The following is a 72,089-nucleotide window of genomic DNA, read 5'->3' on the forward strand; positions in this document are numbered from 1 at the left end:
ACAGGTTTGCCATTTTGAGGGCATATGTATAGCATAAGGTATCCTTAGCAGTCCCAAAAAAATCATGCTTGATCACTGTCACATTAAACTAGCTTTTTCTAACACAGCACAGGTACACTCAATTAAAGCCATTAGCAAATGAATAAAATACACCTTTTTCAACCACAAATAAGAGATACATAACAGCGACTTCACGCAGAGGCTCTGGCCTAGGGGCCCCCTAAGCTCATGGGCCCCTGGGCCTGGGCCCGGTAGGCCCGTTCGTTAATCCATCCCTGGTCTCATGTCAACCTGTTAGATACATTTATATTAAGACGTTAATATTAATGAGACAGAGACCAGTAATTAGAATAATATCAGCGCTTTATCGTTTGCAAAAGAGGGAGAGTGTCACAACCAAATATCATGAACAGACTCCAAAGATGAGCTGGGCGCAGCCAGCCTTTAAGTGAATATAAAAAAAACAATTTCATGAGCAGACAAAGGGCGTTTTTTCCCAGGATGATTAAATGTCTGTTTCACATCGCTACAGAAATTATAGCAGTGTTCTCAGAACATGTCCTTGAAAGAAGAACGGTATGCATGACTATCAGTACAAAAACAGGTGGTTTGCCTCACCAAGACAGTAGGCCTCAGCAAACAGGATAAGCATTCCGATTAAAAATAGAATAACAATGTCCTCATTACATTTCTCTATCACAACCTTATGCCAAATAAGCCTTGGAAGTTTGCAAAATTGAAAATCTAACTTAGCTAACATACTTTACAAATGCTTACAAAACAATGTACCGGTATGTGAGTTGAAAAAGCAAGCAATATTTCATTTCAAGTTTCTCATTTCTTTTGCGTTATTCTTTGGTTGTGTAAGCGTTCATCTCTAATGTCACAATAAATAATTATTCCTGAAGATGAAAATATGTACATTAACAACCAAATTCACCTGCAATATCCCGCAATGCTGTGTGAGCACTAATAAATATACATTATATAAAGGGAGATGGTGATGAAAACCATTTCAAGTATAGCACTTTTCATATTATGTGAATATCAACCTGAATTCAGACAAGACAATTAGACCTACAGTCCGCCCCAAGTTTTCCTTAAAAAAAAAAAAAAAAAGAACAATGAAAAAATAACCTGGATATAATCTATACAGATATCATCTTCATCAATATCAACATACAACAACAACATAACACCAGAAAACATAAAAAATAAATCTGACTAGATGTCCAACGTACAGACATTACATAGCCTACATTGTTTTGTTTTACGTATTCATACATATGTGCCTATACATATACTGTACATATGCATATTAAAAACAATTTGCAAAATATAAATATATAAAAATAAATCTTTCATAAATATCTAGATAAATACAGAATACAGAAAATACATTTTCACATTTGTACCCTGAGTCCATATTGAATATTCATTGCAGGGTTAATTGCAATGTTTCTAGACCTTTATATGGCTCTGTACATGACAATCATAGAAGTTATGTCTGATCTTTGGAGATAATCCTGACTGTTTGTCGACAAAGCCAAACTGTTCGACAAAAGGTCTTAGCTTGGATGTCACAGCACAATCATTGCGCGGTAGCTTCTTCATAAGGCTCTGAGTTGCCTTGACAGAGTCCTGAAACCCCCAACTCTGGACCAACAGGTCTGCAAAATCTGATCCTTTTGCCTTCTCCAGTTTACCCGTGGGAATTGGTGGCAGGCCTTCGGGGGTCTTCACTAGGCTCTTCAGCCTCTTGAGTTGGTCCTCGTCCAGCTCTTCCAGGATGTCACATAAAGCGGCCAGCCAATCACCTTCTGTGAGTAAAGGTCCTCCTAAACAAGACATAATAAACATGTAAATTCCATAATTTACTGTGTTAGATACAAGAACATACTATTCTAAATTGTACTAATTGAACAGGTTAGAACTATACTTGTTTTGGGTTGCATTTATGTAATCATAAAAGAGATACTACTGTCTAGTTGAGGAATACAAAAAAAGCTATGCTTTATTGGCTGTGCTAATGTTTAAGTCAATTATGTTTTTCATTTTAGATGTTTGTTGTATACAGTCTCATTATTAAACAGCATGGTACTTATACACACGCCTATAAAAATAGGTTTTGTAACTTTATGTCGACAGAAACTCACCTTGTACCTCATGCTGAACCTCTTTTTTGATCTGGTTATCTGCAGTGGAAAAAATATGGTCAAACAGAATTCTGTGATTTGAAGTATGCTACAACTAGAAGTGGCACCTACCATAATTTGCCTTGAAAACCACACGACGATCCCAAGACTGTTTTGACTTTTGCCTGTCTTGAATCTTCACACGCATTTCAGTCACATTGCAGTCAAAGAAAACTTCAAATGCTGCATGGTGGTAACCATTGTAGACAGACTTTAAAACATAAGTCTAAAAACAGATACAAATAATATTAACATGTCATTGTTAAGGAAATTCTCACTCATACATAACAAAACACTTTGGCTTATACAACACATTTTCTGACACCCTCACTTTTAGACGCACAGTACAAACACACATTTTCAGGCACAAGCACAAATACTCACACACACAAAACAAACACAGGCACACATGATATAGAAGAAACAAGGCAGACTTTTGGAAATATCCCTGAATTGCTAATTTATTCACCTTGGGCTGCACTGTGTAGTTTTCCAAGTCTGAGATCAACTTGTACTTCCTATTGCGTCTTAGAAAACAGTTGGAGCTCGTTTGGATGAAGACATACTCCTTCTGCTGCTCTTGGATCTGTGCCAGATAGTTACAAACAGGTTGAATACTAACCGCTCAATTCTCTCAGAAATAAAGAGTGATAGAAAAGCAAAGGTTAGTTGCTGTACCTCAGACGGAGGTACATTGCGAGGCAACAGGAACACCCAAAGCCTGTGTTCGGTATCAGTTATGCAGGGTTCAAGGAAGAGAAGCACTTGGCCGAGGATGTGGACAAACGGTCGCTGTTTTCTCCGCTTGCTGCGCAAGATTCCAAACTTACAAAGCCCGTGGACCTGAACAGCTACATGTGTTTGTGTAAACTTTGTTGGTATAAGATACTTGGATCTTTTTGAGGAGATGTGCATCACAACCAAGTCTCCAATAGCATTCACTGATGAAACAGACATGGACGATGGTTTAAATAATAAACAAAAATAACAACAAATAATATACTAAATATAATAATGAAATAAAAATAAAAATATTTAATCGTTTAACATTTAAGTGGTCACAGAATATGGCGCACCGGGTAGTGACTCACCATCAATTTCACAGTGGGGCAGATGAAGTTGGCATATTTCTCTTTTAGAACATGTGATGTCAAACAGAGGTCCTGCAGGTTCATAATTAAACATGGACAGGATATTCCTATCATAGGGGACTACACGGTACTCCACACAGGCTTGTTTCCTCAGTCCAAACACCAATCCAGTAGCTTTGCACTGAAATGTTCCCCCAGTGGATGTCTGAAACCTAGGAGGCAGGGAAACAGAGACCCTGTCAGAATTTTGCCATCTTGCTTGAAGAGTATAAAAAAATCCAAATGTATGTTGTACCTGTATGATAACTTGCCATTACAGACCAATACTTCTGGGTCAATCTCTTCCATCAAATCTTGTCTCTGATAAAAAAAGAAAAGGCTAGGTATTCAAAGGCCATTTAGCAAGAAGACAACGCTTGCAAAAGTACTTTGAGAGAAGATACGTGTAGGTTTGATGTCCTAAATCAGTGGTCCCCAACCACCGGGCCGCGGCCCGGTACCGGTCCGTGAGGCATTTCCTACCGGGCCGCAAAGAAAGAATAAATAATTTATATAATTTCCGTTGTATTAATTATTAGAGTCTGTTTTATTTTGAAAAACGACCAGATTTTCCCCGACGTAACATTCGCCTGTGCCTTTTGACACGTCAAGACACTTGTCTCGGTCACTTGATACGTTACTCAAAAAACAAGCCTGCAAACTAGCAAAAATGAGTAAGAAACAAACGTCCTTTGAGGCATGCAACTGAAGAGACGTGTGCACAATCCACAGACTCCACAGCAACGCGAAATCAACTTCAGACTGATCAAAATCATGTCAAAGCGGAAAGCAAGCACCGGTGGATTAAACGCAGACCTAACTTCACCAGTAGTTGCAGAATGTGTCCACTCTATTCCAATATGCCTATATCCACGCGATTGAGTTTAATGCTTATTTATTTATTCACTTACATTTGCAGTGTTCGTGTAGTGCTTTTAGAACATCACGATGCCTCTTAGAATCATGAATTTAAATGTGAAACGTAATTGTTAATGATTAAAATATTCTTATATATTTTTTTTATAATTATTTAAATCCGAGGATGTCTGTAGAATTGACGTGAACCAAATCACCAACGGTTTCTCACAAATGAAGCCCTTAAGAACAATCTGGCTGATTCACCACTGCTATTTAGCATTCTTAAATTCTAGTCCAAGTTAAGTTGGTCCTACGTTTTTTTTTTTCTCCGTCTGTGACATCGCGGGAGAGTGTCCGCGCCCCCCACTTTGAGAACCACTTCTTTATAGGATAAAGTACAAGTCAGTACAATGGTGAGTTGTATTTTTAATGCACTTAACATTCGTTTTTTATGCCGGTCGCGTTATTTTATTTTTGCTGTAGGCTATTTATCTGCCGGTCCGTGAAAATAATGCCTACATTAAACCGGTCCGTGGTGCAAAAAAGGTTGGGGACCCCTGTCCTAAATCACAATTAACTAATCAGTTAAGAATGCTTCAGAACAAATGTCAAAAATACAGATGTAGTATGACACCTACCCAGGCAGCCTCTCTCTCTCCCTCTCCTTTTATATCACATTGCTAATGCCTATACTAATACAGATAAAATGGCCATATTACCTACTGTTAATTAATCTGTTTATCAAATTGATGTCTACTAACAAAATGTTTTTCTCTACCTTATAGCATGATCCAAATGCTGATGTATGTGGAAACATTGCTCCTCACCATCACTGCTCTTCATCTACGCATATTGACAGCCAAACTCTACCCACTCACTCTGTCTCTTTATTCCATATAAAGTTTGTAATTACAGTATATATATATATATATATTATACAATGTTTGTATATAGATCATATTATGTTTGTATATATATTATGTACATCTACCAAATGAATTTAATAGATGTGGAATTAATGTAAACACTTAATTTTCTCTGTTCTGGTCTATCTGGTCTATACCTTAAGAGCAGCCTTGGAAGATGGATTTGCTTTCGATGGATCACTTTCACTTTGTTGCTGAATGGTTCTCTTGTCGTCATCAAGACATGGCAGTATTTCAAAGCGACTGTCCATCACAAAGGCTTCAATATCCAATAACGAGTTGTTAAAGAGGCTAAATAGAAACACAGTATGGTAATATAAAGCCAGTGGTAGTATAAAATGTAAAGCACAAAAAACAAACTGATAAACAATCTGATACTTACCGGACTGTCCCAGTATAGTGGCTGTTTGCCATGACCCTGTAAAGCCTTCGAGCTCCTTGGTCAGTTATACGATTGTTGTCCAGACTTCAACAGAAAGATGGTTGAAATATTGTCATCAATGAACAAGAATTACTAAACTCCGTTCATTGTGCAACAACATTCATCAATTATCAGAATCAGATATAAACAATGGCAGCAAAAACAAACAAACAAACAAACAAGTCAACACAGTCAAGTGTAGCCTTTTAACCCTTAGATGTACATTAACAGGGAGTTTGTTGCCATTGTGCTTGCTCTAAGGGGGGTGACCTAGCCTGGATACCAGACCGAACTTAGCCCCGCCCACAATTTTTGGGGTTGGGAAGTTCGGTCTGGCATTACTCCATTGAGGAGAAATTATCTGCGGACAGACATTGCCGTACCAATCAAATTGTCAAGGCGGGCTTTATACGATGATGGACAGATGATCAACCGTAACGTAATCAACCACGTCACCAAAGAGCTTTTGGGGTGAATTCGTTTTCAACAAACATGGCTGCCGTTGGAGAGCTGAAATGTGGTGATTCGAGTCTGTTTTAGAAGACATTGACAGCACATTCATTTTGAAAGAGGAACAGAGAAACGCGATCAAGGCATTTGTCGATCGAAAAGATGTTTTTGCCGTCCTTCCTACGGGATCCGGTAAAAGTTTATTGTATCAGCTGGCCCCATGGTCTACGTTGTGGTCATACTACGTTGCTCTGATTGGTTCTAGATATATCCAATTGAGCGAAGAGGCATATTTTTTCCTGGTTCGGTTGAAACACGCCCCATAATCACAGCCCATTGGAGCGGTATCAGACTCATATTCTGACTAGAATTATGAGTATGACATCGTCAGGCTAGGGGTGACCCTGACTGTCTGATATATACAGTCCCCTCCACAATTACTGGCACCCCTGGTAAAGATGAGTAAAAAGGATTATAAGAAGTTTTTGGTAAATTAGCTTAGTTTTAGTCTCCCACTGAAAAAACCCCCAGAGAAATCCAACCTAATCCAAGTAAATGTGTTATGAGAAAAATAAAATATATATATGTTTATATTTTTAACAAAACCAGATATGCCACAATTATTAGCATCCATAAAAATTCTTATAAACAAAATGTAACTGAAGCTTTTTTTCTGTTTTTTCAAGCGGTAATCCATGACTGTTTCACTGGGGTATAAATATGTGATGACACCGAGGTCAAATCAGGGAAAAGGGTGCTGACATAAGTCAGGAATGGCTATGTAAGGGATAATGTATAGTTCGCGGGTCAGGAGTTATTTTCCAATACTGACCAGCGGACTATACATTATCCCGCTTATTATACGTTTACTTGCCAAAAAGATAGAAGTCATTCCTCCAAAATACCTGTTTTTAATGATTTTGATGCCATTCCGTGACTTTTGCTAAGAAAAAAAATAATTCATCATGCAAATAGAACTTTAAAGTTTCAGGTGTTGCATAGCAACCCATTCCTTGCAAACTTCCAAGTTACCATGACTTTCCGTTACGCTAAATGACCGAACTACTTGCGGAATGATATGAAAGATGTGAATTGAAAGTACAAAACTGGTTTCCTATAACAGCGGTCATTCATTTTTTGCAGAGGTCATTATAAAGAAATATCAGACATCCGAACGTTGGGATGGCCCATTTAAATCAATGGAACTCATTGCAACATTCTGAGGAGCGCTATAATAATCCTGTTTTTTAACCTCAAATGTCATCACCTGGAGTCTGCTAAATGCTTTGACTGATATATTGTCAGATGCTTTTTTAAAGATGTAAAAAGAAGGATGAATATACTGAAAAGAACCTGATCCCCACTGTTAAGTATAGTGGAGGGTCTGTGATGTGGGGCTGTTCCTCCAAAGGCCTTGGGAACCTTGTTAGGGTACACGGCATCGTCGACTCCGAATACCAGGACATTTTAAATCAAAATCTGTCTGCCTCTACCAAGAAACTAAAACTGGGTCATTGTCGAATCTTCCAGCATGACAATGATCCAAAGCATATGTTCAGATCAACACATTCTTGACATAACATGACACAACACACTCATGCTTCTGCCATGGCCGTCTGACCTAAACCCTATAGAAAACCTGTGGGGTGAGCTAAAGAGGAGAGTACACGAGAGAGGACCTAGGACCCTGGACAATCTGGAGATTCTGTCAAGGGGAATGATCTCATTAAATGATGGATTATTTAATAAGTATGGCACTTAGCTAATTCACCAAAAGGTGAATGTTTTATAACTCTTTTTACTCATCTTTACCGAGAGACTGTATGTGTGGAGGGTACTGTAATGTATGTTAGAAGTAGCAGTACTTCTCCTAATTAACAAGCCTCCTCTAATTACAGCTCTCTGGGCTTTTACAGTCCCCAAAGAGCAAATATGGTAAGTGTTTTAAAAGTTATAAACACTTATATCCTGTTAAAGCACAGTGTCCATCTGTTTATTTTCTCAGTAGATCACACCAAGTTCCAAAGTCAAAGTTACTGTGCAAAGTGAACCATTACTGTCTGTCAACAGAAAATAATTTGGCTTTGTATTTGCATAGAAACAATGCTACGTCATTTTTATATGTACTGAACAGGTATGCCTTAATTTAGGTAAAAACATTTGAATAACTCATTTTTCAATGCCAACTTCCAATTGTTGTTTGTCAAATCAACCCTGTCGCGATAATGAACACTGTACATATGCTCTGTGCATTTTGTGCTTCTATTGTTGCTCAGCCTTACATCACACTCTCTGGCGCAACACAACAATTATAAATACAATTAGTTATAATTCATTGCACCCTCATTGGTTGTCTGTAATGTAATTAAGGTCATAAGGTATATCACCTTCTTAATGTTTCAGCAAGTTCACACTTTGAATCTATGGAAGGGATTTTGTGAGTGTTTGGACACTTACTTCACAATTTGTGCTTTGTGCAGATGTGGAAGTAAGTGGTCCAGGGATTCATCTGTGAGTTGGCAGTGACTGAGGTCCAGCTTAGACAGTTCTTCGCACTGCTTCAGGACCAGCCCCAGTGCTGTGCAGAGCTGACCATCCAGCTGAATGTGACTGAGGTCTAACTCCTTCCCAATAGCTTTTAAGATGGCTGAGGCACGGTTTCTTGAGTCTATTTCACAATCGCTCAGTGTGACAGACAGGAACTGCCTGAGGAGATTTTTATCAAATCTAGCACAAAAAAGAAAATTATGTTTGTGTTACAATTTGTGAACCATAGACCAAATAACATGTTAAAGCTGAACCATTTAGGAGAACTACCTGAAAACTACTTTGTGCATAACTGGAAATAGTTCCTCCACTCCAGACTCCTCCACTTGGCAGTCCCGTATGGTAAGTTCTATGTCACTGACGGAGCAACAGATGATAGCACGAGAGATAGCCCTGCAGTCTGCAGTGCTAAGATATATTTCATCCTGGCTGGAGAAATCCAGTTTGTATTGCAATGCTCTCAAGAGAGATACTGTTTCCTCCTTCTGGTTCATGGAAACCACACTGGTATGGATGAGATTGATCAACAGCTTCTGGTCAATCCTGATATGAAGACACATCCAGTAAATCACCACCAATTATGTAACAAAAGACAACAGCCAAAATGTGTAACTTTTCCCTCATTTTTGCACAAACAACATACGAAAGGCATACCTAAGTTCCAACACTCTGTCTAGAAACGTTAGGACATTCCCAAGCTCTTCCAGTGGGATGATAGCATTGGTGAGGTCAAGTCTGATGCCATCACTGTAGTGGAGTGCAAAGCGCAAGGCGTTAAAGTCGCTGGGGTCAAGTTGTTTCTCCCTTAGATTGATCTCGTTATAAGATGACTTCACCAGCTGAGTCACCAAGTGGCCTACATGTTGTTTGTAGATCTCTCTCAGGGTATCTCTCACAAACTGGCTGTTTACTCTGCAGAAACCAAAACAGTTATGAAATGCTTGTAATGACTGACAGCTTCCTTTTCTCAATTCCTAGTGACAAATGCTCAATTTTGTACCACTGACCCTCTTAAGTGTATTTCTTTTTGAGACTGTAGAACTTCCATGATGTTGAGCACATCCCATTTGATTTTCCCAACGTCTACAGCTATGGGTCTTTTGGACTGCTGTAGAAAGTACTGAAGCACACCCCAAGACAGACTGCATTGTGACAGATCCCCATCAATCTTCTCCATTAACAGCTGGGTGAGACCAACATCCTGGGCTGAGTACACTACTTCAACTACTTCCTCTAGAGTTTCTTGAGACATTCTGAAAAAAATACATGCACACACAAGCAAACAAATAAATCAACAAGCAGGTACGCAAACAGTGAAAACAAAGAAAGATGTATAATAGACTTAAGTCTTCAGTGACAACAAACACTTCAGTGCCAACACCGGATAACATTTGACTAACCGTATGGAAAATGAGCTGTTGAGACACAGTAGACAAATGAGAGAGGTGCCATCAGTTTGCCATTTTGTCAGATCCAGTACTTTAATGGTCCATACTCTCAGAAGCAAAGCTAAACGTGATGTCACTGCTTGAGTAGGATTGTCTGGCATGAGCTGAAGTTCTTCAATGATAACTGATTTGCCATATCTCCTGGCCATTTTGCCCATTTTACGTGTCATGACTTCATTCATCCTAAAATACAAAATGTATGAGGAACACATGCGAATGACGTGCATTACTTTTTACCATTTTTTTACCATTTTTAGACAGTGTCTAAAAATGGGGTAATGGAAGCTAAGATACTGGAAAATAGGTAATCAGATGGCTACCTTAAGTTAGGTGTCTAAGGTGCTGTGGGCAAATTGTTAAAGTAATGACATGACAATGACAACTGACTCAAGCCTTTTAACAAAGTAAACTGTTAGGTGAATGACACTATACAACTAGACTGTGAAAGGATGTGATATTCTGAACGAAAGCTAGCGATCTTAAAATGCTCTCTCAAATGGCAACACACCTGACTGTCCACTTGTCCTGTTCATAGACTGATATTTAATAGAACACTAGGGGTCAAATTTAAGAAGGGTGTTTTCTAGTGCTGTCAGTTAAACGCGTTATTAACGGCGTTAACGCAAACCCATTTTAACGGCGTTCATTTTTTTTATCGCGAGATTAACGCGATATTTATTTATTTATTTTTTAAGATTAACGTTCTTTTTGGCCTCGCAATCTGTGTAGTAGGCTAACGTTACAGTTTGAGTGAATGGTGAGCGCAATACGGCGAAATGGATCATAAAAAGCTTCTGAATGGAAAGTTTACTTTTAAAAGTTGTGTTGTGCAAAAGAAGCGAGCTTCACTGTTGTCTGAAAATGTCAACAGGCAGCTGGCTGAAAGCAAATAAGTAGTAGGCTTACCTTTTATTGGTAACCTAACTGTTACGGTTCATTGTTTATGAAATAAGAGGCCTGACTGCTATGTTCCCAGCAAACTTGAAAAAAAGAAAATATTAAGCCATGGTTTAACTGCACTATAGGCTGAGTCCTTGTTTACCTGAAATGTGCACTTTATAATTTTATTTTGTACCGCCCTGTTTGGCAATGTTGGTTTTCAATAAAATAAAACATTTGCATAAAGCAAGCCAATCCACTTTTCCATGTTGATAAGGGCATTCAAATAAAAATAAAAAATAAATAAAGGGACATTTAGAATAGATAAAAATGTGTGATTAATCGCGATTCATTTTGAGTTAACTATGACATAAATGCGATTAATCGCGATTAAATATTGTAATCGTTTGACAGCACTAGTGTTTTCCTCTTAGATGCATCTAACTTGGTTTATTGCACAGTGATAAAAATGAATCACCTAATTACAAAGGGTGATTATCCAAGAGGCGTTTAAATGTCACCTGTGATTGAATGACAATAGATTAGGGGTATGCAGCAGATGATTCATTTTGAACACGTGATCATTGTGCAATTAGCCAAGTTAGACGTAAAAAAGCTAAACAGGTGATTATCGTTCATAAACTGCACTCATCATAGCTGGTTAACAAATGCTTCAGGATTATGTGTTGACCAGAAAAATTACACAAACCAACAGTTATAAAATAACTAAATCATTGAGGAATATTCTTAATCTATGCTACACCAAGTCCAATTATATTTGAAAAACACACCTTAGTCTTTTGAGATGTGTCACATTGGAGAGAAGCAGCTCAGCTCCTTGCCAGGAAATGGCTTCTGGGATGAGAGTGAGGGAGAAGTTCTCTCCTGGGTCTTGGCTCAAAACTTCTCCCACTGCCTTACAGATTCTGCTGGGCAACACGCCCGCTAATGTAAAGGCAAATCCCGTTGGTCTCAAGAGCAAAGAGACAAGCTTTGGATCCCATTTACTGTCCACAGATAAGAACTCACATAGGGACTGGAGAAACCGCTCATCACAACTGGGAAGCAAAAAAAAAATACACTGAAAATCTTACAACAAACCCTACTTTAGCTTTTTAAGGTGCCAGTATTACTCTTACCTCAGTTTTGGCACATTGGGAAGAAAGAGAAGGAAATCCCTGAGCTTGTTTTCATCCTCTGGCCAGCCCCTTAGCTCCACTGGTCTCTTCACTGGCTGTAGTTTCAATACCTGGAGGAGTGCAGATGTGTTTTCGTCAGAGAGGTCCACCTTCCAGATTGTAGGAGTTGTCTGGAAAATCTTCTCAACAAACGGGAGAATGCACTTTTCCATCTGCGTCTGTTGGCTCCAAGTGTGTGAGTAGAGATCCAACAGGAAACTTGTCTGCTTATAGCCATCGTCTTCGGCAAAGGGGAAGGTTGAGTAGCTGCACACTGACAACAGTCTTCTACATGCCTCTTCTCCCAACGATGAGGCCAGAGTGAAAAGGCCATGAAAGAATTTGATGGTTTTCTTGGGATTGTTGTCAAAAAATGTGGCACTGACTCTGAAACAAAGATTAACACAGTTAACACAGTTAACACATTTAACAAAATACATAGTAGGTAGATAGCTTCACTTTAGGTTCAGATCATACAGAAACATGACTGATTTGGGTTCTTATAAGTTTTATCTGCCTGTTTTGCATGCTGTTTATGGCTAAATCCCTACAGCATTTTTTATCTACACATGAACACCAACAGTGTCACTGTGGCAACTTGAATCCAGTGGAACAGTTCAAAACCACAATGAAATGTCATGGATGACTGTTGGCTTTAATTGACACATTAGTTAACCATGATGGTTATGTATTCACCTGAGCTTCGAGACATAAGGGGTGCACTCCAAAAGACGTGACAGTTCCTCTTCTTTTCCTGACCAGCCTCTCAATTCCACTGGCTTCTTCACTGTTTGCAGTTTAAGTATGCGAAGGAGCAATAAGGTCTTTGCATCAGAAAGGTCCACTGTCCAAACAGTAGGGACCGACTCGTACACCGATTTTAGAAATGGCCGGACGCTGCTTTCTGCAGATACTGCACGAAAATATAGTTCCAGTAGGAACGTTCTTTGCCGGTCTTCATTTTCCTCAGCAAAGGGAAACGTTGGGTAGCTGCACACTGATGACAGCCTCTTCAGGGACTCATCACCCTCTGAGGATGCAAGGGTGATGAGCTCTAGGACTCGATTACAGGCAGCACTGTAGTCAGAGAGGCTCTCACTGAAACTGTAGAGTTGAAATAAGAAGCTTAAATGAAACTTCAATTAAAATGACACTGACTGTAGTCTGGCATGGTGATGTACTGAGCAAGAACCTTGCATTAACTCTAAAATCAGCTCCTGATGGTGTGTTGTTGACATACAGTAGAGACCAAAATGTTATCTTGGTAGACATAAACTGGATTATGCATGTGGGCTTTCAGAAGTGATGAAACACTGCTAAGGGGATGTACAGTGTGTGTGTAGACTGATGATAACAAATTAATTATGAGATGTATTGTGTGTAGACAGATTAGAAAAAATGAAGTAGGAGTGTGGCAACTTACCTCAGTTGTGATACACATGGCAGACACTGCAAAAAACTCCTGAGTTCATCCAATGCTTCTTCATTTTTCTTCATGTCTTTAAGCTCTACTTGTCTCGACTTGTCTAGTCTGAGAATCTCAAGGAGGACAGACATCTTCCCGTTTGAAAGGTCCACCAGCCAAACAGGAGGGACTGACTGGTATAGGGGTAGCAATGCTGGCAGACGGCCTTCATCTGTTTGGTTTGAAAAGAGGGTCAACAGAAATACCATCTGCACGTCCTTATCTTCCCCAGCAAAAGGGAAATTTGAGTAGCTGCATGCTGTCAACAGTGCATTTAGAGTATCTTTTCCAATGGAGAGTGCTTGTGTGAACAGCTTCACAAGAATTTTCATTGCTGCCAAAGTGTCATCATCTTTGAAGGCTATGCAGTCATTGAACCTGTAATGACAAGCATTTCAACAAAAATGTTATGTCCCAAGTGGAAAAATGACCACAACAATCTGAGCTTTATCTTATGCACTTTCTCAACCTATTTGAACAAGCTTTGGAACTAACTACAAAACACATGTAAATCAGTGAAGATGAATGAAATGTGGCTATAATGAAATCTCAGAACTCAAGCTAGGATCTATGGGCAGGCATCATAGAACTCAGACTCTTTAACTTTAAGATTTGCTTGATGTAATGGCCACATAAAGCTTAATATTCTTCACACTTTGTGGCACTTTAAGATTAGGGATGGGTCCTGATAAGTATTTAAAAATCCAATAGTTTATGCAACTATCGTCTTGTATTTAAATTTTACTACCGGCACCTGGTAGTAAGTACTACATTACTTCTGCCAGAAGGTGGCAGTAATGCACCCAAAAGATGTTTGCCAATCCCCATTAAACAACAAAAGAAGAAGAACGTGTTACTACCAGGCACAGTTACAATGTTGTGTGCGGTGCTGTGAGATTAGATGTTACTGTTCAAACAGGAGAAACATGGAAAGCCAAAAACTACTGGAGCTGTCAAAAAGTTCTGTTCTTTTTGGAACTGTGTTCTGCTAGTTCGATCTCGAAGACTTCCCACTAAATGTCAAAGTGTCCTTGAGCAAGACACTGAACCCCCAACCGCTCCCAATGTGCAGGTTTCCACGTTATCTGTGTGTGAATGGGTAGATGTCTGCGGCATTAATCTATAAAGCGCTTTGAAATCTCTATGTAGTGTATAGATGTAGTGCATGTACCATAACTCCACCAAAAAAAATTGAGGTGCAGTGTCAGGTAAAGTGTGAATGGGTTTCTCTCTCTCTTTGTGCGCATGGGTGAGGGTAGTCGTCAAACAATAGTTGAATAGTTCCCAAATAGTATTTGATAATAAAATTACAAATTTGATTGAAATGCCTATCCCTAATTAACACTGACTGGACATAGAGGCTTTATCAGTGCATGCTTTAAAGGTACAGTATGTAGGATTTAGTTGCATCTAGTGGTGAGGCTGCAGATTGCAACCAACTGAATCCCTCTCACTTTCCAAGCGTGTACGAGAAGCTCTGGTGGCCATCAGGTGCCATAAAAATGCCAAAGGCTCTTTCTAGTGCCAGTGTTTTGGTTTGTGTGTTCTGGGCTACTGTAGAAATATGGCAGCGTAACATGGTGGACATTGTGGAAGAGGGCCCGTCCCTGTATAGATACTATGGGCTCATTCTAAGCTAAAGAAAACACAACGGTTCATAGTTACAGGTGAATTTACACTAATGGAAAACACAATTATTAATATTATATTCCATTTCTGCTAACAGATCACCTTAAATCCTCCATACTGCACTTCAACAAATGTACACCCACTATAAACACTTACCGCAGCTGTGTGATGAAAGGTAGACATTGAAGGACATTTTTCAGTTCATTCTCGTCTTCAGTTTGTCCCCTCAGCTCAACCGGTTTCTTACAAGTTTGCAGCCTCATTATTTCAAGGATGAGAGATGTCTTTCCTTCAGACAGGTCTATCACCCAAGTGGTGGGGAGGGACTGGAAAACTGGATGTAATGCTGGTAGAATGGACCTGCCTTTGGACGCTTTGGCATGCGAGTACAGCATCTGGATGAACTCACTCTGGTCCACAGGAGAACTTGAATGTGTGTTTCTAAGTGCTGATAGCAGGGGTTGTACAGAGGCACGACATTTCTCCGCCTCCAGCAGAGCCCCCTTCAGGTAAAGATCCATCTGTGCGGAGTTCACCGTCTTCTTCCGTGATTCTGTTGACACGGCTCGATCCTCAGAAAGACTGAAACTATGAATACACAAATAAGCATGAACATGATCCAAATAGGCCCATGGTCCAATACTCATGATATTATCTCTGTCATTTAAGATTTAATGAAAATGTATAATACAATGGTTGTACTATTCTGAAGAAAAAATGAAAAAGAAAAATACAAGAAATAAAGCATCTTCTGAAAAGTCTTCTTCTATTTTTCAAAAGTGCACTGATGCAGCATAATAACAGCCTTATGTGTGTCTGTTACCTATGTTCAGAACAAATCATAGACCTCACATTAGGCCACCGAGAGTCAGAGGTTAGAGAGTTGGATTTCCATGTAACCAAACTACCAAGAGTTTGTTCATAATTAATAATTAATGACAAAACAAACATACCAGTGTTTTCTAGCAATGCCTGATCCACTTGTTACAGTTTGTGTTAATCTCTCCCTTATTTGCTTCAATGTTTAGGTTTGTACAACTTTTGAGTGTAAGAGATGAGGCTGCCAGAACTCCCTACAGTCCTAAAATTCCTGAGGAAGCTGATTCAGTTTGTCTGAATTGGCTAAAATATGAGGTTTGAAGCAAGTGTGTGACCTTGAAATTATAAGGTTGGAAATTATTGCAAGCACAAACTAACAACTACAAACTCTAACATTAACACAAAATATAAACACACAACTGGCCATAATTACATTGGATAAATCAATTTTAGTCAACCACAAATATATGGCAGTGAAATGATTCCACTAAATCTTCACCACTCACCTTATGTAAAGAATTTTAGGCAAATTCCCCATAATTAAGTCCAGCAATGAAGACCGGAGAGCATGTTTTGAATCCAAATGGAGAACGAGTTGTACTTTTGCCAATCTTGCCTGTGCCAGGACTGCTCGAGCATTCTCAAGCAATTCCAGGTCACCTTGATCTTGGACTGCTAGGTGCATACTGGATCCAAGCAGTCTCAACAAGTTGTCAAAGTCAGTTCCCGGTCCAGCATGGAGGGCAATGGTCCATATCCAGTGCTGGATCCTGGGGGACATGCTGTAAAACACAAGACGGTTTTCAGTGACATCATATTTATTGACCATCCATGGTAAACAAGTCATGCCAAGAGCAAAAAGATGACATACCTGAGGCGATGGAGATTTTTCAGACACCCCAGGATCATTTTTAGGCCCGGTTCAGACAGACTGCAGCCCACAAGATTCAGTTCCACATTTTGTTTGGTGGCCTGACTGATGACATAGGACACAGCACAGCACTGATTTGGGTCGAGAGTTTCATCACTCAGATCGATATCATTATTTACGCTGTTCAGGAAGTCTGAACAGGCTTCAGAAGACCGATACTCATACAGGCACTGACAAATAAAAAGCATATTGTCAGCCTTAATTGAATCAGCATCATCTTCTTCCTCCTGATCCAGGGGGTAAAGGAATGTGTTCAATATGTCTTTGAAATACTTAGAGGTTACGTGTTGTATGTGCTCCTCAGAAACTAGGCAGCTGATACTTTCAAACACGGTTTTGGACAGAAGTCCACACAAGAAGGGGAAAATGTATTTGAGGTATTTCCCATCTTCAGTGTGGCACTGACTAAGAGCACTGCTGATGTTATCTGGCTCCATCAGCAAGAAAAGAGCTGCCCAAAATTCCTGCATCGTGTTGTGGAGAAATGCAGAGAAAGTTGTGTATGATGCTGATGAAACATTGGATGTCAGTGATGTCAAAAAAGCATGCTGCACAACCATATCTTTGCAGACTAAATTTTCAATGTTGACTGTCTGAGCCTTCATTGACTGATAAGAAGTTGCTGCTAGAAACCTTATGTCTCCCTTGTTAACCAGTATGTACTTGTTTAAGTCCTCTGCATTCTGTTTGCCAGTTCTTTTCAAGCAGTAATGGAAGATCTGCACATACATTTCAGTTATAGTGCATGGATGTTTACAAACATCTGATGGACTGAGGGGCATGCATGCAGTCACTATAAAGGCATACATTGGGACATGACACAGGCTGAAGAGCTCTGGGTTGTTCAAAGCATTACATTTTGCATCATTTTCTGTACCCAGCATCCACTCAAAATATGCATGAATGGATGCAGCATCGAACCCACGAACCTCCACCCTGTAGGATGGCCAGTCAGTGAGAATGCTAGAAGCTTCAGCCTCTGGTCTACATGTGATTAAAATCTTAGCATCACACAAAAGCGTCTTCTCCAGGACCCTTTTCAACACTGAGTTGCCAATCACATCCATTATGCCATCGAAAATAATGGTGACATTTTCAGAATTTTCCTCAATATCTCTCAAGATTTCATCCTTTCCCTCTTTAGGTTGGAGATACATGTCAAAAAGAAGGGATGCGAGAGTTGTTGGAGCTGAAGAGTGAGACATGATTCGCATCAAAGGTTCGTCAAAGTAGAACACATAGCTTCCCTGATTGTCCTCCTGCTCAGTCCAAAGCCTCAGAACTTGTTGGGCAACTGTTGTTTTTCCAATTCCGGGTTTACCAACGAGTAGAATCTTCTTCTCATTGCTCGTCAGCAAATGCTCAGGGCACAAATTCCTTCGGTCTGTTGGAATGTAGGTCTTCAACTTTTTGGAGCGAGATTTCTTGTGAGGCTTGCACTTGATTTTGACAACGTCACTGGCCTCTGTGTCTAAAACCAGTGGTGTGTATTTAAATGTTTTTTCTCTTGTTTCATTTTTAAGAAAATTCATACTGTGTCGCCATTTTTCTTCAAGAATCTCTACTGCTTTCCTTTTCAGATCTTGCTGGTAAGTTAAACATGGACCACCTAAGTAAAAGAAAAAAAGGTCCTGAGGTGCAACCCTGAAATTTATACTTGTATGGTACTTTTTTTCATACATTCACATTTACAGATCGATGGAAAAGGGCAGGCAGCATGCTGTCAAATAGAGACCTTCAAGGTACCTAGTCAGCTTAATCTGAACCAAAGGGCTCTTAACCCTGAACTTTTGCCATTTAGTTCCAGCAATATTGTAGTGACACACAAAAGTAACAGAACAGAAGGCAGGTGAGGAGGGAAAGGGCATTTTGGAAAAAGGAAACTGTATACTAGGAGGTAGGAGGTAGGCTACCTGTGTGTTTGTGTCTGAGAGAGAGTGACAGAGAAAAGGATAGGAGTAATAGACTACCCAATATTGGTATAAATAGCCTATGACTTACCTTTCCCAGCTTCACTTTGAGTCAGCACGTCATCGCCAAAGGAAAAACAGCTAATCCAGTGATGTAAATCTGGGTTATGTAGTCCAGATGTTGGGAAGGTTTTAGATCTTGTTGAGTCCAAAATCTTCAAAAGTTCATAGCAAGCGGCCTCACCTTTATAGATCAGCAGGTCTATCAAATGTTTGGATCTATCAGATAGCTCATTGAAGGATTGAATATGAGTAACTTGTCCTTTATCCAGCAAATTTTGCTTCCACAGTTTGTTGAGAACTAAGGAGAGATTATGTAAGCCTTCCTCAAGAAGAGCACGTCCTTTTTTAATAAAATCAACAGCAGACTGCTGAGCGCTTGCCATGGCACTACACCAGATGTCTAACCGACGAGACAAAGTGAACAGTAGGTTTTAGGATAAGTCTATGCATCCGAAGTGGTATCGGGTTGGCCCACCATACTGCAATGCGTAACGTAACTCTCCCCTACCTTAACTTAACTTAACTTAACTTAACACTGAACTTAAGTTTCAAGCCAAAGTCAGCCACACTACTCACCAAACAAAAATGAGTTCCTTGAAGGTTAGCTAGCACGGAGGTGTTTGCGCGGTATTGAAAAAAATGACCACTTCGACCAGCTAGAAACTTTCGCTTCCGCTTTTATCATACATGTTGTGTCCGAAATAGCCTACTCTACACCACTCTAATTCCTCGTTTCGACCGACATGGTGCCGGTGCCTTATCTGGAACCAGTTCTGCACATGTCGACCAAAATTCTGCAGTTGCTGGAAGTCCCGCACCGACACAGCTTCCTGAAGTTGCTGGTGCCAAAGTCGGGCACCACCCTAAAGCCCGAATTATAGATCTGCGTCGGTGTCCGTCCGTTTTACGGATGGGCGGGGAAACAGATTCGGACGGATTCGGACGTACTGTTTTATACTTCTTCGACGGCTGTGGGTGTTGAAAACAATTCACCGCCAGAACAGTGGGTGGAGCAGCGGTTTATTGGTCACAGACGAGCTACTACGCGACCTCTTTGAGTGAAAGAATTCGTCGATTGTGTATCTCCCTCCTCCCAGCCATCACGTCATTAACCCTCCTATTATGTTCAAATTTTACCCACATCTATTATGCTTGGGGTCAATTTGACCCCAGCAATTTAAACCTCTAAAAAATTATCATAATTCTTTTTTTTTACCGAAGTTTTTGTGTCAGGTACTTTAGGTGTGTTTGTTGACTACCTAAATAGCCCTTAAAAATAAAACAATACCCCCACCCACCCTCTTTATACATCCAGAATACATGTTACGCGACTATGGAGAAATATGCAGATCCCCATAAAATCTCACTGATTGACCTAAAATTGGAAAGAGATATCCTTCTGGTGTTTTTATGGCTTCATATTATTTCTAAGTACATATTGTTGCTATCTATAACATTTGGAGTAAAAAAATATTTCTTTTATCAAGAAAAGTAACAATGTGATGAAAAAAGTTGATATTTCTTGTATATTTTATACAATTAAAACAGCCTGGGGTCAAATTGACCCCAAACAACACCTATGCGTACAGTATGTGTACAGGTCATTGAAAACATATCATCATGTTAATTTTGTCTTTACCCAGTTGTCCCCATTAAATTAGGAAAAGTCATTAAATATGAAGCAAAAAAAATTATGTCAAACATTTATTTAGAGACGTTAAACATTGAATGGGGTCAAATTGACCCCAAACATAATAGGAGAGTTAAGAGCAACAGGTGTAGTCACATGGGTCTTTGAGATACACTACAATATAATGAACAGTCTGTCTAACGCTATATATTCACTTAAAAAGGCAAACTTATCTCCATCATGGTAGGTATTATTTGTGTGAAAAATAGTAGCAATCTATAACAAAATGATATGCTTATCTTACATACACTATAGAAACTATTAAAAACGATTCAATGAAATGAATACTATCTCATTTTCTTTGGTATTTTTTGTCATATTCAGATTTGTAATGATGATTGCTGGGTAATATGTATGCTGTTGTCCAATGTCAAGTCTCTATTTGATCATGTGAGGAGACGATATGATAGTTTAGGCGCAACATCTGAACGTCAAGACCAACAAGCTGACTGGGCAAATAAATATCTGTGACAACGTGATTACAGGAGGCAAACTGGTATCAGGGAAGAAGTTAAAAATAAACTGTCATCTGGAGAGTTTAAAAGAATACAAAACGAGGGGGAATCTACTGTATGGAGATATTTCTGCTTAGTAGTCAACGCGGATTTATTAAACCTGGATGGTTGGGGGAGAGAGATGAACGTCAAAACCGACAAACTGGGCCAGAGGCAAAAGCACCTGCAAGCTGAAAACAATGGCTTTCAAACATAAGCGTGATAAGGCATTGAACATTCCATATTTAAATATCTTAATAAGTAGTCAAGTCAACGTGTCTGCCTCACGTGATGGAGAAGTTCGTTTTTGAGACTAAAATAAATCACATTTAGGATAATAGCCTTCTTGTGTGCGGGGATTTTTTTTATGTCCTAGCTGTGACAACGCGATTACAGGAGGCAAACTGGTATCAGGGAATAAGTTAAAAAATAAACTGTCATCTGGAGAGTTTAAAACGATGCAAAACGAGGGGGAATCTACTGTATGGAGATATTTCTGCTTAGTAGTCAAGGCATTGAACATTCCATATTTAAATATCTTAATAAGTAGTCAAGTAAACGTGTTTGCTTCACATGCTTCTCCCCTGTACAAAAGCGTCGGCTAAATGACTAAATGTAAATGGATTAGACCTCGATTGTTGGACTATGTAGATCGTTTTATAACGAACTTTGTGCACTTAAAGTTTAAAAAAAAAAGAAACTGTCATCTGGAGTTTAAAACGACACTCGAGGGGAAATTTACTGTAGGCCTATGGAGATATTTCTGTCGGATGGCATCATATTCTATGCGGATTCTAATGAGGCTGTTTGATATGTCCAATGTAAGAAGTGTGAAGCTTTAATGAAATATGATTGATGCCATCCTCTTTCTCCACAACATGGATTAAACATCGATGGTTGGACTATGTAGATACTTTTATAAGGAATGTGTCAAGAAAAAAGATAATCTTCAATGGTAAGACTTGTTTTATTCGCGCCTCTTCTGGTGTAGCATATAACGTGAGTTTTATTTAGGCATATCAGATGCATAGCGTGTGTAATGTGTAGGCCATTTCATTCCGTTCTTGCAATGTGAATAATTCATTTCAATATGCTTATATCCCTTTTGTGCGCGCTTGTGCGTTTAACGGGGCTTGTTTGTGTGAGCCAGTGCATTTATCATTCATCTGTTGATGCTCGAGTTTAATAAAGGCAGGCTATTCTTAAGAAACGTATGTAAATGTGTCAGTAGTATGAACAGTTGAGACATTGACTCATTGGGGTTCGGACTAAATATTTTACTTGCTGTCGGGCTGGGGTAGGGCTGGGACAAGTCAGCGCGATAAGGCATTGAACATTCCATATTTAACTTGGCATAGTCGCCCCATAATGCCGTGCGGCGGGCACATACTTTTCTCGATGTGATGCAGCGCATAGACATATATACATGTCTATGATGCAGCGCCCAACGATGTTCTTTAACAATGTTCCTTACTGTTCTAATTGCATGTCGTTGTTCTGTGTTGGGACGGAGTTTATACAGGTGTGTGACGGTAGCACAGTCTGTTCGTGATAACTTGTAGCAGGGCATAAAGCCCGTGCCATTTTGACATTGTATTGTGTTTAGTGTTTAATTAAAAGCCATAACAAATATTCCACACTTCCGTGATTTGTTACAATATCTTAATAAGTAGTGAAGTCAACGTGGATTCTATGGATTAAATTCATTTATTGACACATCTTTTCAGGACGGCCACAGCGCTTTAAAACGACGTGTTTATAAGTTACATTATTCAAAGATGGTAGATAAAAGGCGAGATAATCGCCAGGTGTAATAAGCCTACTTTCTCATTATGTGTGTGTGTTAGGGTTTGTAATGCAATGGTGTTGGCTGCAAGTTAACTCCACTTCACGTTAAGGTTAGCTTTTGTATATGAGCATTCATTTCAACTGTTCCATCATCTGAAATATCACGGTGTCGAAAAACAAACCTTTGATCTAAACAGAATATTCAGTATGGAATGGGAATATTTCAGAGCAGGGCTATCTTTTATCGCGTTTGACAAATATGCTCCGATTGCTGTGATGTCTCCTGTGAGAATGGGATAGTATTCTCTCCTATGAATTTGCGGTCATTTGAGCGTCCTTATAAGTGTTTCAGAAATATCTTCAGACCTCTTCTGTTATGTTTGTTCATAATCAACTAGAAGAAGCTTGTGAGACGGTCTACAGGCTATTCATAAAAAACATACGTAAATGTGTCATTAGTATGAACAGTTGAGACATTGACTATGTCTGGTTGGATTCCGACAATACATTTGAATGGCTGTCTGGCTCGGGCACTACTCTGTCGGACGCAGGCCGGGCTCGGACAGAAATATTCGGCTGATCCACACTCTATAACAGAATAGGAACAGATAGGGAATGAAACAGGAAATGTGAGATTCCGGAAATGATGTCGTTAGGAAATGATTTCGTTAGCGGACCAATCACAGCCAAGGGGGTATCCGTCGCTATCCGTTCGTATCCGAAAAAGTTACAAAAATCGAGAGGTGCACGTCGGTGTCCGTCCAGCTCTCCGAAGGGCTCGGATGGGCTCGGATGGGCGTTCCACCACGGGGAAGGGTGTTGCCAAGGCGTGGCTATGTGTCCGGACGGACACCGACGCAGATCTATAATTCGGGCTTAACAGAGCATTCACACGCTTCCGTTGGAATGCGTTGCGCAAACGTATGGCGGAGGAGGAGTCTGGCGCATGGGGTTCTGTTGATACCAGAGACGTTATAGTGAGATTGACAGGTCAACAAACCAATCACGCCACTAGCAAGCTGCTTACCTTGTAAGCAGTAGCATGCTAACATTAGGTAGGGTGCTCACAGACCTCGCAAATCATATCAGACGTATTTTTCAGTTACAATAAAGGGGTTTTTACATTGTACAGTGTCTATTTCTCGGTAACTTTTAAAAAATCTAAGCAAAAAAAAGTCAAACAAACAACTTTTGGGTACAGATACGACCATCTACGGAGTTTGGTCGCCATCTTTTTTTTTTGTTGAGCTTGCCGCTTTCTAGACGTGAGCATATACGGGATCTGATTGGCTAGCGCCTGTGCTGTCAGTTATGCATGAAAGGCAATTTGATTGGCTGACGTATGCATTGCCTCTCGAAAAGTTGAACATTCTTCAACTCTTGCTGCAAGCAAAGCATGAAACGCAACGCACGGGAACCCAACGGAGCCATAATTCAGTTCGGCAAAGGATGACGTCACCCCATTCAAAGTGAATGGAGATCCGTCAACTCTGACGGATCAACGCATTCCAACGGAAGCGTGTGAATGCTCCGTAAAGTCACAGAGGTTATGGGCGGAGCTACCCCACCAGCAACAGAAATTTCCTTTTTTTTCAGCTGTCAACCAAGATGATGAGTGAAAACGGAACAAACAACACAAAGGTCCGGCACACCACAATTAACACTTTCATGTTTCAGATTTCATATTATAGATTATTTCATTGTCATAAATTGTCATATCTTTTATACCTTTTTTTTTCAGCAACAATTGACAAAAGTGTTACAGAATGATGATTACAGTTTTTCTCGATTGATTACATTCAAAAACTGGAACTTATGGCACAATGACCACAACCTGTAACTCATGTGCCAACTCCCTAAACCAATTCTGCTAAACTATAAGCACAATTATGTGCTTTAGACACAAATTTCAATTGTTAACCGCACTTTCTTCAAAACACTAAACACAATTATGTGCTTTAGACACAAATTTCAATTGTTAACCACACTTTCTTCAAAACACTAAACACCATCCTCTCTACTTTGCACACTTCATCAATGCCAAAACCTCCTTGTGTTCAGACAGAACACACTGCTATTCAATTGGCAAAACTTCCATTTCAAAGGCTGTTGTGCAATTTTAAATCAAAGCTTTAGCAATATGATGGCCACAGGTTAGCTCCTGGTTTGGAGAACAATTGATGGCAACATTGAAGTGAGAGGTGATCAGAAAGGTAGAGGAGTGAGAGTAAGAGGAGGAGGAGGAGGAGGAGGAAGAGGATGAAGAGAAAGAGCAAGAAGGAGAGCCATTATCTCTGATGAGATTTGGGCCACTGTGGTCAACCATATGGTCAACCATGGTTTGACCATGCAGGAGGCTGGCCAGAGGGTTCAACCAAATATAAGCCGCTTCTCAGTTGCATCCATTCTCTGGACATTCAGAATAGGGAATAGGTAAGAAACACTACTATGACAGGAAAACACTAGTTTGAATGCCTTATCAGGAGCATAGTATTCTTGTATTTTCCATTGTACTGTATCTGTAAAATTACGTAAACAAATACAAAGTGCAACCATTGATGACCAAGACATATTCCTAAACATCAATACAGTGAGCCTAGCCACAGTGGACTGTGTTCTAAGGCGGAACACCTTGAGAATAAAGCAGGTGTACAGGGTGCCTTTTGTCAGAAACTCCGACAGTCAAACAGTTATGCTATGACTATGTGCAAGTAAGTCATATACATTTTCACAATACTGATTGCGTCCTATCAGCACTGACACATTACTGTACTGTATTGTAATCCAATCCAATGTTACAGTTTTTCTCGATTGCTTACACACATGAAGCATGCCTCGTTTTCTCAAAACTCTAAACACAAATCCCTAAACCACTCACACAAAATGCAACAACATTCACAACACTGTGTAGGTCTATTTCTGATAGCACATTGTCAATATTGTCTTGAGCTAGAACAGGATGCAGTAGTTTTTTGTCCTTTTTTATTTTACATTTTTCTTTCTTTTTTTTGTTGACTGTACTGGCCTATATCCTATTGTTTGTTCTGTGCAAATCATTTACACATTCATTTGTGTTTGCTGTGATGTATAGTCTACAGCACTACTACTTGTGTTTAGAGTTTTGAGGAAACGAGGCATGCTTTCAAAAAATGTGTGTTAGCAATTGAGAAAAACTGTAATGTTCTGTTCTCTTTTGTCAGTTTCTAAATACGTTGTGTCTTTCCTTTCACTGCAGTAACCATAAATAGCTACACAAACCCTTTCAAAACAGTTTCCGTTAATATGGTTTCGTATAGCAGCAGACCAGGGCCAGAAACCCTTAGGGAGGCCTCTATAGAAGAAATCTGTTAATGAAAAGTTGTAACCATATAAACCACACATTACCATCCAACAAAAAACAGGGAATATATAATTTAATTCAGAACATGTAGGCCTACATGTCTTAGTTTACATAAATTAATCTTGATATTTGAGGACAACAATATCTATGTAAATATGGATACTCGAAATGATACAGTCTTTTCGAGGTGTAATCAGAAAATAACAATTACCTCTTTGTGCATGGTCAAGCTTAAAACACTAGGGGGCGCTCTATGGCAACTGCTATCAACTGTCCCACCCACATCATCTTTCGGTGACAGGCTGATGCACAGGTTTATGGCCTGTTTCTCTAGTCTTTTGAATTGTATTGCCTGATTCTAGAATTATAAGGCACCAGCTTTAACAACTGCATGGCCATTTAACCATAATCAATTCCACACAGATAACAGTTGTTAAAGTAAGTTTCACAGAATCTAAAAGTATTTTTTCTCCATTTATGATCATTGTTTGTTGGTTTTATGTGCAAGGGGGAAATTCAAAGACTGTAGCACACTGATATAGTGCAAATAAATAAATTGTGTTTCAAAGAATACCACATAAATTTAACAATCTTGCTGAAGAGTAACAAACTCAATCATGTACTTCACATTTATATAATCTGTTGTCAGGGGTGATTGTGGGCTACACCTGGACTCTAATATAGACTGTGTGTCATAACTTTAATCTAGACTATTCTTCCACAGGTCATTTATTTTAACAATCAGAGCATTGTTTGAACTCATTTGTTTAGTTTATTCAGCATCATACCAGTTTCATGGACACTGCATGTGCTCAACAATGGAAAATCTCTAATGTCATCTTATATTAAAATGCACAGTTATATAACACCTAATACTTTATTAGTACTAAATGTATGCCAGTACACCAGGGACATATTACATAATACACAGCATTGCACATTAACAATAATGCTATAAATAGGTTGTCATGATAAAGTCTTGTTGAACATGTCATCCCAGGCATGGCTTCGCACAGCAGCATTTTATCAGAAGAACAGCTCCGGTGCTCCATATACCTCTGTGTGTTCAACCATCCGATCTGCACCCCGTGTGGACACAGGTTCTGCCTGACCTGCATTTCAGACTGCTGGGATAGCAGTCAGCAGTGGCACTGCTGTCCAAACGGTAAAGAGGTCTTCCTCAGTAGACCCAGGCTCAGCGTGACCGCCTCTTGTCGAAGCTGACCGATCGGTTCAGGAGGTCAGCTCTGGAGAAGATGTATTTCTGCAGAGACCTGGAGCTGAAGGCAAGATGCAAATAAGCAGGCAAACTGCAGGCAAAAAGAGCAGATTGGCACAGCGGAAGCGTGCTGGGCCCATAACCCAGAGGTCAATGGATCGAAACCATCCTCTGCTAGGCAATCCTCTTTCTTGGAAACATTTCAAAACCTGAAATTCAGCCATGTTCACCAACAGCAATCTGGAGTACTTTCTGCTAGGTAAAGCTCTGAGAGCTGAAAATTCAATTAACTGCTTTTGTGAACAATGAAAGTATTTCAGTAATGGATAAGGCACTGGCCTCCTAAGCCACGGATTGTGGGTTCGAGGCCCATCTGGGGTGAGATATAGCAGTGTGGCGCAGAGGAAGAGTGCTGGGCCCATAACCCAGAGCTCAATGGATTGAAACCATCGTCTGCTAGGCTTTCCCTTTGAGTGTGTGGTCACGTGCCTGATTCACCCCAAATCCCCAAAGCGGGCCAGGAGTTTGAGACCCCTGGTCTATATTCACACTTTTCAGTTTTGTAATACATCAATGTATGTAATCTGATTCAGACTTTGTTGACCTGTTCAGTTTGACTGAAATGTTGGTGTATGGATTCTTGTAGGCATATGGTGATGAGAGCTGGGGTGACTGGCGTTTTAGTGCACTCTGTTTGGTTTGGTTGTCTTCAGGAGACTGTATTGAAGATGGTAGAAACCTTGGGGATAAACCTACAAAACAAATCAAGTCTTCAGCATTGACTCAAAATTATATTTTCAGACAAATATAATTTCAGTAAGAGATATCGTCTCCCCCCACCCCACAGCATCTAAGGGACTGGCACATGCTGCCCACTTCTGTCAGATGGTGCTCGAGTTGGAACCTGAGCACATCAGTAAGACTTCTCTCACTGATCTGGTCACAAAGTGGATGGGGGTCCTGGGCAGGCTACATTGGGAGCTTGACCCTGAGGTCGCACAGGACCCTGAGGTACTTCTACCTGACTCAGAAAACTCCACTGATGTTACACTTCACTCACCTTTCCTGTGAAAATATACTTACTATACTTTTGAAGATATTCCTTTGGTGTTGTCATATCATTTTGGAGAACTTAACAGTTTGTCTACATCATTCTTGATCCTGAGGTTGTTCCAAAGTTTTACTGGAGAATAAAATGAACTTGAACTGAAATCCTAAGCTATACAAGTGGACTTTCAATTTTTAAAACAAATAAAAAAAAACATTTTATATCATAAATGAACAATTGTTGTTTTTTGTAGAAATTGTAAGTAGGCTACTGGAAACACTGAAAAGGTGAAAAAATGACTATCTTTGTGGTGGAGTTCTGTTACTAGAGTTGAGTATGTGCTCTTTCTGCCATGTCACTGCCTGGCTCTTTGGCGTTGCAGCCATGGTGCCGGTTTATAACCGTGGACATCTGTGATTGAGACCTTGGGACCTTAGACTTTTTGTGCTTATCTTATCTTAAGTGCTGATTTTAATAGTTACGCAAGATCATGATATATTTCAGCATCTTTGGCAATATTGTAGTATTAGTTAGCATTTTGTGCTTCTCTATATAAACCTTTGGCTGTAATGCAAAACTGATGTCTGTGTCTTTGCATGTGTAGTGGGTTGTAATGAAGGTGCCTGTACCTTTAAGCCCGAGCTGTCTTGTGCCACACCTGACTGACGTCACTTGATGCTACGCTGAGGAATCAATTACTAGTCTCAGAGAAATCGAGAAACTAAAGTTAATGGAACTGCAGAATGACATCCACAAACTGTATACAGATGCTGCTGAAGGAGCCTTTATACGATCCAGGGCCAGATGGTTAGAAAATGGCGAAAAAAAACAATAGCTATTTTTTTTGCATTGGAAAAACGAAATTGTAAAAGAAACAATATTTTCACACTGAAAATGAAAAACAATGTTAGCACTAATCACAAAGAAATAGCAGAACATATAGGATATTTTTACCAAAATGTATACGTATCCAAATTTGAACCATTATCTTGTGTGGAATACTTGAATAGCATCAAAACATATGTCCCCACCATTTCAGAAGAATTTAGAACTAACTGCGAAAAACCTATTTTGAACTGTGAATTTGTAGAGGCCTTGAAACAAATGAAAACAGGGAGGGCTCCTGGGATTTATGGTTTGACTACTGAATTTTACAATTTTTTTGGGAGTATTATTGAAGCCCCACTTATGGAAATGTATAGAAAATGTATTGATAAGAAGGAAATGTCTACAACAATGAAGCAAGGAACAATTAGCTTGATAGCCAAACCAAACAAAGATCCTCTATCAATAGAAAACTGGAGACCAATCACTCTTCTGAATGTATAGAAAGCTGGCGGCCATATGACAGAATGTGCACTGCCAAGGGCTCCTTGCATGCAGATCTTTCCATATCTTTTTATCGGTTTCATTTTTTTCTGAACTTGTTAATAACATGAAATGTTACTTTTATTTAATGTTGTCATTGGCATCATCATCATTATTTTCAACATTATTATTATTATTGGTAAGCTGTTTTAATACACATTGTCATTAAAAACACCCACTTGTACATTGTACACCAGCTTTGATTGTTCATAGTGTAGCGTAGCTCGAATTCCGCTACACGGACTGGTGTTGTTGTTATGCCGCGGTGTATTGTGGGAGTACTACACCGCAGCTGTTAGCTTAGCCACAGTGCTATCTGTTGTGTATGTCCCATTGTTGTGTGTGTGGTTGATGTAGAATTGTTCCTGTTCTGTATTGATGTGTTTTGTATATATAACTGAAGTGTCAACCGTGTTATAGATGTTGTGAATATAGTCCTGTGTATTTAGTGTTAATCTTTGTACGAGTATGAATGAGTGTTCGAGAACAAGTAAAAAGTTCTAAAACCATTCAACGTCTCGAGCCCATTCTTATCTTCGCCACATTGGTGTCAGAAGTGGGATTGACGGAGATCAAGAATGTACACGCCATGGGGAGCACCTGGAGGTGCCACGGGACCGGCGAAGGACCACTCTGCCAGGCTACGGGATGGAGGAGTCACCGCTGGACGCACCACCATGACGCCTCTTCGAGGGAACAGACGGCGCCAGCGGCCTGCGGCCTGCGGCAGAGGAGCGACACGAAGGGGGACGACATCGCCTTGCCCGCCGTGGACCAGCTGCCCGCCCTGGAGCCGCTATATCCGGGACAGCTGCAGGATCGACGGCTCCCGATGCCCACCCTGGACGCCGGACCCATCTACAACCCGCCCCGGCGAGCGACCATGAAGCTGCCGAAGTACCATGGAGAGGGACTGCTGGAGACCTACTTCGTCCAGGTGCAGCTGGCGGCCAATTTCAACGGCTGGTCGAGCGAAGAGACCGGCGTGCAAGTCGCACTCGCCCTGGAGGGAAAGGCGCTGCAAGCGCTGATGGACTTATCGCCGGGCCAGCACGCCGCTGGACCTACGGAGCGGGTATTGGCAGGTACACCTGGCGGCAGAGGCCCGCGCCAAGACGGCGTTTACCATCAGGCAAGGGCTATGGCAATTCCGAGTCTTGCCATTCGGACTATGCAACGGTCCCGCCACCTTCGAGTGCTTAATGGAGAGAGTGCTTGCTGGTGTGCCACGGAGTCGCTGTGTGGTGTTCCTTGACGACTTGCTAAGCCATGCTGCGGACTTTGAGGGGGCTATGGCTAACCTGCAAGAAGTGTTCGAGGCCATCCGAACAGCAGGACTCCGATTACACCCACGGAAATGCCAGCTGCTGCGGAGACAAAGCCTTCCTCGGACACATCGTCAGTGAGGCCGGCGTGTCTACTGATCCGGGCAAAGTCGCCGCCGTGAGAGACTGGCCAACCCCCCACAACGTCGCTGAGCTACGGAGCTTCCTGGGGCTGGCATCCTACTACAGGCGCTTCGTCAAGGGCTTCGCCGACATAGCTACCCCGCTGCATCGACTGACGCAGAAAGCGCAGCCCTTCGACTGGAGCGCGGACTGCGCCAACTCATTCAACAGGCTGCGGGCAGCGCTGGTGGAAGCACCAGTGTTAGCATTCCCCGACCCCACTCGCTCCTTCATCCTCGACACCGATGCCAGCGACGTGGGTGTTGGGGCAGTGCTATCGCAAAAAGGTGAGCACGGAGAGCAGGTAATCGGCTACTTCAGTCGAGCCCTTAGCCGACCAGAGAGGAATTACTGCGTCACGAGAAGAGAGCTGCTGGCGTTGGTCCTGGGGATAAAGAATTTTCGGACTTATCTCTATGGAAAAAAATTCCTCCTACGCACAGACCATGCCGCCCTCACCTGGCTGTTGAACTTCCGTGAACCAGAGGGGCAGTTAGCTCGGTGGCTAGAAACACTGCAGGATTACGACTTCAACATCCAACACCGGGCTGGCAAACTGCACGGCAATGCAGACGCACTGTCGCGACGACCGTGTGTGACAACGGAGTGCCGGCAGTGTGAGCGTCACGAGAAGAAGAGCACGGCGACGGCTGAGACAACACACGACCAGCATCCGAGAGAGGCAGATGTCCGCACAGCCAACACCGCGGACGCAGCGCCAGCCACAGACAACGAGTGGGAGGTCTTCGACAGACAACAGCTGCAGCAGATGCAAGAGCAAGACCCTGTCCTCATCAGGCTCCGTTCTTGGGTGGGAGAGGGGCAGCGTCCACCGTGGTCTGCTGTTTCCGCTCTGGATCCAGAGACCAAAACACTGTACTCGCAGTGGCCCAACTTCACCATCAGAGAAGGGCTGCTGTATCACCGCTGGCAAAAACCATCTGGACAGCGCGAGACACTACAGCTGCTGGTGCCTCCCTGTGTGCGTGGCCAGGTGCTACGGATGAACCACGGCGCGGTGGGGACAGGACACTTTGGCATCTCAAAGACATTACACCGACTCCGGTCACGGTTCTACAGCCAGCTAAACTCTTCCTACAAATCACGACTCTGAAGATATACGTAGTCCACAGGTTTAATGATAGTAGATAGGAAGTGTAAAACTGAAATTTACAAAAGACATAGACAAATCAATTCTAGCATAAACATATAGTCATTGCATACAGTTACGATAGGTTAAATAAACATACCAACGATGCCTTGTTAAGGTCCAGATGTATGCAGGTTAGCTGTAGATAACACGAACATTAAATAATACGCTTGAATTGGCTGAACTGATTAGTTCATTTGGCTTATTTATAGTTATAAACGGGTCACGCGAATTGACAGTTAAGGCTTAGTTTGTAAAATGACAACTTGAAATAAAAACACTTATTGAAATGCACGAACCATAACGGAAACACAATAGAATGTTAAACTGACATTGTGACAAAACATCTATTCTCCCACCTCCCAACCAGACACATCGTAACAAAACAGCCGCCATCTTGTTTCGATATTTTTGATTACTCCCGCCCCTATGAACTACGTTGGCTTCCAAATAACAGTTATTCAATTACTAGGGATGGGACTTTACAGGAGATTTCATGTTCGACTATTAATAACGTTATTGAACAATTAATCGATTATTTGCTAAGGCATGACACGCACACAACAGGACTGAATTTTCTCAAAAATAGCTTTATTAAGGAAATAGCGCATTATGTCATCAGACGGATTTTAGCGATTGCAACGCATCACTGCCTACAGCAAAGACCTTTGAAAAATGAATAAATGATAACATTTGGAAAATAATTTTAAAAACAAATAAACACGGTCTAATGACTTACATCATCCTTTTAAACGTCAGGCTTCTCGACGCTGGCGGAAGCCTAATTATTTGACGATTGAGTTTTAACTTAGCCTATGCTACTTAACGTAAAACTATGAGAAATGGCTAACAAACATCAGGCTATTAAACAACTGCCTGCATGGACTGCCTGGGCATAAATGACCTATCACAGGCCCATCTATGTATTCTTATTCATGAAAATCAACATATTCACATGTTCTGGGGTAAGACGTGTGCGCAGTCGATTCACTGTCAGTCCGGCAGCTGAAAAAACTCGCTCAGATGGAACGGAGGTCGCAGGTGTACATAGATTGCACTGTGCCAATTTAGCCAGTCTTGGGTATCTGTCTGCGTTGTTTTTCCACCAGTCTGTGGGATTTGAATCAAGGGGAGGTGGCTGGTCGTTGAGGTAGCTATCCAATTCTGCATCCACATCATTTGGACGAGCCGTGTAATTGTCACCCAAAAGCGCAGCTATGGCACTTGCAGTAGCACTTCTCCGCGGCAGGGCTCCTGCGCTCTCAGTTGCATTAATCTGTTCAACAGTAGTGTCAAGTGCACTGTATATGTATATGTGTATGGTTTTATATGTGTATATTTATGTTTCTGCAAGTGCCGTCACTTAGAGACAATGATTCATCAGGGGGCTCTGTGTGTGTGTGTGTGTGTGTGTTTTGGACTGTGGATGAGATTCTTGACGAGTCTCTTTAACGTGACTGAAGAGACTTGCTTATGATTGACTGATGGCAATTGACTCTAATGAACTAATTGATGCCAGAGTGAACACGGGATGGGGATAGGTTGGTTCCTTTTATAAAAAGAGCAATTGACAGATGGACGGGAGTTCTTTGGGCAGGCGAGTGAGAAGCCACGTAATGGAAGCGGCCAGGGATAACAGTGGAGTGACCGACGTCGGAGAGCGATCAACACAACGCAAGCTAAGTGTTTGATTAAGGACCGTCTGCAAGGTTATTCCCCGCATTTGTTGCTTCTATAGCCGCTCGTGTAGTGGCGGAGTGTGCCCTGATTTCCGTGTTGTTTTTAGTGATGTGCAGCGCCGACTGGGAGACCGGCATCTGTCAAGGGCTACAACCAGGAAGTGGAGCGTGAGGACGAGCGACGGATGATTTGTCTTGCTACGCTCTCAACTCGTCTTGGAAAGGGAAGTAATAGTTCCAGCCTGCTAAATCCCTGCCGTGCCACGGTGTATCTGATCAGCTTGGTATAGCCTAGCCGCGCACTGAGTTGCTGTGTTGTGCTTCCTTATTCATTGTAGCTTGGAGGTGGATCCTCAAGCCACTGTGCTGCTGTGACGACCAGGGTGCGTTCGCGGTGCTCCAGACTGCGCGATTCCATCTCCGCACAAACGTGACGTCACCAGTCTGGATCCCATGGACTGCAGACACTAATTGGCTATTGGCCAGTGGGTTGGTGGCTGCTTTGTGTGCTTTATATTTGTATTGTTTTATTTACTGGTCGGTAGAGGTTGCCGACCAGTACGGACTTATTTTATATTGTGCAGGACTGTTTATATAGGTCGGGCTGGGGGACTTCAAGAACAGTTTACTGCCACCTGCTGACCTTAGGTTAATTGCCTTTCCTGCCCCCCTCTGGTGTGGAATGAATTCACTATGACATTGTTGCCTTGATGAATTGATGTGGATTTTACATACTTACTTCCATTGTGTGATGTGCCATTTGATGCTGTGTTGTGTCACTTAACTTGCTGTGGGTTGCATGATATTTATATACATTTATATTTATATGTAGGGGCAGAATTGGGTTCTCTAACTTTTGCCTGTTAGTTGGGGGATTAACTGCCGGTGTTGCCCTATTACATCAGTCTACCGTTTTACAGTCCTGTATTTACCTTGTGTTTGTTGAAATAAACCTTTGTGATAAATCTAGTCCATATGTGTGTTGCCTGTGTATGGGTGGATCTGGTTTATATTCTTTTGGAGAGTAACTCCATGGCACGACAGTAGTGGTGGCCACGACATCCAGTAATGCATTCTTCAAAGTCAACCTTTGTGAAGGCTTGAGAAATCCCAAATGTTTGTGGCGAGGGTCTAAGATCATAGCAATCATTGCGGGCGACGTTGAAGGGAAGTTGTCCGAATCGATCTGCAGAGGCAGAAAAAAGAACATTGGAGCCGGTCTATCAATAGCTTATGCACAAATTGCTAGTAGTTCTAGGGAACGTAAAACACATATGTATTATTAAACAGACGTACCTTGAAGGGACCGGCATAGGTCATACGAATATGCCATAGTCAATAATTCAATGATATTATACATAGTTATAATTGTTACTTCTATTTGGATTTAACTAGCATGCAAACAGGGTGAATATACTCTTGGGCTGACCTGGGGAGTGAGGTGTGATATTAGACTCACCTCCCCCCCCCCCAGGTCGAGACAAAGAGCCCGGCACCCATGGCCCATTTGAATAGACGGTAACACCCCTAAACTCAGCTTTTAAGAGCAAATCCTACAAGGAATAGATCAAATGAGCCTGAGGTGAAGCTATGAGTGGACGTGCAGGCTTTGTCTCCCTTGGTTGGCCACCATTGTATAAGATTAAAACCTGGATCTTGACTGACTAAAACCTAAGACTGAATCTTCAATATATGGTATAAATTATATTCCATCAACCTTCATTCGTTTGGCCAGCTGAGACCGTACTTTGGCCTTGAAAGCTTCTATTTTGGAGTGGCCTCCATCACTCTTCAGATGAACATTTATCAGGCTGAAGGTGATTGGGTATGTGCTTGAGATCGAGACCTCCGTCTCTGAAGACAACACAGTTGTAGCACACTTAAGTGCCTTCAACACTGGTAAGGAGTCTTCCATTAGCTGCCAGTGTTCGTCTTTCATCGAGAGTTCTGGCATTTTGAATTTTAGTCACTGTACGATCGGACAGCACTGCAGTGACAGCCCATCGTTGTTCCATTAACCTCTCAAACATATCACAGACCGAATTCCATCGCGTTTTGCACGACTGGATCAGGCGGTGCTTTGGCAGTTGTAGTTGTCCTTGCTTTTCATCCAATGCCTTGGTAGCAGGTGTGCTGTGGTTGAAATGTTTCACTAACCTCCCAGCTGCTGCGATGACCCTATGCAAGTCAAGAGCAAAGCCATCATTGATGGCTAACTGTAAAGTATGTGCAAAGCATGGGAGTGACTGCCAACTCACTCGAGTGGGATCATTTGCCGCAACTATATTCCTGGCGTTATCATGCACGCAAGCAACTACTCGGCCAGCTAGCCCCCAATCATCTACGAATTCCTTTAGTTTATCAGCCAAATTGTCGGCAGTGTGTCTCTCTGAAAAACTCTCTGTGAGAAGGACTGCTGATTTCACTTGCCAGTCTTCCTCAATGTAGTGGCATGTCACTGTAATGTAGCTCTCCGTAGTCAAGGCAGTCCAGCAGTCAGTGGTTAAAGCAACGTCAACAGTAGCTAGCTTCCTTTTTACCTCAGCCTTCTTCTCAGCAAACTGTTGTTCCAAACGGTTGGTCAATGTTTTTCTCGATGGAATATGATATCCTGGCTCAATAAATCCCATTAGTTCTCGGAAACCCTCGCCGTCAGCCAGACTTAAAGGCAACATGTCTTTGACAATCATATTTACTATGGGTTTGGTAATTTCGTTAGCTCGCTTGTCATCACACATCCTCCTAGCTAGTGTAGCCTGAATGGTTTGCTGCTGGAGCCCTCCGCTGGTGCTGGCTTCGCTGGAATTTACGGTCGGGTGTATATTTCTTAAATGATATATTAGAGGAGACGTTGTACTATGGTAAATAAATACAGCGTCACAGTAACTGCAGTGGACTTTATCATCTTTTCGTGTGAAATGGTCCCACACGGCACTTCTCTTAGCCCTCTTCATCTTTGCTCGTCTGCTATAGGAAGTCGCGCTCGCTCAAAATACGTTATGTTACGTTATGTTCTCATAGTGCGCGGGACTACAACGATTATTCATTAGGCTTGGATTTTTATTCGAATGAATTCTTAATGACAATTAATCGATCATCGATTATTCATTACCAACCCTATCAATTACATAAATAATTAATAAAATATCAATTCGAATTTGATTAAAAACAATCACAGTGTTAAAAGTACATTCGAAGTATTTGTTCAAGTTCAGTTCAGTGTATCAAAGTACATTCAAAATATTCAGTGTTCAAAGTACATTCGAAGTATTTGTTCAAGCTCAATTCAGTGTATCAAAGTACATTAAAACAATCACAGGGTTCAAAGTTTTGGCTCGTCAGAAATGAAAGGGTTCATGTAAGTAAAAGTCAGTCAAAGTCAAGTCAAAGGTGTCCTACCACTGTGAAGTGAGGAGGGAAAAGGGAAAGTTGTAGGGTTCCGATCCTGGTATCTTTACGGAAGCTCGCCATCAAAATTCATCCATTCATAAAACCTGACCTATAAATTTACAGGCCAGAAACAATTATGCATCTCACATTTGACTGAAATCAACAAATGAATAAAACAAAACAAGTACGTTTGATCCCAGTTGGTCTACGTAACTATTACGGAGAGGTATGCTAATATTACGTTTGGTTTTGTTAACCTAGCTTAGCTTATCAATTATCTAATGGTCAAAAGAACTCACCGAAGCTAGCATACCGTTAGCGTTGAGTTATTTGTATTTCTTTACTTTGGGGTATCTACAATTCATTGAATCAATATTCAGGCTCTCCGGTTCGGTATTCTCCGGTCAGGTTTTGTGTGTAGTCTTCTCTTGGGTTCTATATCAAATCGAAAATGTTTAAATTATTCTAATGTTTAACTAGGGTGACCAGACGTCCTCTTTTCGAGACCTAAAAAATGCGTCCGGCAGGGATTCCAAAAACGTCTGGGATTTTGCTTTGTCGGATATTTGTGTTTCTCTGGGTCTTTCACAAACTAGTTATTACGCCCTTACAAGCTTTGGAAATGGTATCTCCCTTACGTTCCACCTTCTTGCGCGAGCTCTGACTGTAGAGAGAACAGTCATTGGTCGACCGATCTCAGTGTTGCCAGATAAGGCCCCGTCACACCATGACGTTCTGGGCAACGTTCTCTGAACTTTCTAATCGTTCAATTTCGAGCGTTCTAGGGCGATGTGGACACATCTGGCGTGTGACTTAACGAAAGAATAGCGTAGGACTGACGCATGACTACTAGCGTGGGACTCACGCATGAGGAGCATGTAACAGCGACAAAAGTGACGTGTCACTGGTGCGCGACAAACGTGTGCTGACGTGTCCATAGACATAGTATACTATGTCTATGGACGTGTCTGCTACTAGCGCTGCTGCAGGTAAGAAGATGATAAATGCTGCTGAAAGTAAGAAGAATACAAAGCCTCTTTCACTGGCAATGTCTTCGAACGAAGATTTACTGTGATTTACGAAATAACGAGCGTTATTCCTGGGGTTTTATGTTATTAAAATAAATGATTTAAATTTGACACTGAATTTGTGTTTCTCAATGTTTATTATTAGAAAACATCAACACATCCACACACATTGTCCATTTCACAAGAGTCTTCATATCATATCCATCTGCCATGGAACAGCACCAGCTATAAAAGTGCTCAGCTATGTTCAAGTTCAGTACATCTACTTAATGCTGGCTCAAGCTAGCATATACCCTCCACTCCGCTTTTCGCTAGATTATGCAATGACCTTGCATGACATGATAGCATTGAATATGTAGATGTATAGTGCACAGAATAACGTTTGCAATGATGTAAGTTGCGTTTGTTGATCACGTATGGTTAATAACATATTAATTGTAGAAGGGACATGATAAAATCAAGATCTTCCCTTGGTGAAAAAACTTTCGCCGATATCTTCCTACGAGAGATGGGTTAGGTGCTCACATTTCCCTGGATCAAAGGGGACGTTAGTAGGCATGTCCAAACTAAAAATCACGTCTCAGGATTGCTGTGCACATAAGTTATTTCGGGTGCATCAACTGTACTCAGTCTACCCTACCCAACGACTGACTACCATAGCCAAACGCGTGCAAAGTTAATAAAACGTTCCACGAAAGTTCTCCAGCGTTTAAATTGAACGTTGAAGAACGCTGATCTCCATGAGAACTTTTGTGCATGTTCAAAACTTTTTTTTGGGACCAGCGTTCTCCTCCGATTACCGACGATTACAGCGTTCACCAGCTTTCACACAAAGCTCTTCTGGCGCAATACCAGCGACCATGCACGATTACCAACGTTTCCTCTAACATCATAGAACGTTGACCAGAACGTCATGGTGTGACGGGGCCTTTACACGATAATTATCCTCCAAATACGACCATTTTGAGCCTTTGGTACGATACTTCACCATTTCCAATCTGGCAACACTGAGCACCTTGCCGCCTCCACTAGTTGCATTGTTTACAGCACATGACATCTGCAGCCATGCCTAAACGTAAATGTAAGTTCACGGACGAACTCAAAAAATAAATACGGCCGTGATGCTTCGGAAGCTGAGTGCATGACATGCAGAGCAGGCACTTACGTGTCGGTGGCAAATAAAGGTGGCAGCGATTTGGAAGCTCACGTGCACTCTGCAAAACACAAAACTGCAGCAAGAGGAGAGAGCTCATCGAGTAAAGTGACAGACTTTTTTGTGAGTAAAACAGACACTTCTGTTACGGCTGCAGAGGGTACCCTTGCTTTTCATACAATAAAGCATCACAACAGCTACAGATCAATGGACTGCACATCTGGTTTGCTAAGAAAGATTTTCCCAGATTCGGTGACAGCTCAAAAAAGTGCTGAAGGGGATTCTGTGCACCCAGTACAAGTTTCAAACACATGACCTGCAAGGACTTTCATACCTATTTGATAGGTAATCGCCGACTTAATTTTCTTATTTTAATAGATGGCCTTATAAAGAATGTATTATTTAGAATTTTGTGTTTGTTATTATTATTGCTTTAATATATGAGGAGGACTGAAAAGTGTCTTCATTTTCTTATTTTAATATGTGGCTATATAAAGTATTTATTATTTAGAAATCTTTATTTGTTATCATTATTGCTTCAATATATGGACAAGACACATTAAAGAAGTGCTGGACTAAATGCCACAAAAAAGATTTGTTTTACATTTGCACTTTGCAGTTTTGTTAAAGTTCAATAAATAGATGTTCATATAGTCATTTGTGTCATTTCATTTGTGACATTTGTATGCATTCACATGGTCATGGTGCGGCATGCTATACGCCACGCCCCCCCCCGCGACAAAGTGTCCTCTTTTTCACAAACTCAAATCTGGTCACCCTAGTTTAACTTATTCAATTATTTAGATTAATAGTGTTCATAATAATTATTTACCTGTTATTCACGCATTCAACTGCCTGTGTTGGGTGTCAACTGCCAGTTCTATCTGTGTTGGGTCAGATTTGGTTGCCATGGCAATGACTGAGCGCAGCTCTGATTGGTGGACGGGGTTCTGAAAGTTCTATGGCATTAACCCTTTGTTGTCTGGGCTACAATTAGGTAATAGGTAAGCTAAAAATTACAGTATCTTACGCGAGCTAATTTAGCTAGCTAGCTAGCAATTGAATTACACTTGTGTCGGTGTAATCGCTAGCGGTAAATAAACGTAAATAACTTGAATGACTGATAAAGGATATACACAATCGATGGGTTTTGGGGGGAATGAGGTAATTGGTTAGCTTAAATTACAGTATCTTATGCGAGCTAATTGACCTAGCTAGCTATACAGTGTTTGGCCAGCTCAAGGAAGCATAGTGTGTTGGTTAGCTCAAGCTAGCACTCTCACAGTATCTTACGCAAGCTAATTTACCTAGCTAGCAATTGAATTACACTTGTGTCGGTGCAATCGCTAGCGGTAAATACACGTAAATAACTTGAATGACTGATAAAGGATGTATGTTACACATCACAAACACACACAATCGATGGGTTTAGGGGGAAATGAGGTAATTGGTTAGCTTAAATTACAGTTTTTTTACGTGAGCTAATTGACCTAGCTCTGTACTATACGGTGTTTGGTAAGCCCGCTGTCAAACGTAAGATGTCGACATTGCCTCTGACGTCCGGGAATTAACAGTGCTAGCTTTGTGTTTGGTCATATAGCTTCGTAAAAGTTCGGTTAACAAGTCTCTTGTGTGTTTAGTTGTATGACTTCGTAAAAGTTCGGTTAACAAGTCAATTGAGTATTGAGCCGTATAACTTCACAAAAATAATAATAATTTAAAGAAAACCGATCGTTTAAATGTCAGGCGATCAACATAATTTCTCAACGAAAAAGTAAAGGTCCTGTTATTAGCCAATCAAACGGAATAAATCACCCACTTCCAGTTTCAATACGGATCCTGTAGGAAATACGCTATCTCTGCCGACAGACGTGAACATACAAACAATTCAACTTAAGAAGCCTTTACTTGCTAACTGTTGAAGCTAGCTCTTGCTGCTGAGTTTTCAAAGTTGACTTCAATGTTTTAATGTAATGTATTTAATGTAACAGTTAGCGGGCAAAGGCTTCTTGCTAGCGCAGGAATCTTCTGAGGCAGTCAGCGGAGCTCTAGAATCTTAGATCAGTAGTAGACTAGCTAGCAGCTAAACAATACAATTAAATAACATGAGAGGACAAGTCACGTTCGCGATTGCAAGTTCTAACTGTAAGAATGATGAAAAATTAAATAAAATGAACTTTGTGACTGAAATGACTGTTGTTTACTATGTAGTGCTCAACACGTAATACTAGCAGCAAGCTTAAAGATAGCTAGTAGCTAACTATGTTACCTACTGGCAGATAACATCGACTGACACGAGAACTGACTCTTTTTCCTGGAATAAATAAAGTGATCGTGGGTCAAATGCCACAATCACCACTAGTATTTAATCAAAACAGCTTTAATGGGTGCCGTTACTTCGGTTCGTCATTAAATATCAGTTTTCATATGTAGCTAAACAGTTGTCGGCTTTGACAGAGTCTCCTAGTCACGTCACTCACTTCAACCAAACTCCGGTAAGTAGCTGCATGTATGGTGAAAACTGATATTTAATGACGAATGATATATTTAATGACTATGTCCCGAGAACTGACTTTTTTTCCTGGAATAAATAAAGTAACCGTGGGTCAAATTCATAGTTTTCAGTCACGTGACTACAATAGGTAGCTGGCGGGCAAAAAGAACAGCGAAAATGGCGTTAAACAGTGGACAACTTCGAGCAGTGCCGCCTACTCAACTACGATCCCATCAACCACAGACCATACCACTATAGCCAGACAGAGATATTTAGAAAAAAACAAATTTTTAGGAGCTTGTGATCCATTTACTGCACCCGCTGACATTTTAATTTCTTTAACCTCGACGAAGTCCCTGCCTGAGCTCCAGTGTGGAGATATTTACAGCTATCTAATAGAAAATCCGTCCCCCTACACATCTCAAAAACGGAAAGCCTACAAAAGCACAGATAGTTATTTAATTTTCAGAAGTGGATGGGTTCACAACGCTGTCGTCTGGAAGGTGAAAACTAAAAACATCTTCATAATCAGAGCAAAGATGAGTGCCGTTTAATAGCGAGCTACCTGCTGTTAGCTAGCAGCCTTTAGCCTACCCAACGCTGTTCTTTATCATTTGACACAATTTCCTGGTTTAAACAAGTACGAACACCTGGTCTGGCGAATGACAACTTAAATTATCTTCCCATATATTTTCTACTGGCATTGTAGTATTACCAGTTAGATGACAAAATACACTAGCCTAGCCTACTTGCTTTAGGTACTTGTCGCAATCTCAGAGCAGAAACCGGGTAATCCAATTTGAATTGTGTTGATGCTTTGTTTCTTCACTTTATTACTTGATCTATTCCCGTTTTAGGTAGTTATTCTGATAAATGAGGCGACCAGAACAGGGTGACTGCTTTTATTGCCAGCTCCATAAGTAAGGCTACTTTACTGTGTGTCCGAGAAAAGTTGACCCAGAAGACGTCCACAATCAGCTGGCAGCAACGTGGGCGGGTTTTAAATGTGATAAAAACAAAATCCGGGCTTGTCTCCTCGCCGATTTGAACAGCCAACCGAGCAACAACTGTCTAGCATTTTACTACATAAGTCAGACAATGTTAAAGCGGAGATATTAAATGATCTTGAATGAAAGGTGGTCGGTTCCTGTATAAACTCCAGTGTTTGACAGCTGTGGAATGCTTTTCTTGCCTGTCAGCTGGTCATTCTGACGTCACGTGAAAACTATGAATTAGTTACGAGTTACGTGACTACGAGACTGTCAAAGCCTCAACGATCAGGACCAATCAGAGAAGAGCCCGTCCTCCTTTGGTTCCCGCCCACACACTGCCAAAAGTCATACATTCGAGTGAGCAGACGAAGTTTTCGCGAGAGAGTGTCAGTCTCTGCGCTCGCAGTTGTTGAATTTCTGCTCGCGGCTGCTAAAATTGATTGCGCAGATGAAATTCACGCTTGCGAAAACCTGAAAGTTGCTCGAATAGACGCGCGCGTGAGTTTTGACACTAAACTGACGCCATACTGTAACTGTTCTTTACTCCCTGTAGGAATTGGGGTAGCCGACAACGCTGCGGTTTTGCTTCTCGTTCCTTCTTCCTTCCTAGCAGCGCTTCCACCTGTGGCACCTGTCGGCAGGGATAACGTATTTCCTAAAGGATCCGTATTGAAACAGGAAGTCGTCACTTTACTCCGGTCTCTGGTTGGATAAAACTTGTCACATGTCCTGAACAGAAATGGACAAGGACCTTTGATTTATTCTTTAGGAACCATGTCGATGCCTGACTTTTAATGTTGTGTCACGTTGTTGAATTTCAAGTTCAACATTAATAGCGATTGAATTACACTTGTCGGTGTAATCGCTAGCGGTAAATAAACGTTAATAACTTGAATGACTGATTAAGGACATATGTTACACATCACAAACACATGTAATCGATGTTTTTGGTAATTGGTTAGCTTAAATTACAGTAGCTTAGGCGAGCTAATTGACCTAGCTAGCTAGCTAGCAATTGAATTACACTTGTGTTTGGTCATATAGCTTCGTAAAAGTTTGGTTAACAAGTCACTTGTGTGTTTAGTTGTATGACTTCGTAAAAGTTTGGTTAACAAGTCAATTGAGCATTAAGCCACCTGACTATAATGGGTCAATTCATATCAGCATGCTAACGTTATACTTATTAGCAGCGAGGCTAGCTAGCTACTATGTGTTCCAATGGATTGTTGGTCTAAGCGTTAGCAGCAACCTAACAATAATGGTCGAGAGCTTCAGTTAAGACCTACAATACTCTGCAACATTCGTGTACCACATGAACAACTAACCGAGTCAATGTAGACATATAAAAAGTCATGTAGATAGCTTTATTCACATAAGCCGTATAACTTCACAAAAATAATAATAATTTAAAGAAAACCGATCGTTTTAATGTCAGGCGATCAACATACTTTCTCAACGAAAAAGTAAAGGTCCTGTTATTAGCCAATCAAACGGAGTAAATCACCCACTTCCTGTTTCAATACGGATTCTCTGGTCAACACGTTATCTCTACCGACAGCACCTCTCCATCAATCAAGCTTCTCCCTGTTAGTTGCTTTGTGTTTGTTTTCTGCATAATTAGTATCTATTTTATTTGCTGCTGCGTGGAACTTGCTTTGACAACTGGGCTTGAATTAGTTTTGGTTTTGCTCGTGCTGGGTGCCCAAGGTCAGGTGGTCAACCCACTTTAACTGCATGTTGACCTGGTGCTAGTAAGCTAGCCATAAAGGTGATGTTTGCTCGTAATGCTCTCTAGTAATTATTTTAACTTTACTTTTTTTTTGTACACAAATATGAATGCTTGCAGGTGCGTAATGTTATATCTGGTGAGTGTATTGAAGCATCTTAAGCTGGTCTTTATCCCCTCTTGGTGGCAGGCTGTAGTACAACACCCCTATGTATGACTTCATGGACCACTAATCTTCTCAAACGAAATGTAAAAAAATTGTCTGGGTTTTTGTTAAATAAACTTATATCAATTCCCTTTCCTAGATAAACTGTGATGTGACCGTGTCTCTCATCCCTATGTGCAGAGGAATGTGTAATTTTGTTTTCATGTGAAGAGCACTCATGCTGATCCTGCTGCAATGCCCTTTAGCACCTTCCATTTTTTTGAGAATATAAAAAACCTCAGGCTGTAGGAGGGGATGTTTTGGTAAAATGTTGCGTTAAAATCTACCTTAATAAATCTGTCGCTTAAGATGCCAATGATGTACTCAATACAGTGAATGCCTTCTCCAGCAGACATTAATGTTGGTGTAATACAAATGTATTTCATTCAAGATTCAAGTGTTTTATTTGTCACATCAAATGTAGTGAAAGGGTCTACGCTCCACACTGTGCAAAAAATGAAATTATAAAATAAAGTGAATTAAATTTAAAATAAATCAATAAAAATAAGGTGCTGAATTAAAAATTTGAGATCAAGTGTCTCACTGCCTGTGGGTAAAAACTCCTCCTAAGTCTCTCAGTCCTTGAGTTTAGACTGCGTAGGCGTCTACCCGACGGCAACAGGGTGAAGAGGCTGGCATTGGGGTGTTTGTCATCCCTCATGACGTTTCTTGCCCTCGACTCCATCCATCCAGGCCCAAAATGGTGGACAATGGATGTGTATTCCTCCACCTGGGGCAGGGGGGGATGATGTCTGCTAGGGGCTTTAAACAAAGGTGTGCCAAGACTATCAATGGACATGGCGCACACACACACACACACACACAGGAGAACATGCTTGCAATGCAATGTAAGTCTATAAATTAATGGCAATATCAATTTCCATCACTATACACCTGCATGGGAAGGGAATGTTTTAAATAGGGTCATTATTTATTACTAAGATACTGGAGAGGTTGTGTACAGATGTAAGTGTTCAGCTGTGGCTGATGGTGTAAATTACCTTTTTGATGTAAAAAAGTATGTAGGCCATCCTCTCCCTGTCTTTGAGGACGGCCTCCTCAGATCCCACTGTGACACAGTGGTCACTGGATTTGACCCACTGGCCTGGCTGTTCCTCACAGTTGGCTTTGTAGTGGCCTGCCATCGTCCAATCATAAGGAACAGGGAGGTCAGACATGCCTGCCTTTCTTAACATTTATACATACTCAATATTCTCTTTCTGCGCGCGCGTGTGTGTGTGTGTATCTTACCGCTGGTGTCAATAATTTGCCACATTAAACAAACTGTCCACTGAGTCCCTGTCTCTCACCAGGGTCTCTTCTCTGTCCTGTCTCTCACCAGGGTCTCTGTCCCTGTCTCTCCACCTATGCTGGACACTGCTGAGCAAAAAGTTGAAGGATGAGCTTCATCTACACAGCAGTCGGCGTTCAAACTACTCAATGTGACACTGTACTCAACTAGCATGTGTCACCTTTTTGATGTAAAAAAGTATGTAGGCCGTCTTCTCCCTGTCTTTGAGGACGGCCTCCTCAGATCCCACCGTGACAGAGTGGTCACTGTATTTGACCCACTGACCTGGCTGTTCCTCACAGTCGGCTATGTAGTGGCCTGCCATCGTCCAATCATAAGGAACAGGGAGGTCAGACATTCCTGCCTTTCTTAACATTTACATACTCAATATTCTCTCTCTCCGTGTATGTGTGTCTCTTACCGCTGGTGGTATCTGAGCCAATGTGGCTAAGGACATTAATTAAGGAATAATGTCCCTTTCCTTCCTGAAAGGACAATTTGCAGTTTCTTATTAATTCACGATGCAAACTCGGCCACTATTACACCAACTCCTACCTAAGTTACTTGTACATTTAGAAAAGGCACACATTCACATAGCATTCATTGCCACAAGATCAAACAGCCTTTATGTCCTTATGCATGTCAATAATTTGCCACATTAAACAAACTGTCCACTGAGTCTCCCTCCCTGTCTCTCACCAGGGTCTCTGTCCCTGTCTCTCCACCTATGCTGGACACTGCTGAGCAAAAAGTTGAAGGATGAGCTTCATCTACACAGCAGCCAGCGCTCAAACTACTCAATGTGACACTGTACTCAACTAGCATTTGACACAGAATAATCAGAGACATGAAATGCTTGTCTAAAGGTATGAAAACTGCTAATATTTGATCTAGCATCTATGCAGTGCTGCAAGTGTCAACTACTGAAGTTATAATGTGTCTCTGAGACCATGAAAGTTATGATGAGCAGGATGGGACTGAAGTGAAATTACTTACCTCTGGTTGGAGGAGGCGTTCTACGAACATCTTCAGTCCTGTTAAAACACAATAATTAGTGTCTTGAAGTTTCTATGTGTGTATTTGAGCGTACTCCTGTCTCTCTGTGTGTGTGTACATTATATGCATTTTTACCTTTCCCCTAGTGTGCTCAGGTCCAGAATGGGGTCCAGTGTGACCGCCTGGTGTTGTTTGGTGAGGGTCAGGGGACAGAACCTCTTGAGGTGGAGGATCAACACCCTACAGATAGACACGTAGGAAAGGAAAGAGAGAAGGGAAACAAGAGGGAGAGGAGAAAGAGAACAGAAAAACAGGGGAGAAAACATGACAACATGAAATTAATGCATGAAGTTGTGATTAAAGTTGATGTGAAATCATATTGGTTAATGAATGTGAGAAGAAAAAAAAAACGCCTAAAGACGGTCTGGGTTAGCAGTGAAGGTTCTGAGGAAGACCTGAGAAGGTCGGAACTGTCCTGTATCAAAAAATAAACATTCATAAGGGAGTGACACAGTGAAGGTTTCAGACTCACTGAGGCAGAGTGTGGAAATGACATCTCAAGGTTGACCCCCGACCCTCACAGCACTCACACCGGAACTCCACATTTGATTCCTGTGGATATAAAAAACAAGTGTGAGGTGTGTGTGTGTTTGTTTGTTTGTAAGACGTGTGTGTGTGTAATGTTGAAGAATAATAAGTGTGTTGGTAATACTTACAGTGAAAAAGAGCTGGAGGCTGTCTCTCACTGATCCCTGTCCGACCAGGTCGAGGGAGAGCATGGTGTTAACCTCATCCCTCGTGCTCTCAACTCCACAGCTGCTCAACACACACACACACACACACACACACAAATAGCAGAAAAGATGAGCAAAGTATCACTGAGGAACACAATTCTCTGGGAACTTGTATTTATGCGTCAGCTCTTTCTTTATAAGCAGCACTGACCTCTGGCAAGTTCTTATATACCGGAGCTGGAAGGAGAACAGAGTGTCCACTGGGCACTGGTAGGCCATGTCACCCATGGCCAGTGCCTGGCCGATGACCCTTAGCCGCATCAGACACTCTGAGAGGAACTCATGGGCGTCCTACTCATGAATGCAGATATAAAACACACAAACAGATGAATATCTATACATGTCACACAAGCATAATAATAAGAGGCAGCATTGATCCTCTACCTCAACTGGTCTAACCTGGGTTTGATACCCTGGATGCATACGCAATGATGAAAATGTACATCTTATGTATTTGTATTGTGCTGTATGATGTTTTGGATAAGAGTGTCTGTTAAACTGTAGCTTGCACACATGTATGGTATGTGCATGTGTGGACATTGCTAAATCATCGTATGTGTCTGTCTATGTATATGCCGTAAGCTCTCACGTTCTGTGAGTTCCCCTCAAACTCCTGGTTGTGCAGGGAGATTTGGTCCTTGAGCTCCAGTAGTACAGCTGCCTTTATGTCCATTTCACAGGACCCTCTGAGTAGCAACAGTCCTACAAATGAACTAGAAAAGGAAGATAAAGACACAGAGGTGAAATTGAGAGGGGGAAATAGGGATAGAAAAAGGGGGGGGGGGGTGAAAAAAGAGGAGAGCGTGAAGAGAGATAGGTAAGGTAAGCAAAGGACAGAGAGGAAGTGAGAGTCGTTTTTACTCCTACTCACCATCATGTTTTTAGGTCTTTTTCACAAAGTCAGTTTTTGAGCCAGACGTGGAGCAGTCTGAATGATGAATGTGTGATTGTGTGTGTGTGCGCGTGTGAGAGAGAGAGAAAGAAATGGAGAAAGAAAGAGAGAGAGAGTGCTGTTCCTACCCGAGCAGCAGTGCCTCCGGCTCCATCCTCCACACCTCCTCCTGCACCAGCAGCTGAGTGCAGAAAGGCTGCAGGTGGAACAGACACTGCAGTGTGGCGTTCAGGTAGCAGGTCAGCCCCAGGTTGGGCAGCCTGCAGGGAGAAGGAGATGAAGTCAATCCACCCATGTTCAACTCAGCGCAATGGATGATAGAATGATAAAATCTCATGACTTAGGCTGACTGAGTACAGTCCAGGTGCCAGTATGTACCGTATGTCAAACAAACATGGCCAAAGATAGATGTGCATGTGTATGTATTGCATGGGCAAAGCTGTGGTGATGTGGTCCAGGTGACGTACCCTCTACACTTCAGCTGCTGAGGTTGGAGGAGGGCAACACTATTGTCTGGGGCAGTTAATGCAGCACAGGGCCTTCTGCCCCTTGATGATCTTCCCCTCTTGGCAACTTCTTGCCCCATCAGATGGGTCACACGGCTGTGAAAAGACAGTTCAGCAAACTAAAATGTTGACATATTGTATCCTTGTGTGCAGTATCCTTAAGTGTGCAGTATCCTTAAGTGTGCAGTACTCTTAACCAGCACCAACCGGTCCAAGGAGCTGGAGGAGGGCCCAAGCACTGCAGGCACAGGAGACAAGTTGGTGTCCTCCTCTCTTTCGAGGTCCTCCATTTTAACAGGGTCCTCATTGAGGATGGCCTTGATCACCTTAGTCTTCAATGAGTGTGTGTGAGAGTAGAGAGTAGAGACGTATTTTGTTTAAGCAATAAGTAATTATTTCAAGACCAGTTACTAGCTGACTCCTGCCACCATAGCAACTGTAAATAAATAATGCAATGGAATTCCGTAATATAACAAATAATAATAATTATAATAATGTGATGTATAATGTGATACATGTGATGTACTCTATTATTATAACTGCAACTATATGAGTCTTAACTACAGCCAGAACATGCAGCTTTTGCAGACATAAGTTCAGTAAGCTCAATAAGCATCACATCAGTAGAATCAAACTAAAAGCACCATCATCCCAGAAACAGGCAACAGCATGCCTGAAATACAAGTCTTATTTAGATTTTTCTGATGACTTCATGCTCAGGACTAGTAACTGGAAACAGGGGCTTAGCTAGAGTGAGGTTTTGCAGTGGAAAAGACAACAGAACAACAGTCTACCTCCTCCTTCGCGGTCTCTTGAAGGGCATTTGGATTAGGTGTGATAAGAGTGTCTGAGACCTCTGAGGGGATGTGAGGGGTGACCTCTGACCCTGTTGTCTGGGCCTCCCGTACAGAGCCCTCTGCCACAAGGGCTCGTTCCTTTTTCAGGAACTTCCTCAGCCTCCTGAGGATGGGGCGGACCCTGTGTGAGATATCAGAGAGGGGATTGGATGGGAGAGGAGGAAGCAGTTAACAAGCGTGTACTCAGGTAGACAGCACTAGCTAGAATAAACAGAACCGTCATTTGGCCTGTTAACCTCACTTATTTTAATAATATGGTCATACTAGATTGTATGGCCATATTATTAACTTTACGCTAAGCTAAGCCTTACACTGGTTACTGTCTCTTGTGTAGCCTAATATACATGACAGTACCTCTGAGGTCTGGGAATCGCCGCCTCTGGCACTGGCTCTGGACGGACTTTCTTGCGCTGGAATAAATCAATAAGTAAATTAATAAGTAATTAATTTTAGCTCACTAACATTACACTATTTTCATGCTCATATTTATAGTCATATTCCTATGCATATAATTAATATGTGTACCTTCCTAAAGGGGAAACAAGGGCAACACAACATTTCGCTCGTTCGTAGCTCCAGTAACAATTAACTCGATTGATCCTTGGCTACTAATAAAACAAATTCCAATTACGGTCCCATTTTATACTCACCATTGCGTCACATATGACATAACAATGGCCGCAGTGTCCCCAGATAGACTGTTGCATCAACGTCATAAAGTAGGATTTACTGGTGCGTATCAGAGTCGCTTCATCAACATTTTATTTTATAATATATATATAATATTAATAGCTAACTTCCCAGCATTTCCTTATAATTAAGTCAATGCCATCTCCAACTGTCAACCTTAGCACAAAACCTAAACTGACATTGAGAAACTGTGTGAACGTTACCTGTGGATACAACTTGCTAGAATGTAAATGGTTCTTCTCGTGTTCATGTCACAGAAAACATTTTTGTAACCTACTTTTAAAATACATAAAGTACATAAAGTGCATGTTCACGTCATATGAGAATGAGAATCGTGGAGGGAAAAAAAAACATAATTGTGTTGAATACGGGAAAGAGATACCCAGGGTTAACATAAATTAGCTTTGCTTTTCTCATGTATGCCTGTCATTATTCATCACCCACCATTTTGTAATTGCACTTTTGTGTAACCAACTTTTGTATAACGTTTGTCTTGCTTAAAAAAACAACACACACACACTTCAAATGCACAGAAACAGAACTTTAACAGTATTTCAACATCAAACTTGAACAAACTCGGAACTTTAACAATTACTTGAAAATCCCTTCTCATGTCAGATTATGTTTTTTTTTGCCGAGTTACCTTGTATGCTGCAGATCACCTCATGGCATCTGGAGGATTCGTGGTCCTCTGTGTTATTTGTCTTGCTGCTGGCCGAAGCGTGTTGGCATCAGTGGGCCCAAAACACTAACTGATAAGCCTCTCCTTATCGAAAACTAGCCAGTCATACAATTGTCCACGGTCAGCTCTTCTCCACTTGTCATTGACAGTTTTTTTTTTAAATCACCCTTTTAACTTTTGGTTCGTGAACTCGAGTGGTATCCTAAGCACGCCAGAACGATTCCATTGCGTAAATTATGTTTAAGACACGAGGACACTCTGAGGAGTCGCAGAAAACCCGTTTTGTGGATACAGAGAAGGGGTATCCTAAAAAGACATGAGACATGACATGCGGCTAATGGCTGTGTCTAAATGTGATGGATACAAATAAAAACCACAATGTACTGTCAGTGGGGGCTGACAAACAAGCAATATTCTCTCAATGAGCTACGATTAGCTATAGAACTCTGACAGGCTAAAACAGACTTTTATCATTCATGTAAACAGATCTGGGTAGTAAACAAATAACCCAGACTCCAGTGTAAATTTCGTTGACGAAAAATATGCGTTAACGACCTTTTCCCAATGACTAAGACGTGACGAAAACGGATCTTTGAAAATAAAAACTATGACTAAATCTATTTTAACTTTCGTTGACGAGACGAGACGCGACGAAAATGTTGGTGGTTGATTTTTTTCCCCCATAAACTTGTATGCACATCATTGGTTGAATGTTGCCCGGTCCTGTATCTATCCCTCCTCCACTCCCTGAGATGCCCTCAGACATGCAAGTAACGACCTAACAAACGTTATATGATGGCTCAAGTTCAAGCACTCGGTACTGGAAGAAAAAGAAGAATAGATACCTGGACAGTCTTTAATTATAACTTGACAGAAAGTAAAACACAATGCACCGCAATAACGGGAGAGAAACCTTGTTGCTTCAAAATAGGTGGAAAGAACACAACAAGAGGCACCTGAAAGCGCACAAGACAACCCTGCAATTTATGCCAAGGTAAATTAGCTAGTAACTATCAATTATAATTAGCTAATGTTAACTAAAATATATTAGCCAACCTTAAGTTAACTTCAAAGGGGCAGTCGAGTGTATAGGTTGTGTCAGCTTGGATAACTAGCTAGTAATTTTCAATTGAAACCTCCCGTTAGCCTTGGAAAATGATATCCAAAACGTTTAGCTAGCTAACGTTGGCTAACTATGAGGTAGCATAGCTAAGTTATACTAGCTATCGATAGCTAGCTAAGTTAGCTATCGATAACTAGCTAGTAAACGCATTGCAGAATGGACTATAGACAGGCCACGCATGACATTAATCAAGACAAAATCAATTAATATGTGATTGGTTTACATATCCTTGTCTATTTATGCAATTGTTATTATCATTGGCACCACTTTCAACTCTCAAAACTATCTGTCTAGCTAAATCTGTTGGTTATGGAGGATGTTCTGCCCATAATATGTTTTATGTGTTTTGGTGATTGAAGTTGAATTGTTTGTATAGGACTTTTATTTTGACGCCCACGAGATCGGGAGGCAATGGAAGTTTGGAGCACACGGGCACCGTTCACATGGCAACACTCAACTGTCACAGCAAACTCAACTTTAACGTGTTTTTAACTTTGAATATCATAGAAAGCAATGACTGTAAGTTTTACATGATCGTAATATGTATGTTATTTAATTACAATGAGTTGTGATAACTTTGATGATAAATAGTATATAATATGATTAAATAGTCAAATAAATCGCTGCAACTGTACTGTTGTTTACGTTAGCATGTTAGCTAATTAATGTCAATGTTAATTATAGCTAATTATACTGTTATGTTGTATTTTATAATTCAGCACTTTTTCCACTTTGTTTTTATTCCTAGTTTTACTCCATTCTATGTGGTCAATAAAGGAGCAAGAAGGCTCACTTTCCTGGCTCTTAAAAAAGGAGTTTGGCTCGCTGCTTAATCTGTATTAACGCTGGGAAGCAAAAACATATAGGGTGTGTCTACTACCGGACACTTGAGCACTTCGAGCACTGACTTTCAGTGCTTAGGGCGCCACACTGACAAAACCAGCAGAATTCAGTGCACTGAAAGTACCCGGATGGCGCACTGCAAAACGGGCAAAAAATGCAGTGTGAAACGATGGACACTACTGGCCCAAAACGTGCGCCATCTTGGCTACGTAGCGGAAGAGGAGGAGCCCTCTCGCCAGCTTTTCATTTTATTTCTAAAACAATGGCGGACGAGATGGCTACGGTAGCGCAAGAGGAACCTACAGACCGTACATGTAAGTATCAGCGGTAATTAAACATGGTACTGATATTAAAATGTACTACTAACATGCCATTCTCAGATTAAAGCCAGCGACATGAGTATTTGGTGGCGTTAACGATGTATATGATGTATACCGACTGTTAGCATACCTAGCTAGCTAGGTAGCATTAGATGCCATTGGATCTGCATGGCAGTTATGATAAGCTAGCTGGCTAATCCACCACCCGGTCCTCTTTGCGAGTCCGGTGAAGGTGCACTTTTATCGGACACTTTTAGCTTGACGAGCGGGGGCAGGTGGCGGGCTCCAGGCGCTTGTCAGTAATCGGACAGTGTTAAACAACGGCTGTTCTGTTAAACAATCGAAATAGCAATTTTAATAATGGATATGCTCAGTTTAATAACGGGTTAACATGACAATGCGAACGTTTGCCCACACGCCGCCCGATAATTAATACCGTTACGATAGCTATCGTTACGAGATGGCTACGGTAGCTAGCTAGGTAGCATTAGATGCCATTGGATCTGCATGGCAGTTATGATAAGCTAGCTGGCTAATCCACCACCCGGTCCTCTTTGCCAGTGCGGCGCTTTTATCGGACACTTTTAGCTTGACGAGCGGGAAATAATTGTAGCTTTCAATCATTGTTGTGTGTTTTTTTATTTTTTAATGTCGTGGTATTTCACATGTCTAGGGACAGACGAGGACACGAGGGCCTTAATCCCGTGGCGGTCGGTGCACAAATCCCTCTTCACGGGGAAGAGGAACGCCTCCGTGACTGGATTTGAGTAAGTAAAATGACTCATATGGTAGCTAATAGGACTTTACTCTAAATGGTTGCCTGATCAATGTGGTCATTACTGTGTCAGGGATGTGGTTGAGGCAAGATGTTAAAGCAGCATATATTTCCACCAGGGTCTTCATAAAGGAGAGCGGGCTTGGGAGGTTGGATCCCAAGCTCGTGAAAAAGAGGTGGGAGAACCTCATCCACAAATATAAGGTCAGATTAAGCCTAGTGTCCAACAAAGCCTAGTCCAATAAAGTATCTTTCTTGATCATAACTTTGCCCCTGTAGAGTAACACACTTGCACAATGTAGAGATGGCATGGCTAGTGAGTATTTACATGCAGTGTACATGTACATGGATGCAATATATTATGATTAAGGTGATTGTTGTTACTCTTGTTCTTATCTATGTATTGTGCTCAAAGTAATGTAAAGTAATCGTATGGTCAGCCTTCAGTTCAATAACCAATTACCAGATCAGTTGAAGGCGCAATGATGTGCAACTCCAGTTTGGCTGTCTTTTCATCCGCAGGAGCTCAAGAAACCCCGGACGGGTGTGAGCACAGAGGGGGGTGGGGTCACTGCTGCTTCTTGGAAGTGGTATGCACTTATGGATGAGGCACTGGGGACCAGGCCATCTGTGACCCCTCCAGTCCTCTTTGCCTCATCCAGCCGGGAAGTGGCAGGGACCCCCCCCCCCCCCCCCCCCCCCCGCTGTGGTCACACCCCTCCCAATCAGGAATTTGAGTGGAGCTTCCTCCACATTGTCAACCCCAAAAAGGCGGAGGGTAGACAATGTGGAGGTTGCCAGGGTCATAGAGGAAAATGACAGGAGGATCTCTGAGGCATGGGCAGAGATGGAACAGAGGCAGAGGAGGCCAGGGCGAGCGAGGCAAGAGAGTTTGCAGAGAGAGAGGAGCGGCGACACGGGGAGGCGGTTGCCTTAGAGGAGAGGAGGTTCAACTTTCTCAGAGAGAGTGAGGAGAGGAGGGAAAGAGAGGCAGCCGCCAGAGAGAGGGAGACAGCAGCAGAGAGGAGGGAGACGGCAGCGAGAGAGGAGCGGCGAGAGAGGGAGACAGCCGCCAGAATGAGTGAGGCAGCTGCCAGAGAGGAGCGCCTCCTCACCCTTTTGGAGAGAATTTCTGGACAAAAATAAAGCCTGGTTACTTAAGATTTATGTACATGTCTGTTTACTAACACTTAACCCGTAGGGGGCTGAGGCCTGTTTTACTTTTCTAGGAAGTCAATAGTGACCACTGAATTTCCATACCCTTATCATATGAGTAGCTGTCATTTGCTAATGGGCGGGCTGTTAGGAGCTCATACTGAAATGTGCAAGAGATTAGTTATATTCTTCTTATAAAATGCTTATTTATATTTTAGTTTTAAACTGCATACATTTGAAAAGTAGTCTCTTGTGGAATTTTAGAGGCATATTGACAAAATAATTTGCTAAACAAGTGAAATGGTGATGGTGAAGTATTACAAACTCATAAATTGTTTGCCAATTATAGGGCAATTCTGGTGTTCAGAACCCCCTATAAATATTTATTGCATTCATTTAAATGTAGTCATGGTCTGGGACATAGCACTGAATGGCTATCCTTTCTCTGTTTTCTGCCCCAGAGACGTTTCCTGGAGGTGCTGGTGCTGGTTCTGGTGCTGGCTGGTCCTCTGCTGCCCTCCCGACATCTGCATCTGGCTCCAGCAGGTCACCGTTGGTGAGGCAGATGTTGTGGAGCACAGTGCAGCAGACAATGACCTCTGGCACAAACCTCACATCCACCTCCAGGGCCTTCAAGAAGATGGACCGCCATCGCGTCTTCAGTATCCCAAAGGACCTCTCCACAACACACCTCGCCTTTGACAGGCAGCAGTTGTAGCGTGCTTGGAGGTGGTTGCGGACAGGCTGCCTGAAGGGGGTCATGAGGCAGATGGGTTGGGACAGGCAGGGGTAGCCACCATCCCCAAGGATACAGTATCCTGGTGGAGGGTATGACTGCTCATAGTGGATGGGGCTGTTTTTTAGGACCCTGGCATCATGCACTGAGCCTGGGTACCCCACACACACATCTATAAATTTGCACTTATCATCACAGATGGCCTGCAGCTGGATGGAGTGAAAAAGCTTCCTGTTGAAATAACAGGCAGCATCCTCCGCTGGGGGCTTTACTCGGATGTGGCAGCCATCAATAGCCCCCACCACTCTGCTGAAGGCTGCTGACCCAGCTAGACGGGCGAAGCGGGCACCTAGGCGTGGGAGTTCCTCTCCTGTAGGAACAACGGTGTACAGGAGCGCAGCGATCTGCCCACTCATCCTGTGCACCAGCCGGTGAACGGTTGCCCGGGGCATGTCGAAGGCCCTGGCCACCACCCGATAGGAGGTGGCGCTGGCAAGCCAAAAAATAAAAACAAGACAGGAGATCTCAGGGCCCCAACCATGGTCACAATCAGTGCCCAGCACAGCCATGAGGGTGTTAAATGACTCTCGGGTGAGCCTGAAGTCCACCCTCATGTCACTGTGGCCATCAAAATACAATGGCAGCAGTGGCATTGCAACATTGATACGGCAGCGCCGCCTGGGACTGGGTGGCTGCTGTAGAGTGTGTGGGGAGGGGAAGGGAAGATTATATTAATATGTAAGTAATTTTATCAATAAAATATTGTCATTGAGGTTTTGTAGTCTTTTATTGTGTTTTCTGATTTATATTAGAATTGATGCTTGTTTGTTACAATAATTAATATGCCTGTGTGTTCAATTGCTAAATGATTCCTGTATCAGGGTAAACTTAACTACAACAGAGATGTGTATAAAAGTACAGTCAGTCAAAGTAGGCCTATTACTGTGTGAATTCAAGCAGATGATGCCTATCATTTCAGTGGATAATTCTTAAAACTAATTGGAATCTAGGGACAAACATATACAGATTTGTCATGTTTTATTTCCATATGGCGTGTATGTGGATTGCAAAGAAGAAGGCTACTTCTGACAAAGATAATTGAGAATGTAGCATACCTAGCTAGGAGAATTTAATTGCAACTACTACATGAAGCTATGCTGTGAAGGTAAGGCAAAATCACAATTCAATTTACATACCATCTCGAGTGCAGCCAGAAGGCGGAGGTTCCTGCCGCGGGTGTGGAGGTATCGCAGTTTCCACATGGGGAGGAGAAATGGGTAAACAAGGGACAAAAAGAGGGCAAGCAGTGCATTCATTTTGTCAGTTTTAGTTTCGCGGGTATCGCGAGCAGATTTGCGTACGTCACTCCCGCCTTAATTTCGCGGGTGCCGTTATTCATTAACTTGTCAAAATAAAAGTCCCCGTATACAACGTGCGTCCGTCACTTCCGCCAAGTGGTTAACGTAAGTGTTCCATTTGATACAGCACTTATCAGCGATGAGTGCACTACAGATGTCAGTGCACTGTATTGCAGTGTACTTCGTAAAGTGTTCGGTAGTAGACACACTCATAGACAGAGCAGTACAGTGAAAAGTCATTACCATCAAAGAGATTTATGCTAGTTATGGAGACCCAAGCAGCAGAAAATGCACCATCAGTGTCCGGATCCAGGCACTCGTCTGCCTCCAAGTGCTCAGTAGCCGGCGCAGCAGCGAGAGCCAGAGGCATAGCAGAAGCCGCGCGCGCCAGAGCTGCATTCTCACAGCAGGAGCTAAAGATGCAGAAAGCTAGATTGGAAGCGAACCTGCAAGCGCTTGAACTTGAAAAGGCAGCGGCTGCTGCCAATGCAGAGGCTGAAGTGTTAGAGGCGGCAGCTCAAATGGAGTATGATGACATGCTCAGTCCCAAGAGTGCCATCACACCACTGGAGGTACAGCAGCGGACGGAGGCGTACGTGGCACAGCAAACACAGGCCAGCCCTGCAATACACAGGCCAGCCCCTCAACCCCGATGCTCCCCATCCAGACAGATCTCCTCCTCTCAGTCTCAAAGAGTCACCACCATCGAGACACACCCCTGTGTTAAGCCCCACATCTGCCCACAATGCCCGATCTGTTCACTCAGCCACACAGCACAGTGAGTACTTGCCTGCGTCAGAGCACCAGCCCCATTTACCTCGATGCCCCACCTCATACTCTTACTCTCCATCCAGAGTCTGTCAGCAGCAAGGCTGCTCCCCAGGCAAGCATGTGAGCTTCCAAGACCATTCATCTAGGAATAACATACAGAGCCCTCCTTATGTCAATCAGGCCCCTGACATGATGGACTTTGCTAAGTATCTGGCCCGCAGGGAGTTAGTTACTACAGGGCTAAATAAATTTGACGATCAGCCTGAAAGTTTTAGTTTTAGAGACCAGCTGGCGGGCAAGAAAAGCATTCCACAGCTGTCTAACATTGGAGTTTATACAGGAACCGACCACCTTTCATTCAAGATCATTTAATATCTCCGCTTTAACATTGTCTGACTTAGGTAGTAAAATGCTAGACAGTTGTTGCTCGGTTGGCTGTTCAAATCGGCGAGGAGACAAGCCCGGATTTTGTTTTTATTGCTTTTAAAACCCGCCCACATTGCTGCCAGCTGATTGTAGACATCTTCTGGGTTAACTTTTCTCGGACACACAGTAAAGTAGCCTTACTTTTGGAGCTGGCAATAAAATCAGTCACCCTGTTCTGGTCGCCTCATTTATCAGAATAACTACCTAAAACGGGAATAGATCAAGTAATAAAGTCAAGAAACAAAGCATCAACACAATTCAAATTGGATTACCCGGTTTCTGCTCTGAGATTGCGACAAGTAGCCTACCTAAGCAAGTAGGCTAGGCTAGTGTATTTTGTCATACAACTGGTAATACTACAATGCCAGTATAAAATATATGGGAAGATAATTTAAGTTGTCATTCGCCAGACCAGGCGTTCATACAGGAAATTGTGTCAAATGATAAAGAACAGCGTTGGGTAGGCTAAAGGCTGCTAGCTAACAGCAGGTAGCTCGCTAGCTGGTAGCTAGCTATTAAATGGCACTCATCTTTGCTCTGATTATGAAGATTTTTTTTTCACCTTCCAGGCGACAGCGTTGTGAACCCATCCACTTCTTAAAATTAAATAACTATCTGTGCTTTTGTAGGCTTTCCGTTTTTGAGATGTGTAGCGGTACGGATTTTCTATTAGATAGATTCTGTCGGCGGGGAAAACACATTTCCTAAGGAATGCGTATTGAAATCGGAAGTCGTCACTTTACTCCGTTTGATTAGGACCTTTACTTTTTAGTTGAGAAGTTGTGTTGATCGCCTGACATGCAAACGATCGGTTTTCTTTAAATTATTATTTATTAAGTAATACGGCTTATGTGAATAAAGCTATTGACTCGGTTAGTTGTTCATGTGGTACACGAATGTTGCAGAGTATTGTAGGTCTTAACTGAAGCTAACGCTTAGACCAACAATCCATTGGAACACATAGTAGCTAGCTAGCCTCGCTGCTAATAAGTATAACGTTAGCATGCTGATATGAATAGACCCATTATAGTCAGGTGGCTTAATGGTCAATTGACTTGTTAACCGAACTTTTACGAAGTCATACAACTAAAGACACAAGTGACTTGTTAACCGAACTTTTACGAAGCTATATGACCAAACACAAAGCTAGCACTGTTAATTCCGCTATAGCTAGCCAGGTCAATTAGCTCGCCTAAGATACTGCAATTTAAGCTAACCAATTACCTCATTTCCCCCCCCAAACCCATCGATTACGTGTGTTTGTGATGTGTAACATACAGTGGGGAAAATAAGTATTTGAACCCCTGCCGATTTCGCAAGTTTGACCACTTGCAAAGAAATGTGTGATCTATAATTGTAATAGTAGGTGTATTTTAACAGTGAGAAACAGAATATCAACAAAAAAATCCAGAAAATTGCATTTTATAACATTTGACTTAATTTGCATTTGATGCAGAAAATAAGTATTTGAACCCCTAGCTAAACATGACTTAGTACTTGGTGGAATAACCCTTGTTGGCAAGCACAGACGTCAGACTTTTCTTGTAGTTGGTCACCAGGTTTACACACATCTCAGGAGGGATTTTGGTCCACTCCTCTTTGCAGATCCTCTCCGAATCCTTAAGGTTGCGTTTTCAATGGGAGGGAATGAGGGAATGAGGTTCAAGCCCAATATTCCACCTTTACATGGCCCCATCCATAGTCCTCTCGATGCAGTGGAGTCGTCCTGTACCCTTGGCAGAGAAACAGCCCCAAAGCATAATGTTTCCACCTCCATGCTTGACGGTGGGGATGGTGTCATATTCAGCATTCTTCCCCCTCCAAACGCGGCAAGTCGAGTTGATGCCAAAGAGCTTGATTCTGGTCTCATCTGACCACATCCTGTCTCCCAATCCTCCTTAGAATCATTTAAGTTTTCATTGGCAAACTTCAGACGGCCCTGTACATGTGCTTCCTTGAGCAGGGGGACCTTGCGAGTGCTGCAGTACTTCAAACCATTACGCCGTAGTGTGTTGCCAATGGTTTTCTTGGTGACTGTGGTCCCAGCTGCCTTGAGATCATTCACAAGCTCCCCCTGTGTAGTTCTGGGGTTATTCTGCACCTTTCGGATGATCACCGATACCGCACGAGGGGATATCTTGCATGGAGCCCCAGACCTAGAGCGATTGACAGTTGTTTGGTGTTGCTTCCATTAACGAATAATTGCACCAATAGTTGTCTGCTTCTCACCAAGCTGCTTGCCGATGGTTTTGTAACCCATTCCAGCCTTGTGCAGGTCTACAATCTTATCTCTGACGTCCTTGGTCAACTCTTTGGTCTTGCCCATGGTGGTGAGGTTGAAGGTGTGAAGTATGATTCTTTGGACAGGTTTCTTTTATACACGTCACCAGTTGAGATCAGGTGTACCTTGTTAGGCCTAATGAGGACTAATCTGTGTGCTTCTTGGGCACATAACTGGTCATTGGGAGCCAGAATTCTTGCTGTTTGCTTGGGGGTTCAAATACAAATACTACAAGGACCTTTGATTTATTCTTTAGGAACCATGTCGATGCCTGACTTTTAATGTTGAGTCACATTGTTGAATTTCAAGTTCAACATTAATAGCGATTGAATTACACTTGTATCGGTGTAATCGCTAGCGGTAAATAAACGTTAATAACTTGAATGACTGATTAAGGATATTTGTTACACATCACAAACACACGTAATCGATGTTTTTTGTGTGATAATTAGGTAATAGGTAAGCTAAAAATTACAGTATCTTACGCAAGCTAATTTAGCTAGCAACTGAATTACACTTGTGTCGGTGTAATCGCTAGCGGTAAATAAACGCAAATAACTTGAATGACTGATAAAGGATATATGTTACACATCACAAACACACACAATCGATGGGTTTTGGGGGGAATGAGGTAATTGGTTAGCTTAAATTACAGTATCTTAGGCGAGCTAATTGACCTAGCTAGCTATACAGTGTTCGGCCAGCTCAAGGTAGCATAGTGTGTTGGTTAGCTCAAGCTAGCACTCTCACAGTATCTTACGCAAGCTAATTTACCTAGCTAGCTAGCTAGCAATTGAATTACACTTGTGTCGGTGCAATCGCTAGCAGTAAATAAACGTAAATAACTTGAATGACTGATAAAGGATATATGTTACACATCACAAACACACACAATCGATGGGTTTAGGGGGAAATGAGGTAATTGGTTAGCTTAAATTACAGTCGCCCTGTTCGAATAGGCTTAAAATGCTCCCTTCCTTCCTTCCTTTCTTCCTATTAAGAGAGCAAGGACTGTTCGAAATGTCTTAAACCCTCTCTTCCTCTTTAGTAAGATACCTTGAAATACGTCACATAACGGTCATTTTTCAAGAGAGCATCTGAGCTGCCTTGCTGTCTTATGGCGGCAGGTATTACCCATAACTCTATGTGCCATTCCCTAACCGGAGACAAATTTTTAAAAAGATGGCGGGTGAAATCGTCGAAGTTCCACAATAGTATTCACTGATGTACGTTTCTTTGCTTTTTTTGGTAATTTTTTTAAAAAGTTACCGAGAAATAAACAGTGTACTATGTACTGATGTCATGATTGATTAACAAAAATAGTCTGTTTCGTTAGCGATGTATCCGTTAGCCAGGTCGCTAACAGTAGCTGCTAGCTAGCAAATAAGCACACACAGGATGATGACACAGCGTCATGTTGCCGTACATCCTATCTTAATAGACTGTTCGAAATCAACGGTTTTTGAGATACCTTCCCCCGAAGGGACCTCTCTCGTCAGACACCTGTCCAACTAGAGATCAAGGATTAGACAGCTATCTAAGAATCCGAACACAGCCAGTATCTTAGGCGAGCTAATTGACCTAGCTTGCTATTCAGTGTTTGGGCTGGTTAGCTCAAGCAGTATCTTAAGCGAGCTAATTTAGCTAGCTAGCTAGCAATTGAATTACTCTCGTGTTTGGTCATATAGCTTCGTAAAAGTTCGGTTAACAAGTCACTTGTGTCTTTAGTTGTATGACTTCGTAAAAGTTCGGTTAACAAGTCAATTGAGCATTAAGCCACCTGAATATAACGGGTCAATTCATATCAGCATGCTAACGTTATACTTATTAGCAGCGAGGCTAGCTAGCTACTATGTGTTCCAATGGATTATTGGTCTAAGCGTTAGCAGCAACCTAACAATAATGGTCGAGAGCTTCAGTTAAGACCTACAATACTCTGCAACAGTCGTGTACCACATGAACAACTAACCGAGTCAATGTAGACGTGTAGATAGCTATATTCACATAAGCCGTATAACTTCACAAAAATAATAATAATTTAAAGAAAACCGATCGTTTGAATGTCAGGCGATCAACATACTTTCTCAACGAAAAAGTAAAGGTCCTGTTATTAGCCAATCAAACGGAGTAAATCACCCACTTCCGGTTTCAATACAGATTCTCTGGTCAACACGTTATCTCTGCCAACAGCACCTCTCCATCAATCAAGCTTCTGCCTGTTAGTGCTGGTTAGTTGCTTTGTGTTTGTTTGCTGCATAATTAGTATCTATTTTATTTGCTGCTGCGTGGAACTTGCTTTGACAACTGGGCTTGAATTAGTTTTGGTTTTGCTCGTGCTGGGTGCCCAAGGTCAGGTGGTCAACCCACTTTAACTGCATGTTGACCTAGTGCTAGTAAGCTAGCCATAAACGTGATGTTTGCTCCTGGTCGTAATGTTCTCTAGGAATTATTTTAACTTTACTTTTTTTTTGTACAGATATGAATGCTTGCAGGTGCGTAATGTTATATCTGGTGAGTGTATTTAGGCATCTTAAGCTGGTCTTTATCCCCTCTTGGTGGCAGGCTGTAGTACAACACCCCTATGTATGACTTCATGGACCACTAATCTTCTCAAACGAAATTTAAACAATTGTCTGTTTTTTTGTTAAATAAACTTATATCAATTCCCTTTCCTAGATAAACTGTGATGTGACCGTCTCTCACATTCCTATGTGTAGAGTGTGTAATTTTGTTTTCATGTGAAGAGCACTCATGATGATCCTGCTGCGATGCCCTTTAGCACCTTCTATTTATCTGAGAATATAAAAAACCTCAGGCTGTAGGTGGGGATGTTTTGGTAAAATGTTCCATGTTGCGTTAAAATCTAGCTTAATAAATCTGTCGCTTAAGATGCCAATGATGTACTCAATACAGTGAATGCATTCTCCAGCAGACATTAATGTTGGTGTAATACAAATGTAGTTGATTCAAGATTCAAGTGTTTTATTTGTCACATACAACAAATGTAGTGAAAGGGTCTATGCTCCACACTGTGCAAAAAAATAAATAACAAAATAAATTTAATTTAAAATAAATAAATAAAAATAAGGTGCTGAATTAAAAATTTGAGATCAAGTGTCTCACTGCCTGTGGGTAAAAACTCCTCCTAAGTCTCTCAGTCCTTGAGTTTAGACTGCGTAGGCGTCTACCCGACGGCAACAGGGTGAAGAGGCTGGCATTGGGGTGTGTGTCATCCCTCATGACGTTTCTTGCCCTCGACTCCATCCTCTTGTGGTAGATATCATTCACGTTGGGTAGGGACGCTCTGACCTTGACCTTTATGAATGGGTCACCCATTGCTTGCCAGCCTGCTGGAGTGGTGCTGACAGCTTTTACCCCTGATGATGATGGGGGAGGGCAGACCAAGGCAGATGGGTTGGAGAGGTGTGGGGAGAAGGGTAATCCGCCTCACTAAAATTACATAAAAAACACACCGTGAAAAGAGTGTGAAGGAAACCGTTTCCAAGTTACCATGTGTCATTAAAACAGCTAAATTAAACTGACATTAAAACAGTGTGTGATATACTATACACTTGCATGGGAAGGGAATGTTTTAAATAGGGTCATTATTTATTACTAAGATACTGGAGATGTTGTGTACAGATGTAAGTGTTCAGCTGTGGCTGATGGTGTAAATTACCTTTTTGATGTAAAAAAGTATGTAGGCCATCCTCTCCCTGTCTTTGAGGACGGCCTCCTCAGATCCCACTGTGACACAGTGGTCACTGGATTTGACCCACTGGCCTGGCTGTTCCTCACAGTTGGCTTTGTAGTGGCCTGCCATCGTCCAATCATAAGGAACAGGGAGGTCAGGCATGCCTGCCTTTCTTAACATTTATACATACTCAATATTCTCTTTCTGCGCGCGCGTGTGTGTGTGTATTACCGCTGGTGTCAATAATTTGCCACATTAAACAAACTGTCCACTGAGTCTCTGTCTCTCACCAGGGTCTCTTCTCTGTCCCTTTCTCTCACCAGGGTCTCTGTCCCTGTCTCTCCACCTATGCTGGACACTGCTGAGCAAAGAGTTGAAGGATGAGCTTCATCTACACAGCAGTCGGCGTTCAAACTACTCAATGTGACACTGTACTCAACTAGCATGTGTCACCTTTTTGATGTAAAAAAGTATGTAGGCCGTCTTCTCCCTGTCTTTGAGGACGGCCTCCTCAGATCCCACCGTGACAGAGTGGTCACTGTATTTGACCCACTGACCTGGCTGTTCCTCACAGTCGGCTATGTAGTGGCCTGCCATCGTCCAATCATAAGGAACAGGGAGGTCAGACATTCCTGCCTTTCTTAACATTTACATACTCAATTTTCTCTCTCTCCGTGTATGTGTGTCTCTTACCGCTGGTGGTATCTGAGCCAATGTGGCTAAGGACATTAATTAAGGAATAATGTCCCTCTCCTTCCTGAAAGGACAATTTGCAGTTTCTTATTCATTCACGATGCAAACTCGGCCACTATTACACCAACTCCTACCTAAGTTACTTGTACATTTAGAAAAGGCACACATTCACATAGCATTCATTGCCACAAGATCAAACAGCCTTTATGTCCTTATTCATGTCAATAATTTGCCACATTAAACCAACTGTCCACTGGGTCTCCCTCCCTGTCTCTCACCAGGGTCTCTGTCCCTGTCTCTCCACCTATGCTGGACACTGCTGAGCAAAAAGTTGAAGGATGAGCTTCATCTACACAGCAGCCAGCGCTCAAACTACTCAATGTGACACTGTACTCAACTAGCATTTGACACAGAATAATCAGAGACATGAAATGCTTGTCTAAAGGTATGAAAACTGCTAATATTTGATCTAGCATCTATGCAGTGCTGCAAGTGTCAACTACTGAAGTTATAATGTGTCTCTGAGACCATGAAAGTTATGATGAGCAGGATGGGACTGAAGTGAAATTACTTACCTCTGGTTGGAGGAGGCGTTCTACGGACATCTTCAGTCCTGTTAAAACACAATAATTAGTGTCTTGGGTGTTTCTGTGTGTGTATTTGAGCGTACTCCTGTCTCTGTGTGTGTGTACATTATATGCATTTTTACCTTTCCCCTAGTGTGCTCAGGTCCAGAATGGGGTCCAGTGTGAGCGCCTGGTGTTGTTTGGTGAGGGTCAGGGGACAGAACCTCTTGAGGTGGAGGATCAACACCCTACAGATAGACACGTAGGAAAGGAAAGAGAGAAGGGAAACAAGAGGGAGAGGAGAAAGGGAACAGAAAAACAGGGGAGAAAACATGACAACATGAAATTAATGCATGAAGTTGTGATTAAAGTTGATGTGAAATCATATTGGTTAATGAATGTGAGAAGAAAAAAAAAACGCCTAAAGACGGTCTGGGTTAGCAGTGAAGGTTCTGAGGAAGACCTGAGAAGGTCGGAACTGTCCTGTATCAAAAAATAAACATTCATAAGGGAGTGACACAGTGAATGTTTCAGACTCACTGAGGCAGAGTGTGGAAATGACATCTCAAGGTTGACCCCCGACCCTCACAGCACTCACACCGGAACTCCACATTTGATTCCTGTGGATATAGAAAACAAGTGTGAGGTGTGTGTTTGTTAGTTTGTTTGTAAGACGTGTGTGTGTGTAATGTTGAAGAATAATAAGTGTGTTGGTAATACTTACAGTGAAAAAGAGCTGGAGGCTGTCTCTCACTGATCCCTGTCCGACCAGGTCGAGGGAGAGCATGGTGTTAACCTCATCCCTCGTGCTCTCAACTCCACAGCTGCTCAACACACACACACACACACACACAAATAGCAGAAAAGATGAGCAAAGTATCACTGAGGAACACAATTCTCTGGGAACTTGTATTTATGCGTCAGCTCTTTCTTTATAAGCAGCACTGACCTCTGGCAAGTTCTTATATACCGGAGCTGGAAGGAGAACAGAGTGTCCACTGGGCACTGGTAGGCCATGTCACCCATGGCCAGTGCCTGGCCGATGACCCTTAGCCGCATCAGACACTCTGAGAGGAACTCATGGGCGTCCTACTCATGAATGCAGATATAAAACACACAAACAGATGAATATCTATACATGTCACACAAGCATAATAATAAGAGGCAGCATTGATCCTCTACCTCAACTGGTCTAACCTGGGTTTGATACCCTGGATGCATACGCAATGATGAAAATGTACATCTTATGTATTTGTATTGTGCTGTATGATGTTTTGGATAAGAGTGTCTGTTAAACTGTAGCTTGCACACATGTATGGTATGTGCATGTGTGGACATTGCTAAATCATCGTATGTGTCTGTCTATGTATATGCCGTAAGCTCTCACGTTCTGTGAGTTCCCCTCAAACTCCTGGTTGTGCAGGGAGATTTGGTCCTTGAGCTCCAGTAGTACAGCTGCCTTTATGTCCATTTCACAGGACCCTCTGAGTAGCAACAGTCCTACAAATGAACTAGAAAAGGAAGATAAAGACACAGAGGTGAAATTGAGAGGGGGAAATAGGGATAGAAAAAGGGGGGGGGGGTGAAAAAAGAGGAGAGCGTAAAGAGAGATAGGTAAGGTAAGCAAAGGACAGAGAGGAAGTGAGAGTCGTTTTTAATCCTACTCACCGTCATGTTTTTAGGTCTTTTTCACAAAGTCAGTTTTTGAGCCAGACGTGGAGCAGTCTGAATGATGAATGTGTGATTGTGTGTGTGTGCCCGTGTGAGAGAGAGAGAAAGAAATGGAGAAAGAAAGAAAGAGAGAGAGAGTGCTGTTCCTACCCGAGCAGCAGTGCCTCCGGCTCCATCCTCCACACCTCCTCCTGCACCAGCAGCTGAGTGCAGAAAGGCTGCAGGTGGAACAGACACTGCAGTGTGGCGTTCAGGTAGCAGGTCAGCCCCAGGTTGGGCAGCCTGCAGGGAGAAGGAGATGAAGTCAATCCACCCATGTTCAACTCAGCGCAATGGATGATAGAATGATAAAATCTCATGACTTAGGCTGACTGAGTACAGTCCAGGTGCCAGTATGTACCGTATGTCAAACAAACATGGCCAAAGATAGATGTGCATGTGTATGTATTGCATGGGCAAAGCTGTGGTGATGTGGTCCAGGTGACGTACCCTCTACACTTCAGCTGCTGAGGTTGGAGGAGGGCAACACTATTGTCTGGGGCAGTTAATGCAGCACAGGGCCTTCTGCCCCTTGATGATCTTCCCCTCTTGGCAACTTCTTGCCCCATCAGATGGGTCACACGGCTGTGAAAAGACAGTTCAGCAAACTAAAATGTTGACATATTGTATCCTTGTGTGCAGTATCCTTAAGTGTGCAGTACTCTTAACCAGCACCAACCGGTCCAAGGAGCTGGAGGAGGGCCCAAGCACTGCAGGCACAGGAGACAAGTTGGTGTCCTCCTCTCTTTCGAGGTCCTCCATTTTAACAGGGTCCTCATGGAGGATGGCCTTGATCACCTTAGTCTTCAATGAGTGTGTGTGTGAGTGTGAGAGAGCTTAGAGTTGAGACGTATTTTGTTTAAGCAATAAGTCATTATTTCAAGACCAGTTACCAGTTGACTCCTGTCACCATAGCAACTGTACATAAATAATGCAATGGAATTCCGTAATATAACAAATAATAATAATTATAATAATTTGATGTATAATTTGATACATGTGATGTACTATATTATTATAACTGCAACTATATGAGTCTTAACTACAGCCAGAACATGCAACTTTTGCAGACATAAGTTCAGTAAGCTCAATAAGCATCACATCAGTAGAATCAAACTAAAAGCACCATCATCCCAGAAACAGGCAACAGCATGCCTGAAATACAAGTCTTATTTAGATTTTTCTGATGACTTCATGCTCAGGACTAGTAACTGGAAACAGGGGCTTAGCTAGAGTGAGGTTTTGCAGTGGAAAAGACAACAGAACAACACTCTACCTCCTCCTCCGTGGTCTCTTGAAGGGCATTTGGATTAGGTGTGATAAGAGTGTCTGAGACCTCTGAGGGGATGTGAGGGGTGACCTCTGACCCTGTTGTCTGGGCCTCCCGTACAGAGCCCTCTGCCACAAGGGCTCGTTCCTTTTTCAGGAACTTCCTCAGCCTCCTGAGGATGGGGCGGACCCTGTGTGAGATATCAGAGAGGGGATTGGATGGGAGAGGAGGAAGCAGTTAACAAGCGTGTACTCAGGTAGACAGCACTGTCATTTGGACTGTTAACCTCACTTATTTTAATAATATGGTCATACTAGATTGTATGGCCATATTATTAACTTTACGCTAAGCTAAGCCTTACACTGGTTACTGTCTCTTGTGTAGCCTAATATACATGACAGTACCTCTGAGGTCTGGGAATCGCCGCCTCTGGCACTGGCTCTGGCCGGACTTTCTTGCGCTGGAATAAATCAATAAGTAAATTAATAAGTAATTAATTTTAGCTCACTAACATTACACTATTTTCATGCTCATATTTATAGTCATATTCCTATGCATATCATTAATATTTGTACCTTCCTAAAGGGGAAACAAGGGCAACACAACATTTCGCTCGTTCGTAGCTCCAGTAACAATTAACTCGATTGATCCTTGGCTACTAATAAAACAAATTCCAATTACGGTCCCATTTTATACTCACCATTGCGTCACATATGACATAACAATGGCCGCAGTGTCCCCAGATAGACTGTTGCATCAACGTCATAAAGTAGGATTTACTGGTGCGTATCAGAGTCGCTTCATCAACATTTTATTTTATAATATATATATAATATTAATAGCTAACTTCCCAGCATTTCCTTATAATTAAGTCAATGCCATCTCCAACTGTCAACCTACACAAAACCTAAACTGACATTGAGAAATTGTGTGAACGTTACCTGTGGATACAACTTGCTAGAATGTAAATGGTTCTTCTCGTGTTCATGTCACAGAAAACATTTTTGTAACCTACTTTTAAAATGCAAGTACATAAAGTACATGTTCATGTCATATGAGAATGAGAATCGTGGAGGGAAAAAAAACATAATTGTGTTGAATACGGGAAAGAGATACCCAGGGTTAACATAAATTAGCTTTGCTTTTCTTCTGTATGCCTGTCATTTTTCATCACCCACCATTTTGTAATTGCACTTTTGTGTAACCAACTTTTGTATAACGTTTGCCTTGCTTAAACAACAACACACACACAAACAACAACACACACACACACTTCAAATGCACAGAAACTTTAACAGTATTTCAACATCAAACTTGAACAAACTCGGAACTTTAACAATTACTTGAAAATCCCTCCTCATGTCAGATTATGGTTTTTTTGCCGATTTACCTTGTATGCTGCAGATCACCTCATGGTATCTGGAGGATTCGTGGTCCTTGATAGTCTCCGATTTTTCCGTGTTATTTGACTTGCTGCTGGCCGAAGCGTGTTGGCATCAGTGCGCCCAAAACACTAACTGATTAGCCTCTCCTTATCGAAAACTAGCCAGTCATACAATTGTCCACGGTCAGCTCTTCTCCACTTGTCATTGACAGTTTTTTTTAAAATCACCTTTTAACTTTTGGTTCGTGAACTGGAGTGGTATCCTAAGCACGCCAGACCGATTCCATTGCGTCAATTATGTTTAAGACACGAGGACACTCTGAGGAGTCGCAGAAAACCCGTTTTGTGGGTCTTTCTAAAAAGACATGACTTGCTCCTGCAAAAGATCCATGCGGCTAATGGTTGTGTCTAGAAGTGATGGATACAAATTTAAAAAAAACACAATGTACTGTCAGTGGGGGCTGACAAACAAGCAATATTCTCTCAATGAGCTACGATTAGCTATAGAACTCTGACAGGCTAAAACAGACTTTTGTCATTCATGTAAACAGATCTGGGTAGTCAAATAATAACCCAGACTAAACATATAACCATATAACTTAATTTAATTGTCATTGTAATACACACCATTGTGTCAGTGGGGAAATACTGTATACTGCCTTTAAAAACCACAACATCTCAATCAGACATATGGCCCCCATTCATCGGTTATTTATCAAATATGCCAGCCCAGCATAATTAGTAGATGGGCAATACACAGTAACTACTATTCAGATCTTGTCTTTTTTTTTCTTTTGTAAAAGAACCTAGGAACAGTATCCTGAACAACAAATCTTCCCTCAGCCAGGTAATAGGCTGACTACATAAGTCTACACACCAGACTTCTGCCACATTTATATTAGTAAAACAGATAAATCAATATCCTGACAAACAACAAGCAATATTTACATGCCTCAATAGGCTATTTGGCTGTCACTCTCAGACTAAATCACTAGTACTGAAAACATTCAGGCTAACCATGCCTATTATATCATTTCATGTGTGAATAGCCTATCTGATAGCTGCATATGAGTCAGTGGGAAAAATGACATTGCCTTAATTTGGCTATTTCAATATAATTAGGCTCATATGTAGTAAGCGCAATCCTGAGACACTCCTGTAACTTCTCATTGGTCAGGGAACAACGTGCCTTTGTTTTATAGCATTCAAATGAGA

General features: G+C 41.8%; 3 protein-coding genes across 4 annotated transcripts; all 3 read right to left on the reverse strand.

Annotated features, from left to right (window-relative positions):
- Positions 1-345: 345 nt before the first annotated feature.
- LOC116224639 lies at positions 346-19,708 on the reverse strand. 2 transcript variants are annotated; one of them, XM_031585025.2, is made up of 22 exons: positions 18,878-19,708; positions 16,817-18,485; positions 16,452-16,727; positions 15,283-15,714; positions 13,456-13,875; positions 12,729-13,136; positions 11,994-12,419; positions 11,646-11,912; positions 9,928-10,158; positions 9,535-9,780; positions 9,182-9,439; positions 8,798-9,031; positions 8,438-8,707; positions 5,492-5,575; positions 5,247-5,400; positions 3,582-3,646; positions 3,287-3,498; positions 2,874-3,136; positions 2,665-2,781; positions 2,268-2,421; positions 2,157-2,195; positions 346-1,838 (listed from the first exon to the last, which is right to left on the reverse strand). In XM_031585025.2, the coding sequence occupies exons 1-22, from the start codon at positions 19,230-19,232 to the stop codon at positions 1,462-1,464; spliced, it is 6,957 nt and encodes a 2,318-aa protein (XP_031440885.1). In that variant the 5' UTR covers positions 19,233-19,708; the 3' UTR covers positions 346-1,461. The 2 variants fall into 2 exon arrangements, with proteins under 2 accessions (XP_031440885.1, XP_031440883.1); XM_031585023.2 differs by having other exon boundaries at positions 8,798-9,070.
- Positions 19,709-46,035: 26,327 nt separating this feature from the next.
- On the reverse strand, positions 46,036-50,946 carry LOC116224740 (ubiquitin carboxyl-terminal hydrolase 37-like). Its single transcript, XM_031585527.2, has 12 exons — positions 50,752-50,946; positions 50,335-50,518; positions 49,748-49,872; positions 49,502-49,636; positions 49,163-49,294; positions 48,732-48,855; positions 48,294-48,433; positions 48,065-48,164; positions 47,881-47,960; positions 47,484-47,588; positions 47,349-47,386; positions 46,036-46,199 (listed from the first exon to the last, which is right to left on the reverse strand). The coding sequence occupies exons 3-12, from the start codon at positions 49,828-49,830 to the stop codon at positions 46,036-46,038; spliced, it is 1,101 nt and encodes a 366-aa protein (XP_031441387.1). The 5' UTR covers positions 49,831-49,872; positions 50,335-50,518; positions 50,752-50,946.
- A 14,682-nt stretch (positions 50,947-65,628) lies between these two features.
- On the reverse strand, positions 65,629-69,019 carry LOC105888780 (ubiquitin carboxyl-terminal hydrolase 37-like). The gene is made up of 12 exons (XM_031585311.2): positions 68,900-69,019; positions 68,671-68,805; positions 68,332-68,463; positions 67,898-68,021; positions 67,460-67,599; positions 67,235-67,334; positions 67,051-67,130; positions 66,654-66,758; positions 66,520-66,557; positions 66,223-66,260; positions 65,945-66,008; positions 65,629-65,841 (listed from the first exon to the last, which is right to left on the reverse strand). The coding sequence occupies exons 1-12, from the start codon at positions 68,980-68,982 to the stop codon at positions 65,687-65,689; spliced, it is 1,194 nt and encodes a 397-aa protein (XP_031441171.2). The 5' UTR covers positions 68,983-69,019; the 3' UTR covers positions 65,629-65,686.
- Between the last annotated feature and the right edge of the window lie 3,070 nt (positions 69,020-72,089).

The sequence above is a fragment of the Clupea harengus genome, chromosome 18, assembly GCF_900700415.2.
Source record: "Clupea harengus chromosome 18, Ch_v2.0.2, whole genome shotgun sequence".
NCBI lineage: Eukaryota > Metazoa > Chordata > Actinopteri > Clupeiformes > Clupeidae > Clupea > Clupea harengus.

Coding starts and splice junctions, on each gene's coding strand:
- LOC116224740 (XM_031585527.2), bottom strand. CDS start 49,830: ATGGAGGACCTCGAAAGAGAGGAGGACACCAACTTGTCTCCTGTGCCT. Junction 49,637..49,747: donor TCCTCCAGCTCCTTGGACCG/GTTGGTGCTGGT, acceptor GTCTTTTCACAG/CCGTGTGACCCATCTGATGG. Junction 48,856..49,162: donor CCGGAGGCACTGCTGCTCGG/GTAGGAACAGCA, acceptor TTCCTTTTCTAG/TTCATTTGTAGGACTGTTGC.
- LOC105888780 (XM_031585311.2), bottom strand. CDS start 68,982: ATGGAGGACCTCGAAAGAGAGGAGGACACCAACTTGTCTCCTGTGCCT. Junction 68,806..68,899: donor TCCTCCAGCTCCTTGGACCG/GTTGGTGCTGGT, acceptor GTCTTTTCACAG/CCGTGTGACCCATCTGATGG. Junction 66,558..66,653: donor CTGAGCACACTAGGGGAAAG/GTAAAAATGCAT, acceptor GTGTTTTAACAG/GACTGAAGATGTCCGTAGAA.
- LOC116224639 (XM_031585023.2), bottom strand. CDS start 19,232: ATGGCAAGCGCTCAGCAGTCTGCTGTTGATTTTATTAAAAAAGGACGT. Junction 12,420..12,728: donor CCTTATGTCTCGAAGCTCAG/GTGAATACATAA, acceptor TCTTTGTTTCAG/AGTCAGTGCCACATTTTTTG. Junction 2,782..2,873: donor GCAATGTACCTCCGTCTGAG/GTACAGCAACTA, acceptor TATCTGGCACAG/ATCCAAGAGCAGCAGAAGGA.